The sequence below is a fragment of the Lactuca saligna genome, chromosome 2, assembly GCF_052625555.1.
Source record: "Lactuca saligna cultivar CGN05327 chromosome 2, ASM5262555v1, whole genome shotgun sequence".
NCBI lineage: Eukaryota > Viridiplantae > Streptophyta > Magnoliopsida > Asterales > Asteraceae > Lactuca > Lactuca saligna.
In genome coordinates, this window is record NC_136418.1 from 163971643 (window position 1) to 164043731 (window position 72089).

At 36.1% G+C, this 72089-nt stretch overlaps 4 protein-coding genes and 1 pseudogene across 6 annotated transcripts in view; 3 read left to right on the top strand and 2 right to left on the bottom strand.

Moving 5' to 3' along the window:
• Positions 1-6943: 6943 nt before the first annotated feature.
• On the top strand, positions 6944-8720 carry LOC145032540 (trihelix transcription factor ASIL2-like). Its single transcript, XM_078981387.1, has one exon. It carries the CDS (start codon positions 7319-7321, stop codon positions 8528-8530), a length of 1212 nt encoding a protein of 403 aa, XP_078837513.1. The 5' UTR covers positions 6944-7318; the 3' UTR covers positions 8531-8720.
• A 25941-nt stretch (positions 8721-34661) lies between these two features.
• MTM2 (Myotubularin-like phosphatases II superfamily) lies at positions 34662-39922 on the bottom strand. The gene is made up of 19 exons (XM_078981388.1): positions 39662-39922; positions 39466-39525; positions 39008-39079; positions 38750-38821; positions 38597-38666; positions 38419-38468; positions 38043-38332; positions 37890-37963; positions 37662-37725; positions 37523-37588; positions 37117-37216; positions 36901-37014; positions 36650-36819; positions 36458-36542; positions 36139-36384; positions 35975-36034; positions 35810-35874; positions 35462-35744; positions 34662-35392 (listed from the first exon to the last, which is right to left on the bottom strand). The coding sequence occupies exons 1-19, from the start codon at positions 39767-39769 to the stop codon at positions 34904-34906; spliced, it is 2538 nt and encodes an 845-aa protein (XP_078837514.1). The 5' UTR covers positions 39770-39922; the 3' UTR covers positions 34662-34903.
• A 14992-nt stretch (positions 39923-54914) lies between these two features.
• Positions 54915-57191, top strand: LOC145029296 (vacuolar protein sorting-associated protein 28 homolog 2 pseudogene; annotated as a pseudogene). The gene is made up of 2 exons (XR_013676458.1): positions 54915-55080; positions 55970-57191. The product of XR_013676458.1 is annotated as a vacuolar protein sorting-associated protein 28 homolog 2 pseudogene (transcript).
• Positions 57192-58776: 1585 nt separating this feature from the next.
• On the bottom strand, positions 58777-61985 carry LOC145032542 (type-1 restriction enzyme mjaxp r protein (DUF668)). 2 transcript variants are annotated; one of them, XM_078981390.1, is made up of 3 exons: positions 61842-61985; positions 61329-61650; positions 58777-60787 (listed from the first exon to the last, which is right to left on the bottom strand). In XM_078981390.1, exon 3 carries the CDS (start codon positions 60733-60735, stop codon positions 59002-59004), a length of 1734 nt encoding a protein of 577 aa, XP_078837516.1. In that variant the 5' UTR covers positions 60736-60787; positions 61329-61650; positions 61842-61985; the 3' UTR covers positions 58777-59001. The 2 variants fall into 2 exon arrangements, with proteins under 2 accessions (XP_078837516.1, XP_078837515.1); XM_078981389.1 differs by lacking the exon at positions 61329-61650.
• An 8312-nt stretch (positions 61986-70297) lies between these two features.
• The window catches only part of LOC145032543 (P-loop containing nucleoside triphosphate hydrolases superfamily protein), a 2347-nt gene continuing 555 nt past the window's right edge, over positions 70298-72089 (top strand). The window contains exons 1-4 of the mRNA XM_078981391.1: positions 70298-70584; positions 71058-71716; positions 71799-71898; positions 71994-72089. The exon at positions 71994-72089 is cut by the window's right edge and continues 103 nt beyond it. Coding sequence (XP_078837517.1) covers positions 70435-70584; positions 71058-71716; positions 71799-71898; positions 71994-72089 — 1005 coding nt within the window. The 5' untranslated portion in view covers positions 70298-70434. The remainder of the gene's footprint in view (positions 70585-71057; positions 71717-71798; positions 71899-71993) is intronic.

Below are 72089 nucleotides of genomic sequence, written 5' to 3' on the forward strand. Positions count from 1 at the left end.
AGAGACAAATTAAATAAAGGGGTATAAACTGTCAATTGTGTGATAGTTGGGTTTTGGGCTAGGAAACCTAATGGACTAAGGGGGAACGAAATTATGATGAAGGATCATCATATTTTCGTCCAAGGCCTCATTCCATAAGGTTTCTTGGGCTGCTTGGTGGCTAAGCTGTCCATTAGGGTTTTGACTGAAACCCTAGCACCCTATAGTATAAATACATACCCTATGCTTCAATTTAAGGCCACTTGATTCCAAGGGAACCCTAGGGCCGAAATTAGCATCATTCCCTTCTCTCTCTTAGTTGCCTTCTTGCTTCAAGGTGTTTGTGAGCCATTAGAGGCACTACAATTGTGGTGCTTGCTTTCAAGAGTTCTAGAGAGTTCAAGAGATCAAGGAAACTAGTTGTTATTGCTATATAACAACAAAGGTATGTTTTCTACACTTCTATGTAAATTTCGAAAATTATAGAAGCATGCTAGGGTTTATTTTGTGTTCATAAAGTTGTATGTCTTATGGTGAAAACATAGATCCAAACTAGGGTTGCATGCACACATAGGATTGTTTGTATAAAACCTAACATACATAACATAAGATTCATACATATCAAACATGCAATAGGAGGTGCTATGTGCCAACCATAGTCTTTTCATGATGCCATGAGCTGTATCATGGTCTTTCCTTGCCAAGCCATGAACCAAAACCCTGGATTTTACAGAAAAGTTCTAGGAGCCACCTCTTGGTCTTCCATGCAATAATTACAAAGACAACTAGAATATAATCTACAACTACTTATCTACTTAACTACCATAGTCCAAACTCTGGTCTTGCATACTGATTTGCCAGGAGCCACCTCCTGGTCATTCATACAAATGCCAAGGACCACCCTAGTCTTCCTATAATACATAAACCAAATAGGCTGACATTGGTGCCTTCGAACCATAGTACAATCAGGAGACTCACCTCGCATTACTGAATCATACTGCTAATCCTTGGCTGCTGGTCTGACAATTCCCCGAGCTATCAATATCAAATAACACCCAATTAACATTTGGATTCCATTCCAAATCCAACAATCCATATATAGGGTAAAATGTCCATTTTACCCCTCACCTAGTTTGGTCCAAGACTAAGGGGGTGTTTGGCTTAGCTTTTTAAACCCCAAAAGTTCTTTTTGGAAAAGTTACAAAAAGTCAAGATTTCCTAACTTTTTCAAAAAGTTGATTTTCCTTGTATAAAAACTACAAAAGTAGCTTTTTAAAACTAGTTTACCAAACATCTTTTGCTTTTTTTTTTCTTTTCTAAAAAGACTTTTGGCTGTGAAAAGGTAAGCCAAACACCCCTTAAGTCCCAAACTCACAATAAAAAAGGTTAACAAACTAAATAACCATCCAAAGCCCACTTATGGCCCAATTTTCCAAATTAGGCCCAAACCCTTACATAGGCCTTACCCTAAATCCAAATAACTCTTCATAGTCCAAAACACTTGTTCTTAGTTGGCCCAACAATGCCCCCAAGCAACCAAGCCCAAAAGATGGCCCAAACCCGAAGCCCAAACATGCAGGCCCAACAGACCAAGTACGTGGGACGTACTCAGCACGTACGCACAACCTATTCTCTTGGAGGCTTGTATGCTAAGAGTACTTGCTTGTATGCCCAACATACTCACCCTCTTTAGCCCAAAACTTGATTTAACACTTAATCCCTTAAGACAAAGCTCCAAAACATAGATCTGACTTCCTTGGGCTGGATTATCACGTAAATTTGCTAAGTTTAAGTTCATGCATGGCTAAATGAAGCTCTTAAGCTTAAAAGGGACTTAGTAAGTGACTTAATGCATGTATTCCACCAAAAATCCCATAAATCTTGCACCTTTATGCTCAAGGAGACCAAAACAAACTCAGATCTAAAAGAACAAGCCCCTAAACGACTTAACTCTTCCATAAACCCAAAAAGGGACCAAAAGCATAACAAACTAACTATGAAGAGATATAAACATATACAAGCCAAGATGAAAACTCGATACATCAGAAAATTTTCCCACAAGATGATGATTTTGGATCCAAAACCTTTTCACCAAGCAAGGCAACTTTAAGCTTATCTACTTCCTTCACAAAGGAAAAAATGAGAACCAAAGTCTTATTAATAGCTCAAGAACACCACCAAAAGGCTAAGGGGTCGATTTAGGGTTTTAGAAGATTTGGGGGGGGGGGGGGTGGTAAAGAGGCTAGCCCTAAAGACTTAAGATGCTTATATAGGGTATACATGCTCAAAAAAATAGGGTTTAAGCACCCTTCATACGCCCAACGTACGAGGCCGAGGTTTGTGATCCTTCCTTCTGGGTACGCTAAGCGTACACCAATGTATGCCCAACGTATTACCCTTCACACTAGTATTCCCTGCGGACTCCTTATGTACGCCCTGCGTACTAGGGTTTCCTCTTAAACCCTAAAAATACTCCGAAGGCCATAACTTCTTCATTATAAAACCAATTTCGATGATCCTTATATCCATGAAAGGTTAACGAGAAGCTCTACACTTTTATCAACTCATAATTGCCATAAAACTTCAAAAAAAAACCAATTTCCATAGAAGCCCACTGCCATTTTACCAAAATACCCTTTAGCTCCAAAACCAAATCTGAACGCCTTAATCATCTACATTACATCACCTACACCCAAATGGGCAAGGATTTGGGACAGGGAGTTACACATATTTTGGGTTCACGGCGTGCAAAAGGGGTGCATGTCATGAATTTTAAGGCTGCGTCTCTCCATCCACTTTGTGACACGTGTCGACCTCTTTGTGGTTTGTGTTTTCACTTTCTAAAAGCACGCGTCGCGCCACTGGAACGCAATGCGCGGGGAGCAAATCACAGATTTTGTAAATTCCATAACCTCTTCATATGAACTCCATTTTGATGTTCTTTTTTTTCCACACATAACTCTCGACGAGTACTACAACTTTCTTTAGATTCCATCGGCTAATTCCGACATTATTTTTAGCCCTTATTTTTATATGATTTAATGATTTCGCAAAAATCATAACTCTCTCGTAAAGACTCTGATTTTGGTGTTCCTTTACCAAAATTCATATATTAAAGAGTACTACGACTTTCCTTTTGGTGACTTTACCCAAAAGTCAACCATTCTCTTTGTACCTTTGAACGTCACATATTCCTTATGCGCAGCTGACTTTTATTTCTTTATAAAAAGTCATATCAAATTCATACTGAGTCGGATTTCTATGAAATTTATGTTTTCGGGATCGGGACGACGTGCACTTTCTAAATTATATATATATATGTGTGTGTGTGTGTGTGTGTGTGTGTGTGTGTGTTTTAACATACTTATTTTTACGACTTACGGACGATTCACTTGATTTTTCTTATTTTTCCTTAATATGAAACTTATATTAGATAAAGTGCAACGCGCATGACTATAGATTATCCTAATCAATGATTTAATTTTAATAATTATTACTTATTATGTGTAGCACAAATTTATTGATGTTTCACATTCCCCTAAATTGTTGTCTTTATTGATCCTCGTATGCTGCCAAGGAATCCATGAAGCAACATAGTCAACTTGTCGTTCACAATGGTTCTTCTGTATAATTCTCGTAAGGTCGTTGTATAGGATATGTAATATCATAAAAAGTTAATACTTGGTTTTTTAGTTAATAAAGTAAATAATGAAAGATGATTTATATAATTAAATTATTAGGGGTTAGTCATATCATTAATTGATATGAAGTTTACAAATTTAAAAGTGAAAATAATAACATTTTAAAAGTTAAAGGACCAAAAGTATCAATTTGACAAAGTATGTTTGACCAAGAGTTGACTCACTTAGGTTAAATGGATGAGGAAGGTTAATAAGGTGATGGTTAAGGACTTATTATATCAAAACTTAAATTAAAATCTAAAATATTAAGGTTTAGTGGATTTTTTGGCCAGAAGATATAAAGTAAAGGGACCAAATGTGAAAAATGGGGAAATAAGATGCACACACCTCCTCAAGATTAAGGGCGTGTTCGGCACACAACGTTTGGGAGCTTCTGATTTCTAGCTTTTAAGAAAACTCTAATAAAAAAGAATAAATCTCGTTTGGCGACAGGAGCATTTAACATTTAGCCTAAACAAAACGCTCCAAAATCAAAAGCTACATGAAGTAGCTTTCAACAAAACGTTCCACAATCAAATGCTACCCGCTACCCGTTACCAGCTACCCACTAACCGCTAATCGCTACCCGCTACCAGCTAGTTTTGCCAAACATGCCCTAAGACTCAAAAAATGACTTTTTGGGTGTGTTTGGTCTATTTCGGGACGCGACCCACATGGTCAAACACGTGACCCGCACAAAGGCATCAGGGTGCCCAGCTAGACCAAAATCTGAATTGTAGTATTTCCTTCATAACTTTTACATATGGACTCGGATTTAGATACGGTTTTAGCCTACATTCATATTTTTACATAAGGCATAGTTTAAAGCAATAAAATTTAGTAATGGAACCCTTAAGGGGTATTTTGATCATTTCACCTACTTGACAGTTGGTATTTGAGAGTGTTTCTTTAAGGAAAGGAAATAGAAGAGGACTTGCTAGTCTTCTTGTGATTGATGTGAGTACGTGTTGACATTTTCCCACTTTGGAGTACATGGAAAAATGATTTTATGATAATGAAATGCAATGCTTTGATATATGAATTGTTTTGAAAAGAAAGTATTAAATGTTTTTGGAAAGAATGTTTTGAAAGAACGCCTTGAAGGAAAGAATGTTTCTGAAAGAAAAGAAAGTTTTGGAAGAAAGAATGTTTTGGTAATATGTTTGAAATATAGATGATTTACTTTTGAAATTAGTATTTTGATACTAATGTATGAATTATGTAAAGCTGGAAAGTAATGAAAATAATGGAAAGAAATGGGAAGTAATGAATAGAATAGAAAGAATTGGAAAGTAATGAAAATTATATATTGCTCGAGCCATGATGTCTCCGTAACGGGATATAGAGGAATCTATCGGGGTAGTGCCTCGCATTTGCGAGATAGATGTCATAATGAAAATGATGTCTTGGTGGACTGATTTTTTTTCTTTTCACCTTGGTATAAACTTGGGAATATTACTAGGCCCTAAGTATAGAAATGACAATGGTTCACACTAGATAACCCTATGTATCTCACCAAGTTTCCTAACCCGACCCACTCATTTTATATACATCACAAATAGCGGTGGTAAGACTGCTGAAGATTTGAATTGGATGTTGAGTGGTTAAAGTGAAGACATGCGATAATATTTAGGACCGTTAGGTTTTTACGTTATAACATATGTTGTGTATCGATTATGACATCCCTAAAGTTTTTTATTATGTTGAGACAATCATTTGTATTCAAAATATTGTAATGTACTTGGAATTTCCGCAATAAAAATATTATGATTTTTAAAACGTAAATAAAAGTTTTTTTTTTTTTTTTTTTCATTCTGAAAATTTGGGATGTCCCAGCACCCGCACGAATGATGATTTGTGTAATTTACTTCCATGATAATCTATGTTGTGATGTAAAGTTGTAACCCAAAGGTATTAAATTACTTTTGAATACTTGGTTTTAATTAAATATGTATTTTGAGATGATAGCTAAATATTTTAAATTTCATAATAATTATTGTTAAATTGTATACATTCAGTCTTTATGATCGATTACTCTAGGTTAGTCGGAAAAATTGACTTAATAGGGTAATATATTTCTCATTTTGTACACATTTAGTCATTAATATTTTTTCTACACATTTAGTCTTTAATATTTTTTGTTTCAAAATAAGTCATTTTTGTTTTTGTACTCATTTAGTACTTATGAATATTTTTTTAGATTTTTCTCACAACATATTACGTGGGAAAATCATTGATGAAGTGTTTGGGGTTGTTGATGCTTATGTCCATCGCGACCTAGACTGCTTCGTTACGTATGTCTTGTGGTTTGACTTAGGTCTTGTGTTCTGAATGTCGTAACTTCTTCATACGATATCAAATTTTAACGATCTTTATATCCACGTGTTCGTTTTTGAGTCTACTACAACTTTCGTTAAGACTACTCTCGTTAAAATGTAATATATTTTTACTTACGACTTTATTAAAAAAATCCATACATGCATTCATAAAAAAACACATGGATATAAAGATCATAATTAAAAATATATTACTTTTTAACGGGAGTAATCTAAACGAAAAGTTGTAGTAGACTTAAATACGAACGCATAATATAAAGATCGTTAAAATCCGAGATCGTATGAAAAGAAGTTATGACATGCAGAACACATGATCTAAACAAACAAGTAGTCGAGATCGCGATGGATATAAGCATGAAAAGTACTAAACACCTCATTAATGATTGTCCCTACGTAAGATGTCGTGAGAAAATATACAAAATCATTATTAAATACTGAATGAGTAAAACAAAAATGATTTATTTTGCAACAAAAAAATATAAATGATTAAATGTGTACAAAATATTAATGACTAAACGTGTATAAATTGAAAAATATATTATCCAGTTAAGTCATTTTTACCGGTTAATATGAAGTAGTTGATCATGAGAACTGAATGTGTAGAGTTTAACAAGTTGAATAGATAAATATGGACGAAAAAAAACTCAGTAACCAACCATATACAAATCAAAAAATTTGTTACCCTTTAAAATTATTATCCCTAATATAAAATTAAACCTGAGATAAAATCTTTAATACATTTTCATCCATATCTGATCAAAGCTAATTTTTATCGTGATTAATACAAAGTGTAATATCAATCATCAAGGACTGCGAACAATTACAACACGTGGGATTGAAAAGGAGAGAAATAATGACAAGGAGAAAAATGTCATTTTACAGGACGAGGACGTAAGAGAGAGGGAGGTTAGGTTAAAGACTGAAATTAAATGCAAAAGCAAAACGATGAGAAAAAACAAAAACGGCCGAAACGAGGGAGCCGAGCCGGAGCCGGAGCCGGAGCCGGCAAAGTGGCAATCACGTCCGGTGTGTCGGGTTTCGTCTAAATGGGATTCCACGTGTCCTTCCTAACCCGTTCCCTTGACGGCCGACTTCTCCGTCAACTTATCCTCCCCTCTCTCCGTTTTTCTCCGTCAACCGATAAATTTATATTTCTCTATCGTAAAAAACGCCGGTCAACTACCCTCTCTCTCTTTCTAAAAACCCTACCTTCCCTTCTCTCTCTACAACAAACTTTCCCTTTATTTCTCTCTCTCTAAAAATCTTTTAGATCGGTGATATCGCCCGCCGGCCACACGATTTGTTAGGTTTCAGGGAAAACACATGGAAGACGACGAAGAAATCCAGTCACATCCATCCGCAGGATCTGGATCTCCGAGTTCGCCGCGTTCTAATCGCCGGATAACCGTAACGGTGGCTACCGCCGCGCCTCCTCAGAATACCTTGACGTTAGCGCTACCGATACAGCAGCCGAGGACCGTCGGCGGCGGCGGTGGAGGTGGAGGTGGCGGTGGTGGAGGAGGAGGTGGAGGTGGTCGGGAGGATTGTTGGAGCGAAGGTGCAACCGCTGTATTGATTGACGCGTGGGGAGAGCGGTACCTGGAGCTGAGCAGGGGTAATTTGAAGCAGAAGCACTGGAAAGAGGTTGCGGATATAGTTAGTAGTCGGGAGGATTATTTGAAGGCTCCGAAAACGGATATTCAGTGCAAGAATCGGATCGACACGGTGAAGAAGAAGTATAAGCTTGAGAAGGCCAAAATTGCGTCCGGCGGGGGGCCTAGTACGTGGAGTTTCTATGATCGGTTGGACCAGCTCATCGGCCCTACGGCCACCGCGAAGAGCGGTTCATCATTGTTGACTACTCCGCCTTTAAGAGCTGTTCCGATGGGGATTCCGGTCGGTGTTAGATCGGCACCTGTTCAAAGTCTGCGGCTAAAGCAACAACAAGAGCGACAACAACAGCTACTTCAGCAGCAGCAGCAACAACAACAACTTCAACAGCAGCGTAAGCGTCTACGTCCTCCTCCTGCCTATTCAGACTCATCTGAATCAGAACCAGAGGCGTCTCCAGATTCGCCTGAATCAGATTCCTACGAGCAAAAACGCCCAAGAGTTCCACTTCCATTCAATGCAAACTCCAACTCCACCGCGAGGCAGCAACAACAGGACAGAGGGCGAGGAGTAGGAGGGAGAGAGAAGAATTGGGGAGATTCCGTTAGAGAATTGACCAGGGCGATAATGAAATTTGGGGAAGCTTATGAGCAGGCTGAGAGCTCCAAGTTGCAGCAGATGGTGGAGATGCAGAAGCAAAGCATGAAATTTGCAAAGGAGCTAGAATTGCAAAGGATGCAGTTCTTCATGAAGACACAGTTAGAGCTGTCACAGCTGAAGCACAGTAGGAAAGGTGTTGGGAACAACACCACCAATCATCATCATAGTCATAATCATAATAACACTCATAATCATCACAACAGTAGTAACCATAATACTATAAACAGCAACAACAACAATCATAGTGATGATAGCAATAACTAAATTAAGGTATGTATTCAGAATCAATTGGCTTATTAATTAAACGGGGTTAATGTTAATGTTGCCCCTCTAGTAGAGGTCAGGGGTGTTTAGGGAGATGTATGTAATTGAATTTGCTTGTTTTAAATTTTCCCTTCTATGCCAAAGATTTGGAGGTAGGTACATCATTCAATGCATAAACAAGATTGATACTCTTTGAATAGCAGCTTAGAACGAAATTGGTGTTCTTTTAAGATCTTGGAAGTTTTATGTTCATAATGTTCTCAGGTATGCTTGGTTTTCCAGGCTGAAAGGTTCATCAAGATTTAGGGTGATCTTGAAGGTTCAAGAAAGGTTAGTTATTTTACTGCTTTTAATTGTGATTGCACATGCAAGCAAGATTGCATGTGATCTCTCAGTTTGCTTAGATTTTTTCAAGTAAAAAAAGTTGCAACCTTTTTCTTACTTCTTTTAACTCCAGCTCTCTTTAAAGTGTTCAGAATGGCAAATATTGATTGTATGAAATGAAGCAATATGTTAGAATGTTAATTAAGGGATACCGAGCTTTTTGGTAAATTGATTAGGTTTTTTATAAGCAACAACTCTTTAAAGGTATTAACCAACTTCTATAACAATTGGGCTTTAGCTTTCAGAAATAACCATCATAGTTACAAAAATATTATTTATGGTAAACTTGAATATTAATATTTGACTTTAATTTAAAAAAAAACATCATGGTTGCAGAAAGTATGCCAAAATTATTTAGCTCTCCAATTTTGTATTTCTGCAACTAAGTTTCTTTTAATGAACCCTTAAAAAGGGGTGCTAAATGCATAAGAAAGATTTATACGAATATTGGATTTAGAAGTCCTAGGTTTAAATCCAAAGACAGATGTTGTATTGAACATTTGAACTCTGTTTTTATAGGTTTAAATCCAAATACAGATGTTGTATTGAACTCTTTTTTTTAAGACCGAATTGATCAATTGATAAAGTATACCGAATGGATAACGACATGTGTGTGGATAAATTGTTGCTCATATAAATCTTGTTTCTTTTCTTGTACCGAATGTATTTTATATGAATAAGTGACTCGGTGTAAAACCCGTATATTATACGGGTTGATTTAAAAAATGATTAAATTTAAAGTATAAAAAGAAAATATTTTTTAGTGTGCAACTTTAAAATAAACAATAAAAAAACGTATTTATTACAATTTAATATCATATATAAATACAATTTAATATCATATATGATATTTAATACTTTACATATATAAGTATATGATTTTAATTAAAAATTAAAACAAATAAAAGATTGACAAGTGGATAATATTTATTTCAAAATTACCACAAAATGACAATTATCAAAACTCATAAGAGATTGTCAAGTGTCAAAAAAACCTTTATTTATTAAGAAGGATTATTTTATATTTCTGTTAAAAATTGACATAACAATAATTTTGATATTAAAAAAAAATTAAAATAAAACTTGAGAGCAATTTCTTTGAATGATAAAAAAAATAAAAATAAAAATTGACATAACAGCTCATAAATCTTGTTTCGTTTTTTAGAGTGAATGTACTGATCTGTTAAAAATTGACATAACAATAATTTAAATATAAAAAATTTAAAAATTAAACTTGAGAACAATTTCTCTGAATGAAATGCCAGTTTTTTTTTTTTTTGGAAACAACAAACATAATCTAATGTTAAACTAGTTCTAAATCCACCTAATACTACTACTAGGATATAATCGTTTTGGTCTCAAGAAAAACGTTTTGCAATAACATCATAGTTAATATGGATAACGATTTAAAAAGTAATATATTTTTTGATTTATATATTTTTTGATTTATATATATTTAGTTATGGAGATTTTTTTGTCTATGGTTTGACAAGTTAATTTGTTTTATTTATTTATTTATTATCTAGATTTAGTCTTTGCAACCAGCTATTAAAGATTACACAAAAAAATGTACATATTTAGTATTTAATGTTTTTGTATGTATTTAATTCTTATGATTAGTTTCTTCAAATTTTGCTTACGCCATCCTACGTGGAGACAATTATTAATAAGATGTTCTCATCTATCTCGATATTTAAATTTGCACTTCCAATACAAAAATAATTAAGGAAGACGCTAAAAGAATTTGCACTTCCAAGACAAAAGAAAACATTAGCAAAAGTTTTATCTATTTCCATAGCACACAAAAAGATTCTTTGTGACTGCATCCTCTTAACTCGAATTTGCATCTCCAAGACAAAGAATTTCGTTGTATGCTATAAAGATGGATGAAATTGAAGACTGCTTGGAGAAAAACTAGAGCACAAATATTATTTGGCCGGTTTATGAATTAGATTACTAATATAAGTGAATGACGAGCTACGTATCAGAACATCTCATTAATGATTGTCCCATATAGGATAGAGTTGAGCGTGGGACGGAACCGGTACCGACTCGTACCGTTCCTGATTTCCCCAAAACCGAATTTGGTTAAAAAGCAACCCGAGTACCGAACCGAATTAACATCACCGGTACCGGGAATGGTACCGATTTTCGGTACTAGTACCCGTATCGACGGTACTAATTCCCGAATTTCATGTATTTTGAGGACCAAGTACCGTCCCATATTTTTAAGTTCGGTAACGGTTTCGGTACGGTACCGTACCGAAACAGGATCGGGATTTGAGAAAAACTGCTCATCCCTAATATAGGATGCCGTGAGTAAAATATGAAGAAATCTGTCATAAGGACAAATGTGTACAAACTATATATATATATATATATATATATATATATATATATATATATATATATATATATAATCTTATCAAGTCAATTTTTCGACGTAACGTAGCCAATAAATGTGTAATTGTGATGTCTTATAATAACCAGTTTTATTCATATGAACCAGTCTCAACATGAAGATTCTGTCTCAACAAAAGAATATTATTATTTTTTTTATTTATTAGGGATAATGCCAATAAACCAGTCTTTCTTATGCAACAAAAATTGCAAAAGAAGAAATTGATAGAATCTGTCAAGACAGATATAAACAACAAAAACTTAAAACAATAAGCAAAGATTGTTGTAGCATTCTCTCTGATTTCAAAAACTTTGATATTGGAAAGAAAAATTATAATAAGAAAAAGTATAAAAACAAAAAGAAATTCAAATCTTTTTGGAAAAAGAAAAGAAGAAAATTTTCTCCAGGAAAATACTTCAAAAAACCTTCAAAAGAAACACCTAAGAAGACTACTTCCTGTCCGCAAGGAAAGAAAAAATGTAGGTGTTGGATCTGCAATGAAGAAGGACACTACGCCAATGAATGTCCAAATAGAAAGAAATACCCTGACAAAGTCAAGGTTTTACAAACCGCTAACAATGGGGGCTATGAAGCTCTTGAAGAAGAGTATGATGGTACACAACATGTTTTTATATATCATGTTGAGACAGAATCTTCATCAGACACTGATGAATACGAATCAACAACGGATGACTCAGACTAGTCCCATACAGACCCCACTTTTCAGGGAGGAGGAGATTAACCATTTTTGCGCAAACCTCCAGAAGATTGATGATTCCATTATCATGAATCTTACTAATCCAAACTCTATCTATGTTTCTGCCTTCCTTAACTTTAAAGGATATAAAAAATTTAGAGTACATTGTTTTGTAGACACAGGTGCATCTTTATGTCTTGCAAGCAAATTCATCATTCCGGATGAACTCTGGGAAAACGCTCCCAAAGAAATTAGTGCCACTATTGCAAATGGTGAAACCATAAAAATTAATAAAGTTTGTAGAAACATTAATCTCGAACTTTCAGGAGAACATTTCAACGTTCCCACTATTTACCAACAAAATTCAGGAATTGATATCATAATTGGGAACAACTTTTGTCAAGTTTATGGACCATTCATACAATGGATAGATAGAATCGCCTTTCATCTTAATAATGATATGGTAATTATAAAAAAGGTTACAGAGGCCTATAGCAAAGGAAAACCAGGTTTTCTTGAAACTCAAGAAAAAGGTTCTAAAGAAAAACAAATTCCAGGTACTAATATAACCCATGAAGGGATTAATAAAGAAAAGATTATTTCTATTCAAACTACCAGGTTCAAACAGATTGAGGATCTTCTTGAAAAAGTTTGTTCTGAAAATCCTATTGATCCAAATAAAACCAAAGGATGGATGAAAGCTTCAATTAAGCTTATTAATCCCAAGACGGTTATTAGAGAAAAACCTATGGTTTACTCTTTACAAGATAGAGAAGAATTTTCCAAACAAATCAAGGAATTACTTGATATGAGACTAATTATAGAATCAAAATCCCCTCATATGTCTCCTGCCTTTCTTGTCAATAAAGAAGCAGAGAAAAGAAGAGGAAAGAAGCGCATGGTTGTCAACTACAAAGCAATCAATGATGCAACTATTGGAGACTCGCATAATCTTCCCAATATGCATGAACTCTTGACTCTTCTAAGAGGAAAAAACATTTATTCAAGTTTCGACTGCAAGTCAGGTTTCTGGCAAGTTCTACTTGATGAAGAATCGCAGCTTCTCACTGCCTTCACATGTCCTGATGGACTCTTTCAATGGAAAGTACTACCCTTTGGGCTTAAACAAGCTCCTAGTATTTTTCAAAGACACATGCAGAACGCTCTTCGAGGCCTTGAAGGTTTCTGCATTGTATACGTTGATGACATCATGATCTTCAGCAAAAATGAACAAGAACACTATGTTCATGTCACACAGGTTCTCAGAACTATTTTAAAATATGGAATAATACTTTCAAAAAAGAAAGCTCATCTTTTCAAAACAAAAATCAATTTTTTGGGTTTAGAAATAAATGAGGGTACTCATTGTCCTCAAAAGCATATTCTTGAACATTTACATGACTTTCCAAATGTTTTAGAAGACAAAAAGCAACTACAAAGATTTCTTGGTGTTTTGACTTATGCTGAAACATATATTGAAAAACTTGCAGCCATGAGAAAACCTTTACAGGCAAAATTAAAAAAAGATGTCATTTGGAATTGGTCAAGTGCTGATACAGACTACATCAAAAAGATAAAGAAAGTTTTAATCAATTTTCCAAAACTTTATCTTCCAAACATTGAAGACAGTTTAATTATTGAAACTGATGCTTCTGATGAATTTTGGGGAGGTGTTTTAAAAGCTAAAAACCCCAAAAACGAAGAACAAATTTGCAGGTACACCTCTGGCAGTTTCAAAGCAGCTGAGAAAAACTACCATAGCAATGAAAAAGAATTACTCGCTGTAAAAAGAGTTATTACAAAATTCTCTGTATATTTAACACCAGTAAATTTCCTGGTTCGTACAGATAATAAAAATTTTACTTATTTCCTCCGAACGAAGATTGCAGGAGATAACAAATTAGGCCGACTAATACGATGGCAAGAGTGGTTCTCACGATATACATTCACTGTTGAACATCTCGCAGGAAACAAAAACGTACTGGCAGACTGCCTCACTCGTGACTTCAGGTATGCCTTACATCATCCATGATCTCACTCGCTCCTCTCGAGCCCTATAAAAAGATATGATCCTCATGACATATTTCCTCACAAAAACTTCACCTACAAAAAAGAGAGGGGGAGATTAGAGAGAAAAGTAAACAAAAATTGAGTTTACAAAAATGGAAGACCTCAACATATTGAGGATGAAGAAACAAATGCTCCTCATAGAGCTATCTGCAATTGAGCAGAAAATCAACTTGTATGAACAAGTAACAACGGTCACCAATGTACCGGAAAGCGAAAGCTCAAAAACAAAGGCTATTCCAGTGCAAACGGCACATGGTAAAGAATCAACAAATCCGTTGAAAGCTGATGCTTTGCTAAAAAGCATAATAAAGGAGACAGCTACTCCTCTTCCTAATGGAAAAACTAGCTTATTGGTTGATCCCAATCCTTGTACTGAAGGAATCAGTAAAATGACAACTTTGTCACCCACTAACAAATCTGTGCAGGAGTTTACACCAGATTACAAAAAAGCTCTTAACAAAGAAGCTGAAAGATTTTATGTAATCTATAAAGGACCCCATGCCGGTGTTCATACTGACTGGGGAATTACAGAAACCTTCTGTAAAGTTGATAAAGTTACTTGCAAAAAATTCAGAAATGAAATATCTGCAAGATTAAGCCTTGCCACTTATCAAGACGATACAAGCAAGACTAACCAACCACTTCTTCGACCAAAAATTCAAAAAGTCAAAGAAGCCCACAGAGACCAAAGGTTTGACGTTCCAATTGACGTTCAACAAATGGTTAACTATCCTGAAATCTCTTTTGAAGATTTCAGAACAATCTGGAAGAAAGCAAGAGCTGCATGCCCAGAAGACCTTGTTCATGAAAAGTTTTTCACTACGGACAAGAAAACAAAAAGTCTGTTCAACTTTCTCGAAGGAGCAGATGCAAAATTAGTCTACCAAGCCTTTCAAGCTGGACTAATCGACAATATCTACCCAAGTTGCAACCTTCAAGAACTCAAATTCTTCCCAAGCAGCATGGTAGAATCCATTAAGAACTTTCGAAAGAAAGTACTTAAAGCAAAAGATAATCCGATCTACATCAGATGTATCTCTTCACTCCCAGAATGGATTCAAGAATCAACTCTTTCTCCATACCACTTTCTGGAAATTGGTCTTTCTAAAGCCAACAGAGAGATTGAACAATCTCAACCAATGGAAGATAAAGATTTACCTTTCACAGAAATTCTTCATCCCAATCGCATCAATGGTTTAAGAAGAATATCAGAAAAAATCATTGAAATTATCTCTGGTTCAAAAAAGAAGATTAATTATACCGATTCACATTGTATAATTACAAGCTGGAGTTACAACAACACCAGCCAAGAAGATCTTCGTCAAGCCTCCAAGTTTGGAGAAAAATTCATGAACAATAACATGGAAGTATCCAATGCTACACGCCAGCACTTCTGCCGACATGCAGAACAACTTTTCGAAGAACATCTTTGTCACTTCTGCGAAAGCAAAGATTCGGAGACAAAGGAGGGACCCCCCTCTGAAGATGACAAATCATCATCATCTTAAAGAAAGATGCTTCACGTGTCAAATGGCCCCGCCACTCAAAATAATAATGCCTTTTCTCCATTATTAGAAGCTTTCCAGTTGTCCACAATAATGTAATATTTAGTGGATAAAAACGTCATGCCTGACATAATAGGCAAAGATCAGACCCTCTCAATGTATCTATAAATTGAGAGTTATGTTTTGTTTTAGAGGGAGCGCAATAACAAGTGCAAGAAAAAACACTCTCTATCTAGTAAATTTTCAGTTCAATGTCTAGTGAGTAATTCCTCCCTTAGAAGGGGAAAAATGTAAAATATTGTAAGAGTCTTCCCTTTTTGGGAACTCTGTTATCAATAAACCTTTGTTTTGTTATTTTTGAGTGTTCATACAATTTAGAGTGATGAAACTTGTAAGTGACAGAGTGTCAGGTCGACGATGATTAACAGTACCACAGGCACCATGCCAACAGGGAAAGCAACCACACAGACCAAAAGAACGACACAGGCTGGCTTGAATAGTTTCTATCTATGTAAGTATAACACTCACTACATCACAATTACACATTTATTGATACAAGAGTCTTCTTTTCACAATTTTTATATTTATTCCCTTCTTTGTTAAAACATAAATTCCGTACACATCCACACACCCAAACTGGTTATTATAAGACATCTGTCTGTTGCTGTCTCAAGTTAAAAAAGACAATCTCAACCAATGGAAGATAAAGATTTACCTTTCACAGAAATTCTTCATCCCAATCGCATCAATGGTTTAAGAAGAATATCAGAAAAAATCATTGAAATTATCTCTGGTTCAAAAAAGAAGATTAATTATACCGATTCACATTGTATAATTACAAGCTGGAGTTACAACAACACCAGCCAAGAAGATCTTCGTCAAGCCTCCAAGTTTGGAGAAAAATTCATGAACAATAACATGGAAGTATCCAATGCTACACGCCAGCACTTCTGCCGACATGCAGAACAACTTTTCGAAGAACATCTTTGTCACTTCTGCGAAAGCAAAGATTCGGAGACAAAGGAGGGACCCCCCTCTGAAGATGACAAATCATCATCATCTTAAAGAAAGATGCTTCACGTGTCAAATGGCCCCGCCACTCAAAATAATAATGCCTTTTCTCCATTATTAGAAGCTTTCCAGTTGTCCACAATAATGTAATATTTAGTGGATAAAAACGTCATGCCTGACATAATAGGCAAAGATCAGACCCTCTCAATGTATCTATAAATTGAGAGTTATGTTTTGTTTTAGAGGGAGCGCAATAACGAGTGCAAGAAAAAACACTCTCTATCTAGTAAATTTTCAGTTCAATGTCTAGTGAGTAATTCCTCCCTTAGAAGGGGAAAAATGTAAAATATTGTAAGAGTCTTCCCTTTTTGGGAACTCTGTTATCAATAAACCTTTGTTTTGTTATTTTTGAGTGTTCATACAATTTAGAGTGATGAAACTTGTAAGTGACAGAGTGTCAGGTCGACGATGATTAACAGTACCACAGGCACCATGCCAACAGGGAAAGCAACCACACAGACCAAAAGAACGACACAGGCTGGCTTGAATAGTTTCTATCTATGTAAGTATAACACTCACTACATCACAATTACACATTTATTGATACAAGAGTCTTCTTTTCACAATTTTTATATTTATTCCCTTCTTTGTTAAAACATAAATTCCGTACACATCCACACACCCAAAGAAGGGAATAAATATAAAAAATTGAAATCTTCATGTTGAGACAGAATCTTCATAGGAGAAAGCTCTTGAAGAAGGGAATAAAAAATAATGTCTTTTTATATTGGCATTGTATTTATGAAGCTCTTGAAGAAGAGTATGATGGTACACAACATGTTTTTATATATCATGTTGAGATAGAATCTTCATCAGACACTGATGAATACGAATCAACAACGGATGACTCAGACTAGTCCCATACAGACCCCACTTTTCAGGGAGGAGGAGATTAACCATTTTTGCGCAAACCTCCAGAAGATTGATGATTCCATTATCATGAATCTTACTAATCCAAACTCTATCTATGTTTCTGCCTTCCTTAACTTTAAAGGATATAAAAAATTTAGAGTACATTGTTTTGTAGACACAGGTGCATCTTTATGTCTTGCAAGCAAATTCATCATTCCGGATGAACTCTGGGAAAACGCTCCCAAAGAAATTAGTGCCACTATTGCAAATGGTGAAACCATAAAAATTAATAAAGTTTGTAGAAACATTAATCTCGAACTTTCAGGAGAACATTTCAACGTTCCCACTATTTACCAACAAAATTCAGGAATTGATATCATAATTGGGAACAACTTTTGTCAAGTTTATGGACCATTCATACAATGGATAGATAGAATCGCCTTTCATCTTAATAATGATATGGTAATTATAAAAAAGGTTACAGAGGCCTATAGCAAAGGAAAACCAGGTTTTCTTGAAACTCAAGAAAAAGGTTCTAAAGAAAAACAAATTCCAGGTACTAATATAACCCATGAAGGGATTAATAAAGAAAAGATTATTTCTATTCAAACTACCAGGTTCAAACAGATTGAGGATCTTCTTGAAAAAGTTTGTTCTGAAAATCCTATTGATCCAAATAAAACCAAAGGATGGATGAAAGCTTCAATTAAGCTTATTAATCCCAAGACGGTTATTAGAGAAAAACCTATGGTTTACTCTTTACAAGATAGAGAAGAATTTTCCAAACAAATCAAGGAATTACTTGATATGAGACTAATTATAGAATCAAAATCCCCTCATATGTCTCCTGCCTTTCTTGTCAATAAAGAAGCAGAGAAAAGAAGAGGAAAGAAGCGCATGGTTGTCAACTACAAAGCAATCAATGATGCAACTATTGGAGACTCGCATAATCTTCCCAATATGCATGAACTCTTGACTCTTCTAAGAGGAAAAAACATTTATTCAAGTTTCGACTGCAAGTCAGGTTTCTGGCAAGTTCTACTTGATGAAGAATCGCAGCTTCTCACTGCCTTCACATGTCCTGATGGACTCTTTCAATGGAAAGTACTACCCTTTGGGCTTAAACAAGCTCCTAGTATTTTTCAAAGACACATGCAGAACGCTCTTCGAGGCCTTGAAGGTTTCTGCACTGTATACGTTGATGACATCATGATCTTCAGCAAAAATGAACAAGAACACTATGTTCATGTCACACAGGTTCTCAGAACTATTTTAAAATATGGAATAATACTTTCAAAAAAGAAAGCTCATCTTTTCAAAACAAAAATCAATTTTTTGGGTTTAGAAATAAATGAGGGTACTCATTGTCCTCAAAAGCATATTCTTGAACATTTACATGACTTTCCAAATGTTTTAGAAGACAAAAAGCAACTACAAAGATTTCTTGGTGTTTTGACTTATGCTGAAACATATATTGAAAAACTTGCAGCCATGAGAAAACCTTTACAGGCAAAATTAAAAAAAGATGTCATTTGGAATTGGTCAAGTGCTGATACAGACTACATCAAAAAGATAAAGAAAGTTTTAATCAATTTTCCAAAACTTTATCTTCCAAACATTGAAGACAGTTTAATTATTGAAACTGATGCTTCTGATGAATTTTGGGGAGGTGTTTTAAAAGCTAAAAACCCCAAAAACGAAGAACAAATTTGCAGGTACACCTCTGGCAGTTTCAAAGCAGCTGAGAAAAACTACCATAGCAATGAAAAAGAATTACTCGCTGTAAAAAGAGTTATTACAAAATTCTCTGTATATTTAACACCAGTAAATTTCCTGGTTCGTACAGATAATAAAAATTTTACTTATTTCCTCCGAACGAAGATTGCAGGAGATAACAAATTAGGCCGACTAATACGATGGCAAGAGTGGTTCTCACGATATACATTCACTGTTGAACATCTCGCAGGAAACAAAAACGTACTGGCAGACTGCCTCACTCGTGACTTCAGGTATGCCTTACATCATCCATGATCTCACTCGCTCCTCTCGAGCCCTATAAAAAGATATGATCCTCATGACATATTTCCTCACAAAAACTTCACCTACAAAAAAGAGAGGGGGAGATTAGAGAGAAAAGTAAACAAAAATTGAGTTTACAAAAATGGAAGACCTCAACATATTGAGGATGAAGAAACAAATGCTCCTCATAGAGCTATCTGCAATTGAGCAGAAAATCAACTTGTATGAACAAGTAACAACGGTCACCAATGTACCGGAAAGCGAAAGCTCAAAAACAAAGGCTATTCCAGTGCAAACGGCACAGCTTTTTAGCAAAGCATCAGCTTTCAACGGATTTGTTGATTCTTTACCATGTGCCGTTTGCACTGGAATAGCCTTTGTTTTTGAGCTTTCGCTTTCCGGTACATTGGTGACCGTTGTTACTTGTTCATACAAGTTGATTTTCTGCTCAATTGCAGATAGCTCTATGAGGAGCATTTGTTTCTTCATCCTCAATATGTTGAGGTCTTCCATTTTTGTAAACTCAATTTTTGTTTACTTTTCTCTCTAATCTCCCCCTCTCTTTTTTGTAGGTGAAGTTTTTGTGAGGAAATATGTCATGAGGATCATATCTTTTTATAGGGCTCGAGAGGAGCGAGTGAGATCATGGATGATGTAAGGCATACCTGAAGTCACGAGTGAGGCAGTCTGCCAGTACGTTTTTGTTTCCTGCGAGATGTTCAACAGTGAATGTATATCGTGAGAACCACTCTTGCCATCGTATTAGTCGGCCTAATTTGTTATCTCCTGCAATCTTCGTTCGGAGGAAATAAGTAAAATTTTTATTATCTGTACGAACCAGGAAATTTACTGGTGTTAAATATACAGAGAATTTTGTAATAACTCTTTTTACAGCGAGTAATTCTTTTTCATTGCTATGGTAGTTTTTCTCAGCTGCTTTGAAACTGCCAGAGGTGTACCTGCAAATTTGTTCTTCGTTTTTGGGGTTTTTAGCTTTTAAAACACCTCCCCAAAATTCATCAGAAGCATCAGTTTCAATAATTAAACTGTCTTCAATGTTTGGAAGATAAAGTTTTGGAAAATTGATTAAAACTTTCTTTATCTTTTTGATGTAGTCTGTATCAGCACTTGACCAATTCCAAATGACATCTTTTTTTAATTTTGCCTGTAAAGGTTTTCTCATGGCTGCAAGTTTTTCAATATATGTTTCAGCATAAGTCAAAACACCAAGAAATCTTTGTAGTTGCTTTTTGTCTTCTAAAACATTTGGAAAGTCATGTAAATGTTCAAGAATATGCTTTTGAGGACAATGAGTACCCTCATTTATTTCTAAACCCAAAAAATTGATTTTTGTTTTGAAAAGATGAGCTTTCTTTTTTGAAAGTATTATTCCATATTTTAAAATAGTTCTGAGAACCTGTGTGACATGAACATAGTGTTCTTGTTCATTTTTGCTGAAGATCATGATGTCATCAACGTATACAGTGCAGAAACCTTCAAGGCCTCGAAGAGCGTTCTGCATGTGTCTTTGAAAAATACTAAGAGCTTGTTTAAGCCCAAAGGGTAGTACTTTCCATTGAAAGAGTCCATCAGGACATGTGAAGGCAGTGAGAAGCTGCGATTCTTCATCAAGTAGAACTTGCCAGAAACCTGACTTGCAGTCGAAACTTGAATAAATGTTTTTTCCTCTTAGAAGAGTCAAGAGTTCATGCATATTGGGAAGATTATGCGAGTCTCCAATAGTTGCATCATTGATTGCTTTGTAGTTGACAACCATGCGCTTCTTTCCTCTTCTTTTCTCTGCTTCTTTATTGACAAGAAAGGCAGGAGACATATGAGGGGATTTTGATTCTATAATTAGTCTCATATCAAGTAATTCCTTGATTTGTTTGGAAAATTCTTCTCTATCTTGTAAAGAGTAAACCATAGGTTTTTCTCTAATAACCGTCTTGGGATTAATAAGCTTAATTGAAGCTTTCATCCATCCTTTGGTTTTATTTGGATCAATAGGATTTTCAGAACAAACTTTTTCAAGAAGATCCTCAATCTGTTTGAACCTGGTAGTTTGAATAGAAATAATCTTTTCTTTATTAATCCCTTCATGGGTTATATTAGTACCTGGAATTTGTTTTTCTTTAGAACCTTTTTCTTGAGTTTCAAGAAAACCTGGTTTTCCTTTGCTATAGGCCTCTGTAACCTTTTTTATAATTACCATATCATTATTAAGATGAAAGGCGATTCTATCTATCCATTGTATGAATGGTCCATAAACTTGACAAAAGTTGTTCCCAATTATGATATCAATTCCTGAATTTTGTTGGTAAATAGTGGGAACGTTGAAATGTTCTCCTGAAAGTTCGAGATTAATGTTTCTACAAACTTTATTAATTTTTATGGTTTCACCATTTGCAATAGTGGCACTAATTTCTTTGGGAGCGTTTTCCCAGAGTTCATCCGGAATGATGAATTTGCTTGCAAGACATAAAGATGCACCTGTGTCTACAAAACAATGTACTCTAAATTTTTTATATCCTTTAAAGTTAAGGAAGGCAGAAACATAGATAGAGTTTGGATTAGTAAGATTCATGATAATGGAATCATCAATCTTCTGGAGGTTTGCGCAAAAATGGTTAATCTCCTCCTCCCTGAAAAGTGGGGTCTGTATGGGACTAGTCTGAGTCATCCGTTGTTGATTCGTATTCATCAGTGTCTGATGAAGATTCTGTCTCAACATGATATATAAAAACATGTTGTGTACCATCATACTCTTCTTCAAGAGCTTCATAGCCCCCATTGTTAGCGGTTTGTAAAACCTTGACTTTGTCAGGGTATTTCTTTCTATTTGGACATTCATTGGCGTAGTGTCCTTCTTCATTGCAGATCCAACACCTACATTTTTTCTTTCCTTGCGGACAGGAAGTAGTCTTCTTAGGTGTTTCTTTTGAAGGTTTTTTGAAGTATTTTCCTGGAGAAAATTTTCTTCTTTTCTTTTTCCAAAAAGATTTGAATTTCTTTTTGTTTTTATACTTTTTCTTATTATAATTTTTCTTTCCAATATCAAAGTTTTTGAAATCAGAGAGAATGCTACAACAATCTTTGCTTATTGTTTTAAGTTTTTGTTGTTTATATCTGTCTTGACAGATTCTATCAATTTCTTCTTTTGCAATTTTTGTTGCATAAGAAAGACTGGTTTGCTGAATTTCTCCAGTAACTTCTTTTTTCCATCTGTCTGTACAGGTTTCTCCAATAATTGGAATCTTCATGAGGTAAGCAGATATCCATTGTGCATATTCACTTCTTTGTGGAATATCATATAGATATGATTCATACATACATGTGTATTTGTCGAGAAGACTAATATCATGTAATTGGAGTTTTGTCATTGAAACTCTTGCTATGTCAACTTTCTTATTAATGGTGTAGTCTTTATTAGAAATATAATCAAGGCCTAAGAAAGTAGTGTATATGACATTTATGATATTATCAAAAAGATCTGAACCATGCATTTCTTCATTCCAATTATTGTTTCTTAGGAATTTTTGTACAATTCCATCAGTTTTGTGTTCTAAAAGTAGTAGAACATTTTTTGCTTTTTCAAATTCATCTGGGTTTGTCTGTAAGATTAGTGAAATCTCAGTAACCCATTTTTCTACAACTCTTTCTCTGAGTTTTAGATCTTGGATACAATCAATATTAAGTACATTGATCGTATTGGATCCTTGACCACTATTTGGAATACCATTGTGGACAGGCATTTTGAACTCATATTTCTTTTTATTGCCTCTTCTTGTAGCTGTATAAGAAGATTCTGCTTCATCATCTTCCATATCCGAATATTCGAACTTAACAGTCTTTGTATTTGTTTTAAAGTTATCTTCTTCTTCTGATTCAGTGTCAGGTTCATTTATTTTAGTCATTCTAAAATATTGATCAAAAAGTTTGGGTTCTTTTTGATACAATTTTTCACATTCTTCAGTTTCTAATGATAAAAGTTGAATAAGTTTTTGGTCAGCTTTATCATAATCTTCAAATTGAAGGTTAAAGAAATATTTCTCGAGTTTCTCAGAGATTGTTTCTTTCATTTTTACTCTTTCCTGAAAATGTCAATTTTCTGGGAATTTTTTGAGCTTCCTAAGTCAGGGTTTCCAACACTAGGATTGGGAGGTGAGTATTTCTTAAGACCTGAATATTTTCCTGGCTTGGATTTTTGTTCTACGATGGAGATATTTTTGATGTGCTCAAGAATGTCTTTATTACAAGGGCAAGAGTCAATCTTTTCAGATAACTCCTTAATAATGTCTACAATAATTTTTGCAGATGCTACTTCCAACTGGGCAATGGTTACGTATTTATTGACTATTAAGTCCAAGTTTATAATCAGACCATCTATTTTTTCATTAAGGAGGTTGATTGATCTATTGAGCTCGGGTATCGAGGTGGTTGATCTATTCAGCTCGGGTATCGAGGTCATCCTATTAGTTGTTTTAACTGATCATGTATATTAGTGATCTTAAGGTTGATTTCCTTAAGAGTGCCCTCAATATTTGCCTTTTTGGCGACTTCTTCAACAAATTGGTTGTTTTTTAAAGAGTTTTCTAAAAGAATAGAATGTTTGTCAATAGATTGGGTTAACTTGATAGTTAATTTATTTTGTCTTTCAATAACTTCCAAGAATTTTTCCAAATCTTTTTTATCAAGATTGTTTTTAACCATAAAGGCTAAATCGTTTTTAAATTGGTTAAAAGGTATTTTATTTTTTGAAATATCTTCAGAAATATCTTTTGAAATACCAAGATAATGGCTTATTTTTGAAGTTTTTAAGAGGCATCTTGCAATGATCTGGTTTAGATTATTGCAATGATTTACAATTGTTTGAATACCGGCTTTTCCTGAAGTAGAAAAAACGTATTCTTTCTTTTCAGTATTATCGTCAAGAGTTTTAATTTTGACTGTTTTACCTTTTTTATAGAAATGAGGAAAATCAATTTTATTATTCATTTATAATGTCAGTGATTTGTTTGATATTCTGGCGTAGACTATCAATTTTTAAAGACATGTTTCTTATTAAATTATTATCTTTTCTTTCCGAGCTTTCTCCTATGTGGAGTGAATCCATAGAAATTCTTGGTCTAAGAGTTTCTCCTAGAGCTTTTTTATTTCTAGCTATATTTAAAACCCAAGAGTTTTCTTGAGGATTTATGTCGCAGAATTTTTATATATATATATATATATATATATATATATATATATATACATAAATTGCCTCTGATACCAGTTTGGGTGTGTGGATGTGTACGGAATTTATGTTTTAACAAAGAAGGGAATAAATATAAAAATTGTGAAAAGAAGACTCTTGTATCAATAAATGTGTAATTGTGATGTAGTGAGTGTTATACTTACATAGATAGAAACTATTCAAGCCAGCCTGTGTCGTTCTTTTGGTCTGTGTGGTTGCTTTCCCTGTTGGCATGGTGCCTGTGGTACTGTTAATCATCGTCGACCTGACACTCTGTCACTTACAAGTTTCATCACTCTAAATTGTATGAACACTCAAAAATAACAAAACAAAGGTTTATTGATAACAGAGTTCCCAAAAAGGGAAGACTCTTACAATATTTTACATTTTTCCCCTTCTAAGGGAGGAATTACTCACTAGACATTGAACTGAAAATTTACTAGATAGAGAGTGTTTTTTCTTGCACTCGTTATTGCGCTCCCTCTAAAACAAAACATAACTCTCAATTTATAGATACATTGAGAGGGTCTGATCTTTGCCTATTATGTCAGGCATGACGTTTTTATCCACTAAATATTACATTATTGTGGACAACTGGAAAGCTTCTAATAATGGAGAAAAGGCATTATTATTTTGAGTGGCGGGGCCATTTGACACGTGAAGCATCTTTCTTTAAGATGATGATGATTTGTCATCTTCAGAGGGGGGTCCCTCCTTTGTCTCCGAATCTTTGCTTTCGCAGAAGTGACAAAGATGTTCTTCGAAAAGTTGTTCTGCATGTTGGCAGAAGTGCTGGCGTGTAGCATTGGATACTTCCATGTTATTGTTCATGAATTTTTCTCCAAACTTGGAGGCTTGACGAAGATCTTCTTGGCTGGTGTTGTTGTAACTCCAGCTTGTAATTATACAATGTGAATCGGTATAATTAATCTTCTTTTTTGAACCAGAGATAATTTCAATGATTTTTTCTGATATTCTTCTTAAACCATTGATGCGATTGGGATGAAGAATTTCTGTGAAAGGTAAATCTTTATCTTCCATTGGTTGAGATTGTTCAATCTCTCTGTTGGCTTTAGAAAGACCAATTTCCAGAAAGTGGTATGGAGAAAGAGTTGATTCTTGAATCCATTCTGGGAGTGAAGAGATACATCTGATGTAGATCGGATTATCTTTTGCTTTAAGTACTTTCTTTCGAAAGTTCTTAATGGATTCTACCATGCTGCTTGGGAAGAATTTGAGTTCTTGAAGGTTGCAACTTGGGTAGATATTGTCGATTAGTCCAGCTTGAAAGGCTTGGTAGACTAATTTTGCATCTGCTCCTTCGAGAAAGTTGAACAGACTTTTTGTTTTCTTGTCCGTAGTGAAAAACTTTTCATGAACAAGGTCTTCTGGGCATGCAGCTCTTGCTTTCTTCCAGATTGTTCTGAAATCTTCAAAAGAGATTTCAGGATAGTTAACCATTTGTTGAACGTCAATTGGAACGTCAAACCTTTGGTCTCTGTGGGCTTCTTTGACTTTTTGAATTTTTGGTCGAAGAAGTGGTTGGTTAGTCTTGCTTGTATCGTCTTGATAAGTGGCAAGGCTTAATCTTGCAGATATTTCATTTCTGAATTTTTTGCAAGTAACTTTATCAACTTTACAGAAGGTTTCTGTAATTCCCCAGTCAGTATGAACACCGGCATGGGGTCCTTTATAGATTACATAAAATCTTTCAGCTTCTTTGTTAAGAGCTTTTTTGTAATCTGGTGTAAACTCCTGCACAGATTTGTTAGTGGGTGACAAAGTTGTCATTTTACTGATTCCTTCAGTACAAGGATTGGGATCAACCAATAAGCTAGTTTTTCCATTAGGAAGAGGAGTAGCTGTCTCCTTTATTATGCTTTTTAGCAAAGCATCAGCTTTCAACGGATTTGTTGATTCTTTACCATGTGCCGTTTGCACTGGAATAGCCTTTGTTTTTGAGCTTTCGCTTTCCGGTACATTGGTGACCGTTGTTACTTGTTCATACAAGTTGATTTTCTGCTCAATTGCAGATAGCTCTATGAGGAGCATTTGTTTCTTCATCCTCAATATGTTGAGGTCTTCCATTTTTGTAAACTCAATTTTTGTTTACTTTTCTCTCTAATCTCCCCCTCTCTTTTTTGTAGGTGAAGTTTTTGTGAGGAAATATGTCATGAGGATCATATCTTTTTATAGGGCTCGAGAGGAGCGAGTGAGATCATGGATGATGTAAGGCATACCTGAAGTCACGAGTGAGGCAGTCTGCCAGTACGTTTTTGTTTCCTGCGAGATGTTCAACAGTGAATGTATATCGTGAGAACCACTCTTGCCATCGTATTAGTCGGCCTAATTTGTTATCTCCTGCAATCTTCGTTCGGAGGAAATAAGTAAAATTTTTATTATCTGTACGAACCAGGAAATTTACTGGTGTTAAATATACAGAGAATTTTGTAATAACTCTTTTTACAGCGAGTAATTCTTTTTCATTGCTATGGTAGTTTTTCTCAGCTGCTTTGAAACTGCCAGAGGTGTACCTGCAAATTTGTTCTTCGTTTTTGGGGTTTTTAGCTTTTAAAACACCTCCCCAAAATTCATCAGAAGCATCAGTTTCAATAATTAAACTGTCTTCAATGTTTGGAAGATAAAGTTTTGGAAAATTGATTAAAACTTTCTTTATCTTTTTGATGTAGTCTGTATCAGCACTTGACCAATTCCAAATGACATCTTTTTTTAATTTTGCCTGTAAAGGTTTTCTCATGGCTGCAAGTTTTTCAATATATGTTTCAGCATAAGTCAAAACACCAAGAAATCTTTGTAGTTGCTTTTTGTCTTCTAAAACATTTGGAAAGTCATGTAAATGTTCAAGAATATGCTTTTGAGGACAATGAGTACCCTCATTTATTTCTAAACCCAAAAAATTGATTTTTGTTTTGAAAAGATGAGCTTTCTTTTTTGAAAGTATTATTCCATATTTTAAAATAGTTCTGAGAACCTGTGTGACATGAACATAGTGTTCTTGTTCATTTTTGCTGAAGATCATGATGTCATCAACGTATACAGTGCAGAAACCTTCAAGGCCTCGAAGAGCGTTCTGCATGTGTCTTTGAAAAATACTAGGAGCTTGTTTAAGCCCAAAGGGTAGTACTTTCCATTGAAAGAGTCCATCAGGACATGTGAAGGCAGTGAGAAGCTGCGATTCTTCATCAAGTAGAACTTGCCAGAAACCTGACTTGCAGTCGAAACTTGAATAAATGTTTTTTCCTCTTAGAAGAGTCAAGAGTTCATGCATATTGGGAAGATTATGCGAGTCTCCAATAGTTGCATCATTGATTGCTTTGTAGTTGACAACCATGCGCTTCTTTCCTCTTCTTTTCTCTGCTTCTTTATTGACAAGAAAGGCAGGAGACATATGAGGGGATTTTGATTCTATAATTAGTCTCATATCAAGTAATTCCTTGATTTGTTTGGAAAATTCTTCTCTATCTTGTAAAGAGTAAACCATAGGTTTTTCTCTAATAACCGTCTTGGGATTAATAAGCTTAATTGAAGCTTTCATCCATCCTTTGGTTTTATTTGGATCAATAGGATTTTCAGAACAAACTTTTTCAAGAAGATCCTCAATCTGTTTGAACCTGGTAGTTTGAATAGAAATAATCTTTTCTTTATTAATCCCTTCATGGGTTATATTAGTACCTGGAATTTGTTTTTCTTTAGAACCTTTTTCTTGAGTTTCAAGAAAACCTGGTTTTCCTTTGCTATAGGCCTCTGTAACCTTTTTTATAATTACCATATCATTATTAAGATGAAAGGCGATTCTATCTATCCATTGTATGAATGGTCCATAAACTTGACAAAAGTTGTTCCCAATTATGATATCAATTCCTGAATTTTGTTGGTAAATAGTGGGAACGTTGAAATGTTCTCCTGAAAGTTCGAGATTAATGTTTCTACAAACTTTATTAATTTTTATGGTTTCACCATTTGCAATAGTGGCACTAATTTCTTTGGGAGCGTTTTCCCAGAGTTCATCCGGAATGATGAATTTGCTTGCAAGACATAAAGATGCACCTGTGTCTACAAAACAATGTACTCTAAATTTTTTATATCCTTTAAAGTTAAGGAAGGCAGAAACATAGATAGAGTTTGGATTAGTAAGATTCATGATAATGGAATCATCAATCTTCTGGAGGTTTGCGCAAAAATGGTTAATCTCCTCCTCCCTGAAAAGTGGGGTCTGTATGGGACTAGTCTGAGTCATCCGTTGTTGATTCGTATTCATCAGTGTCTGATGAAGATTCTGTCTCAACATGATATATAAAAACATGTTGTGTACCATCATACTCTTCTTCAAGAGCTTCATAGCCCCCATTGTTAGCGGTTTGTAAAACCTTGACTTTGTCAGGGTATTTCTTTCTATTTGGACATTCATTGGCGTAGTGTCCTTCTTCATTGCAGATCCAACACCTACATTTTTTCTTTCCTTGCGGACAGGAAGTAGTCTTCTTAGGTGTTTCTTTTGAAGGTTTTTTGAAGTATTTTCCTGGAGAAAATTTTCTTCTTTTCTTTTTCCAAAAAGATTTGAATTTCTTTTTGTTTTTATACTTTTTCTTATTATAATTTTTCTTTCCAATATCAAAGTTTTTGAAATCAGAGAGAATGCTACAACAATCTTTGCTTATTGTTTTAAGTTTTTGTTGTTTATATCTGTCTTGACAGATTCTATCAATTTCTTCTTTTGCAATTTTTGTTGCATAAGAAAGACTGGTTTGCTGAATTTCTCCAGTAACTTCTTTTTTCCATCTGTCTGTACAGGTTTCTCCAATAATTGGAATCTTCATGAGGTAAGCAGATATCCATTGTGCATATTCACTTCTTTGTGGAATATCATATAGATATGATTCATACATACATGTGTATTTGTCGAGAAGACTAATATCATGTAATTGGAGTTTTGTCATTGAAACTCTTGCTATGTCAACTTTCTTATTAATGGTGTAGTCTTTATTAGAAATATAATCAAGGCCTAAGAAAGTAGTGTATATGACATTTATGATATTATCAAAAAGATCTGAACCATGCATTTCTTCATTCCAATTATTGTTTCTTAGGAATTTTTGTACAATTCCATCAGTTTTGTGTTCTAAAAGTAGTAGAACATTTTTTGCTTTTTCAAATTCATCTGGGTTTGTCTGTAAGATTAGTGAAATCTCAGTAACCCATTTTTCTACAACTCTTTCTCTGAGTTTTAGATCTTGGATACAATCAATATTAAGTACATTGATCGTATTGAATCCTTGACCACTATTTGGAATACCATTGTGGACAGGCATTTTGAACTCATATTTCTTTTTATTGCCTCTTCTTGTAGCTGTATAAGAAGATTCTGCTTCATCATCTTCCATATCCGAATATTCGAACTTAACAGTCTTTGTATTTGTTTTAAAGTTATCTTCTTCTTCTGATTCAGTGTCAGGTTCATTTATTTTAGTCATTCTAAAATATTGATCAAAAAGTTTGGGTTCTTTTTGATACAATTTTTCACATTCTTCAGTTTCTAATGATAAAAGTTGAATAAGTTTTTGGTCAGCTTTATCATAATCTTCAAATTGAAGGTTAAAGAAATATTTCTCGAGTTTCTCAGAGATTGTTTCTTTCATTTTTACTCTTTCCTGAAAATGTCAATTTTCTGGGAATTTTTTGAGCTTCCTAAGTCAGGGTTTCCAACACTAGGATTGGGAGGTGAGTATTTCTTAAGACCTGAATATTTTCCTGGCTTGGATTTTTGTTCTACGATGGAGATATTTTTGATGTGCTCAAGAATGTCTTTATTACAAGGGCAAGAGTCAATCTTTTCAGATAACTCCTTAATAATGTCTACAATAATTTTTGCAGATGCTACTTCCAACTGGGCAATGGTTACGTATTTATTGACTATTAAGTCCAAGTTTATAATCAGACCATCTATTTTTTCATTAAGGAGGTTGATTGATCTATTGAGCTCGGGTATCGAGGTGGTTGATCTATTCAGCTCGGGTATCGAGGTCATCCTATTAGTTGTTTTAACTGATCATGTATATTAGTGATCTTAAGGTTGATTTCCTTAAGAGTGCCCTCAATATTTGCCTTTTTGGCGACTTCTTCAACAAATTGGTTGTTTTTTAAAGAGTTTTCTAAAAGAATAGAATGTTTGTCAATAGATTGGGTTAACTTGATAGTTAATTTATTTTGTCTTTCAATAACTTCCAAGAATTTTTCCAAATCTTTTTTATCAAGATTGTTTTTAACCATAAAGGCTAAATCGTTTTTAAATTGGTTAAAAGGTATTTTATTTTTTGAAATATCTTCAGAAATATCTTTTAAAATACCAAGATAATGGCTTATTTTTGAAGTTTTTAAGAGGCATCTTGCAATGATCTGGTTTAGATTATTGCAATGATTTACAATTGTTTGAATACCGGCTTTTCCTGAAGTAGAAAAAACGTATTCTTTCTTTTCAGTATTATCGTCAAGAGTTTTAATTTTGACTGTTTTACCTTTTTTATAGAAATGAGGAAAATCAATTTTATTATTCATTTATAATGTCAGTGATTTGTTTGATATTCTGGCGTAGACTATCAATTTTTAAAGACATGTTTCTTATTAAATTATTATCTTTTCTTTCCGAGCTTTCTCCTATGTGGAGTGAATCCATAGAAATTCTTGGTCTAAGAGTTTCTCCTAGAGCTTTTTTATTTCTAGCTATATTTAAAACCCAAGAGTTTTCTTGAGGATTTATGTCGCAGAATTGTTTATCTTTGACATGGCCTATTTCTGAAAAGACATCATCAAGTTCGATGTACTCGTCTTTCTTATAGTCTATGCTATGGTGACTGTTGGTCAGGGCATATCCTATAAGATATGTTATGGTGAATGGTTTATCACCTGGACTCATAAGGTCACTTCTTTCAAAGTGATGTATAAAAGATAAGGTTTTATCTATATTTGCAGATTTTAAATCCAGAGCAAACTTTGGATAGACTGAAAACATAAACTTTTGGTAAGCAAGGTTTCCCTTTGCAGCACCTAAGATGCAGTCCTGTCTGTCAGTAATTCTGTTGTCAATTAAGGCCATTTTTATGGGAGAATTTATTCCTGCTTGGAATTGGGATTTTAGCAAAATTTTTACAGCTCCGATATGGACCATTCTAATTTTTGATCTAATCTCAACTGGAATACTTTTTAAGTTATTGTTTATTTGTTCCTTAGTTAAAAGGGGTAGAAAGACAGCTCCTATTGTATCTTTTATGTCTACTGACATTTCTTTAGTACTAACAAAGTAGAAGATTTCATTTTTCCTTTTAAGAGGATTTAAAATACTAAGTTTAGAAGGAACATTTTTGAAAATGTTTTCTTTCTTTATTTTTAAATCAATTTTCTTAACTCGAGAGAGAAGGTCTTGTTTTATTAAAAGATTTGCATGAAAGCCGTCTTCATCTTCAACATAAGTTAAGATTTGTTTTTCTTCTGAATTATTTTCTTCAGTGTTGTTGAAAATTTCATTATTCATTTTAAGAAAAGCTAACAAGTTAAAATAAACTTTCTGAGTTTTGAAACTAATTTTTTATTTCTATCAAGATGTTCTTGATGTACTTTTTGCTTATGCAGGAGATACATACGTATATTAACCAAGTTTGGTATATATTCGTGAGTATGTTTATTTTGTGCTTGTAGAATTCTGAAATCTATATGCACCAAGTCTTTTTTATTATTGAAAATTATATTTTTATGTTGAGAGATTTCAAGTTAAATGATTAAATATGAATAAAAAATAATTAGTGACCAAATATATATAAATAAAAAAGAATATTATTCTTTTAAGTCATTATCCCTAATAAATACAATGATCATAATCAAATAAAGGAAAAAAAACCTGAATCACTCTCTCTCTCTCTCTCTCTCTCTCTCTCTCTCTCTCTCTCTCTCTCTCTCTCTCTCTCTCTCTCTCTCGTTAAGACTCGGCTAATACTTCTAGGCTCACATTCAGATATAGAACCAAGCACCTATCTTACCTACTTACTATCTAATAAAAGGATTGACTTATAATAAACTGACTGACTTATATCTGAATGAAATCGGAAAGAGAGGAGGTAGCCCAAATCTTCTAATAGGTGCATACAAAAGGTTCTGGAAATTTTGAAAAAGCTCTGAAATTAACAGCGCGGCATAACCATTCATTCAAAAGTATCAGTTTTTTGTTGTTCTAATATATAAAAAAATAAAAATAAAGAGACCTCCAACAAACTCATTCATGAGAACTTTTGGTATAATAATATATGCTTTTTCTTTATAATACACTAGACACTAACAATAAATCGTGACACGATATTCTAAGCTTGAGATATTAGATTCGGGTGGGGATAGCGAGAAACAAACCTTCAAAAGAACACATAGAACCTACAAATTAAACATCAATTTTTTTTCACTCAACAATGGACTTGATCGTGATGATTTTGTAGGTGGGAATACACATTCTCTTTTGGATACTTGGTAACTGGAAGGCGTTGGAAGAAAAAAAAGATTTGGGGAGGGGGTTTCAGAAAAGGGTAGGATGAAACCTATGTGGTAAAAATAAACTTGGGGAGAGAATGAATGCATAAACATAGTTCTTCCAACTTAACCCATTAAGTCATGGGTTTTTGACAATATAACACGACAAAGTTTGACGAATTTACATATTTAGTCACTCAAGTTTTTTTTTTTTTTTTTTTGGTGTGTGTGTGTTTGTTCAATTGGTCCTTAAAGCAAAAAATTACCTTCTTCTAATTAAGGGATTGAATGAAATTTTATCTGGTTTATAGGTTAGCTTTTATCTAGGTGACTTTTAAAAAAAAATAAAAATCAAATCTAAATCTGTGGGTTTTCCCCTTTTTCCTTAAATTACAAATAAATAGTGTGAAACCCTAAAACCCTAAATGCATAAATTCGTTAAACTTTGCTGTACAGTGCCAAAAACCCTTAATTCTTGTTTTAAACATTAACTACCAAATTAACAGATTAGTGAATTGTAAATAATGAATAGTGATATTTGTGTGGATAAAATAATATTAATATTGTTTTTTTAGATCAATATATCGTCTAAATATGAATAAATGATTATTTTACACGTATGCTTAAAAGTATTAATTGACAAATGACAAATCATCAATGTTCTAAAAAGATCGTCATAACTCCAAAGCTTATACTTGACACCACACTTTAACACAATGTCGTCTTAAATTATATATATATATATATATATATATATATATATATATATATATATATATATATATATATATATATATATATATTACCGTCTTAACCGCTTTACAAATAATGTTACTCATGGCTTCTAGAAATTTTAAGCTTAAGATCGCCGCCAAATAACAAAAATTCAACCAACCCATTTAAAAAGTACTTATAGAATTTCCTTAGTTTTTCTATTGAGATGCCCACAAAATGTCAAAATCACATACATTCAAAAAGAAAAAGGGAAGGACGATACAATTGCCCAAAAAGTTGCAATTCCCAACTTTTTTTTTTTAACATGAATGAACGGTGCGTGTTCCAAGAAACAACAATACAATGGCTTGCCAAACAAAGTTTAACACGGACGTAAAAACCAAACATAAACGAATCTAATTGAATGATTCTAAACGTAAATGAAAGAATTAGACATCTATTCGTTGTTTGTTCGTTTAATTAAAATTAGTTTAATAAATAAGCTAACTTCCTGGCATTCATTTACAGGAATCTTTGCACGCTTTTTCATAAACAAGATCACCTTAGGAATATTTACTGTTCCCATGTCACATTACTCATATTCGACCAAATCAAAGAACATGTAACAAATACTAAATACAGCCTTTTACCGTGTATTTAACAAACGAATCAAATTCATTTTCATTATAAAGAATAAACAAACTCTGTTTTAGACGATATACATACATATCAGAGTTGACATTTGATTAGTTTTTTATACATTGTGATATGGGAAGAGAACAGTGTTGATTCAAAAAATGGAAGGATATACATCTATGTCACGTATTCCGACTAAAATATAGCTACAAAATTAATCACCTTTGTTGCATTCTTTTGCTGTGACAAGTGCAAACAATTTTTATGATTCGGGTTGAAAGTAGCCATCATTGATCGATAGCCGATCAAAAGCATCATAATTAGCTTTCAAACCCACAAACTGGCTCCTAACTCGAGCACAACCGGCGTCCGGCCACCGACAACCTCCGTCTGGTGTCCATAGCGGGCACAGTTTACAAATCCGATTGCTAGGGTTCCCTGGAAGATGATCGTTCTCTTCGGCTACGGCAATGGAGACAGACATATCCGTCTTTCCATCGTCTCCACTACCTACAGACACAGTTTCAGTCGGAGAAGATGCAGGATAGTCTTCAATGTCGTCGGCGGCTGAAATATGAACTCTACATCCGAGTGATTCGATTGCTCGCTTTATGCTTGAATTTTCCATGCTCGCTTTCCTCGCCAAGGCCAAGGTGGAGTTGCTGACCTGGCTCTCGTTAATTAGATCAGCAGTCAAAGACTCCACCGTCGTCGTTATTTCTCTGGCGTTCCTCTCCGCTAAATCCTTCGCCTGTCCATCGTTGATGATAAATAATATATGAAATTGAAATTGAAATCCTTAATAAATGAGATTGATTACCTTTTGCAGTTCAGAGTACTTGTCCATCATGCTTCTGCATTTGGCTTCAATCTCGCCGGATTGAGCTTCTGCAGGACATGACCACCGGAGATGAAATTGAGGCCATAAAGTCGGAGCCAAGGCTGCGGCCGGTGGTAATAATGGACCATCATGTTTAGATGGATTGTAGAAGAGGTTGTAATGTACGTGAGAAGTCCCCTCTGAAGCTCCTCGCATATCAGCCAAATGCATCCACAAGCACGCAGATGCCTCAAAAACACCAGCCCTTTCTCTTTCATTCTCGCTGAAATTATCAATAACTGTTTGTTAAACTTTATCATATTCCTTATAAAGTAAACACATACGCACTTATTGCACAAGAAGTTCCCAAATCGACATGAGAGCACACAGTCCAGTAAATCAACCAAAAAAGTCTGCACGATAACATACATCATCATCATCATCATCATCATGCGACAATATATCATATATGTAGTCAATCTAATGAAAGGATACACTTAATACTTTACTTACAGATGAAAACTCAAATGCAAAAGGGTACATCCGTAATAACTGAGAGACACAATCAATCCACTGTGAAGTAGAAATCAATACACATAAATATAATCGGCATGGATGAGATGCTTTTAAGATCGAAGAAGAAACTAGACATTAATTGTAGGAAAAGCAAAAGTTACTTGAAGAAATATCGGAGAATAATTGTTTGAATGCTGTGTGTTGGAGGAGGCGACTGGAGGTTGAGATGTGGTTGATAAGGATACAGACAGCTGGCGAAGGGATGATGATGATGATGAAATGTTTGGAGTTGAAGAATGCCTGGACAATTCCAAAGGCATGGTTCCAGTCCCAGATAAAGTAGGAGGCATTCCAGCTCGATCTGAAAATGGATGCCCAAATGCAAGCCAATCTTTTTCAACAAGAGCCTGAATGAAACCAGAAAACAACATAAATAATTGGAAACTTTTAGTAATTAAAATATTAAATAAATATGAGCACCTGAAATCCATTTATGGTGCGGTAATAGGGATCAAGTAATAAACTTGCAAGTGCCACTAGCTGGGTTGTTCTGTCCCATCCATCGCTGTAGCATATAATATATTACATATTACATATATTATAACTTATGTTACAAATTGATCATAATTTCCCTTTGGTTTAGTAAAGTTTACAGTTTATCTACCTACCTACCTGCAATGAACAAGCATTGATGCAGACTCTAATGCAACACGAGCAGCAATCCAAGCAGAACCCGCTAATACATTTTGGATATGTTGTAACCAACCACTATCACCAAGTGTGGACACTGAAGCAGACATGCTACTCAGATTCCCCACACCCCATGTCCATCCACCATTTCTCTGTTCAAATCACAACTAAATCATTTATGATTTATCAAACCCCACCCATCAAATCAATTACAAAACAGTCGTATATATTACCAAGAATGATGACATTCCATCAGATGATGTGGTTCCATGTGTATCCAAGTAGTCTCTTAGACGAACGAGACTCTCTCTCATAGCATGGATGTTGTCTATACCAAAGAATACAATCTGAACATAAATATATAAATGTGTTTATGTTAGAATTTACAAATATATTATGCAACTGGAAGTGGAACTGGAACATGTTATATTGTAGTAGGTTTAACACACCTCAGATTGGAAATAATTTGAAGATGACTCTGAACCCCCACCCATAGCCCCATTTGCTAGAGCATTTTTCCGGGGTCTTGCATCCGCTATGTATAACTTCCTACCAAGTGAACCCCAGGGTATTCATTTTAGTGGACCATTTTACCCTTACATTCCAGCAAACCACTTTTACAACATTAATCAATTTTGACGTGAGAGGAGTTGAGCAGATAAGTAAAGGGTTGGTGTCTGAATACATTAAGCCATGTTTTGTTGGCTTAACCAATTAAGTCATTTTGTCCGGATTAAGTCAAAAAGAAACAACCATGTATATTTGTATAGATAAAGTGCTTAACCTATTAAGCTTATTAAGTCGAAAAGAAACATCCCCTAACTTAGATATAGCAAAAATCACAATAAGCATTACCTCCTTCCTTCTTTTCCACTTGAAAATCGAGTACAAAGAGCACCTACTAGATTCTCATCAGCATTGCTGCATTATATAGATATATGTCATCATTAATAAATTGTACCCAAATGTAACATATTGAAGGAACTTTACCTACCTCCTCATATTCATCATAAGACCAACTAATGGTTGTGATGATCGAGCAAGAACAGCTCCAGTGCCTACATATATATATATATATATATATATATATATATATATATATATATATATATATATATATATATATATATATATATATATATATCATTGAAATAAATGTAAATATGTTGACATAAAATGCAAGTTTAAAATTTTAAAAGAAAGATAAACAGTGAGTGCTTACGTATATCACACCATGATATTACAGGTAGTCTACACCGAGCACGAAATGTACAAGCCTTCAACAAATCTTTATCTCTGAAATGAGAAACACAAGTGACAGGGTATCATGATTCATAATATGCTTCAGATAACTAAAAGCAAAAAAAGAAGATACCTGATGGCTTTTGGAACTAACAAAGCAAAAGGGTAAGTTGGACACATGTTATAACTTGCATTCACATCACTAATCCTCCACCAATCATTAGATAACTTAAACAAACCATCTTCAATGTGTCCAATTGATGAACGAAGTGACCCCATGCCAAGAAGGCGATAATACTCATTCACTAATCGCACTTTAGGATTGGTGTCACTGTATCTACAAGGACCACAAGAAAATGCATACAGATCCCAGATACTTGCAGGCCTTGTCCACCTCAGCAATGCATTAAAAACAGCACGTCTCTGTAAATTAAGTAAAACCTAAATCACAGAGATAATAAAGTAAAAAAGGTGAAAATTTGTAAGTATGATTGATCATCATAAATGACCTGCTTAGTCCGAGGACGAAAAGAGAATAAGATGATTCTCATATCCTTGCCTACAAAAGCAATGAAGTTGGCTAAGTATTTGGTTAAAATCTGTGTATGGAAAGAATTTCAGTTAATTGTATGATATATATATATTTATATTCCCAAACCCAAAATAACATGAAAAATAATACCATACCAATGACCTGAAGAAGCCTACGTGTAGGAGTCTTCTCTGTCTGCCGAATACCTGATTGTTGCTTTACAACCTACAAAATTAGATTGAGAAGGAAATATTCTGTTATAATATTCTGGAAAGAAATAACAAAATTAATCTGTAACAAAAACTTACAATCTTGTTGAACTTTTCAATGGTGGCCAATGGTATTGTTCCAAGTGCAGTAACTTCCCTGGATTCTTCACTCTTAAAAAATGTAACGGAAATGTGTGTCAGATATAGGAGAAATTGACAAAGCTTGGTGTTGAGATGGATATTGAATTAAGCTATTCGATTTGCTACTAGATATAGGAGAAATTAACTGGAAACTAGAGTTGGTTTGTACTATGGCATGATTCAGTAACCAAAAAGATCAATAGATGGATAACTTACCAGAAAAACAAGACGGAAATTGGTCACAAAAATGGTACCTGCTTCATCCGTGTTAACAAGAACACCATGCCCCTAACAGCAAATTAAAACACACAGATATCAGACAAAGCTTTTAAATGAAATCAAATTAGCATATCATGGCAACAGGAAAGCAAGTGTACACCACCAGAACGCAGTTTAAACATTGCAGAGAAGGAGAAAGAAGATTAACCAAGCTTGATATGAAGATTTAAGATTTTTAGAGCAAATTGCTTACTGCATTAACTTTGTAGTAGGTTATCAAATACAATAAATAGAATGAAGTTGGTTTAAATAGGCGCTGATAACAAGGTTTCAATGGAAATATGCTAGGCTTCACATCAAAATTGAAGTGTAAAATGTAAGAAAGGCCCCTATAATTGAAAGGAAAACACACATGAATTGATCAATTGAAATATAAAGTTCTAGAGAAAGCTTGCCTCAGCCATAACACTCTCAGCTTTGAGCAAAAACTCGGATAATCCATGAGAAACAGGCTCCTGTAAACTCCACAAATTAAACCAATCAATTGTAAAATCCGAACACAAAATCGTATATCTATTGAGGAATTGAAACTGAATATAGGATCTAAACCCAAAGCCTAGGCGGAAGAGAGGAAAGGTGGAGAGTATTTACGTCGATCTTGGTCCACTCAACGGGTCCCAGGCCTTCAATCGTTTCGGATTCAATGAGTCCACTTTCCGCTTGACCGAGAGAAATCCTTCGTGCACTCGACGTCGCCATTCACGGCGAAACTCCGGCGGTGGTGGTGGCTGCTAATTTCTTTACGAGGGATGCATGTGACGGAGGATGGAAGAGAAATAACGATTTACGTGCTTTGTCACTCTGCTCGTTTCACGGTTAGAAACATAATCACAGATTTTGGTAAACCAGGCATGAGGCAACGCGTAAGTCGGTAATACATGCTGCAAGCCTGTAACGATCATCTTCAATCATATTAATTTTGTAAAAACTTTATAGTTTAACTAATTAAACATAACTAATTAATAAACTAATATAAAAATCCCAATTATTTAATATATATACACTTATTACGGAAATTAAATAATCTAACCCTCGTAAATGACTTTTTTAACGTAAAAACCATTTTTTTTTTAAAAATAATCATATTTTCCGGAATACCTTGTTCTGGAAAGCTCTCCGGAGTACAATTCTGGACCATGGTTCAAGAATATAGTTACCTACTTTTTATTTTATTTATTTATTTATTTATTTTATACGTATAACATGTGGTTTTTCTTTTAATGTAAGTTTTGGTTATTTTGCTTTTATAAGATGTATAACTTTTGGTTTTATCAAATATAAAATGCAATTAAAATCAACAAACAAATTAATAAATACATAAACTAAATAAAGGATGTGTCCGTAAGTGGTATTATAAATACGATTTATATATTATCTTTGTCATTGTACCCTAAAAAAATTTCGCTGGTCGTTTTCGATAACCCAAATCAAATGGACCGGTTTTGCCATCTATAGAAATCAATTTCCTAGTAATCAGTGCCTCCAGGAACCACCACAAAACACCTCACAATCTCCTATGTTGTCAATTTGTTGTGGTACGTCTGAGGCCTTTTCCAGAGTTATCTTGAAGCTCTCAAGTGAGATTGAATCATTCGGTTCGGTACCTCAGTAGTTGACTCCCACTAGCAGTTTGTGGATGCAAGCTCTCAAACCTATAGACCAATCCTCATTTTCCGAACAACAGCTGTAACACTCGCAAATTTGGGCTAGACAAATAAGTTGTTATAAGCCATAATAATGACTTTTTTGTAGACGATTATTTAGGGTAAATAATCTTAAACAAGTTATAGCATGTGTGACAATGATTCCACACATATAAAGAACGTTAAATCCGACTTCGTATGATGAAGTTTTACTTCTTTGAAGTTTCAACGCAGCAGTATACGGCTCGAAAATCGAAGTAGAGATCGGTTGATCGTTAGGAAAAACAATCTAAATGAGAGTTAAAGATCCCGTCCATATGATTCCATCTGTTTAAAGACAAACGAACGAATATCATATGAGAAAGTTATGAATTTTTAACAGACTTTATCAGTCTAAGCACGTTAAAAATATAAGTTTAAAAATAAAGTCAAAATTAGCCGACGGAATCTAAATGAAAGTTGTAGATCTCGTTGATAGCTACACGTGAATATAAAGAACGTCGAAAACGGAGTTCGTATGAAGGAGATACGATTTTCTAAAGTTTTCGAAGAAGCGTCACGCACAGGTGGGTTGCATGGCTCACACCTTCTAGAAGGTGGGGCATGGACCACCATATTTGCGACACGTGGCAGAAAAAGGAAGTAGCAACGTCTCAGGTGTCCACGGCGCGCACGCCAGGTGCGGCGCGCATATGACCTATAAATAGAGGTGTTGGACCTCATTCTCTTTCACACCACCCACACTTCTCTCTCTAGATTCCTTTCTATTTTGACCCCATTTTCCCTTAGTTCTAGGATTTAGCGAAGCCTTACAATCCCGAAGTAGTAGTAGCTATCAGGTATAAGCCATGCAGTGTCAGATAGTCGATGAATAGAAGTTCCCGGATTAGAGTCTTGCCCGTGTGATTCCAAATATTTCGCTAAATCCTCTGTAAGTTAAGCTACACTCTAGCCTTTTTAGTGTAACTTATATTTATAGTCATAAGTCAGTATTATAAACCTATAAATAAGATTTATCAGTAATTCCAAGTCGTTATATTGATTAATTTACTTATAGGAGAGGTGTCATGAATGGGCACGTTGGCTTGGTTGTTGGATTTCAGAAAAGCTATAGGTCGAAATGATCCTGCCTCCCAACTATCATGCCTGAATGATCCTTATAGAACTATCAGTATTTATTTAGAATTATTGATATGTCTAGACTATTTCCAGTTGTAGAATTGTAGACTTAGACTTAGTGTTAATGATATTAAGTTATATCAAAGAAAAGGTGAGTTTTTAGAAGCAAAGCGTTGTCCGAATTTTGAGTGATTCACCTATTCAGGTGAGTGCATAGTTACTTTTAGCTTACACATAGATATCAAGTATTTAATTTTCCTAAATATCTGAGTTCTTGATATCTGTGTTATATGAGAAAATGATTTTTCCTAAAATATCATATATGTATTTTTACCGTACTCATAATGTATTGGGTAGGACGGGTAGAAAGGGATAAGAGAGATGAGATATTAGTTAGGGCCTATATGAGGAGAGATGTTTCTAAGAGGCCATGAGAAAAGAGATAATAGTGAGCAACCATACCAGTGATAGAATAGTGGTGAGAGATCATGCCAGAGTTAGGGCAAAGAGATCATGCCAGAAAGAGATCAGTCATCAAGCAGAGTATTGATGACGACCACACACTATTCTAGACAATTCAGTGGAACACTAGTAGGCTTACAATCTGTAGGTGTTAATGAAATCACACAAACCGAGAGTATGGATTATGGAATTCATTTGAGTACTCTATTCTTCCATTTTGACATATAATTCCAATCCCGTAAGCAAAATTATCAGTAATCCTTAGGGTAGAACACTCAACATAAATCCTATAGGCGAGAGAGAGATAGAGAGAGAGAGAGAGAGAGAGAGAAAGAAAGAAAGAAAGAAAGAAAAAGAGAGAGAGTGAGAGAGAGAGAGAGAGTAAGAGAGTAACAGGAATGGGTAATTAGGCTAATTGTTTGGTGTGAATTATAAAAGAGATCAATTATATTATTATGGGCTGAAAATCTTATGTACTCACTAGGTTTCCCAACCCGACCCACTAAGTTGATTATACCACAGGAAATTACATATATGATGATATATGTATCCGATGAAAGATTCAAGGAGATGTAGACCATTAGTATAAAGAGATTTTATAAGTGTTCGTTTATGCTTATGTTTCTTGTATCGACGATGACACCCCGAGTTTTTAATAAATCAATGAAATACATTTCTTCAGGAATATTTTATGGGACAAATTTCGTATTTGTATATCAAAACTCTGATTTTAAAATAAGCATAAACTAATATTTTATTGTAACGACCCAAATCAAAGTAAAATTTTCATTTTTAAAGTAGTCAAGCATATTTCCATACATTAAGAAACCTAGTTATAATTGTTTTCAAAATATAAGTCAAATACAACTTCTATTCCAAATATCATAGTGTCCCATAAAATGCGTGAGAGAGTGCACGCCACGCCATCACGCCTTTCCCCTGCCCTTGGAATCTGAAGTACCTGAAACCATAAACAAACTTGTAAGCACGAAGCTTAGTGAGTTCCCCAGAGCATACCCCACACAAAAGCCACATAACATACTAGCCATAAAAGCTACCTCTACCACATAACACATATCAATTAGCTATAAAGCTACCTCTACCACATAATACATATCAATTAGCTATAAAAGCTACCCCTACCGCATGACACGTATCAAATAGCTATGAAACTATCTCTACCATTAGCCACAACGGCTATATCTACCATTAGCCATAAAGGATATCTACACCATTACCCCTGAAGGCTATCTCTACGGCTAGCTGCGAAGGCTATCTCTACCATTAACCCTCAAGGTTATCTTTACCACGAGCTATAAAAGTTATCTCGACCACATATCCATGCATAACAATGCCACACACCTCTACACAACAAGTATACCAACTATCATAAAATGGGTCGGCCTTGGTACCTTAGACCCATTGGTGTGGTAAGAAAACTCACCTCAAATGCAGAAGCTTCCTGAAGAAATCCTTAGTTGCTGCCTTGTCCACTTCCTCAACCATCAATATCGATCAACATACCCAATTAGCAAATGGGGTCCCATACCATGATCCTTAATCCATGCATAGGGGTAAAATGACTATTCTACCCCTGGCCCAGTATGATCCAAATTAAGGCCTGAACCCCAAAACAAAACCCACACTAAGTAGGCTCTCCAAGCCCACTAGTGGTTTACCAATGGCCCAATTTGCTTAATTAGGCCTAATCCTTCTAATGGGCCTTACCCTAAGTCCAAACATTTTCCTAGCCCAAAACATCTGACTCCTGATGGGCCACTAAGGCCCAAAGACCCAAAATTCACTACTTGGCCAAAACCGAGGCCCAAAACACTACGAGCCCAAAACTGATGAGTACGCGGGGCGTACTCCTATGTACGCTAAGCCTACTGACTGAAGGTGGTGTACGTTACACATACCTGCATGTACGCCCAACGTACTTCCTCTGTTAAGCTACTTTTTCATTAAGTGCTTAATACTTCGGATTTCAAAATCAAACTTCAGATCTATGTCCTTTAAGGCGTCTTAAGGCATAAAGTTGGCAACTTTATGCCTTTGCATGCTTCATATGCTCCCAACAATCCATTAAGACCTTTCCAAGGGTCTTGATTCATGCAAGAGATTGGAATACTCATCAAGATTGCATTTTTATGAAGTAGATGGACCAAAGGACCTCAAATCTACTCTTCCTAAGCTCTAGAGTTGCTCAACTCCCAAGAGATAGCTCATAAGCTCATAAGAAATATCAAACAAGCCCTAACCTAGATCTCAAGCTATAAGATAACAAGGTAGAAACTTTATACCTTCTTAGACTGGAAAATGAGCTGGAGAGCCTGGATCTAAAAGCTCTTCACTGATTAATGAGACTCCAATATGATCTCTCTTCTTCAAGAACACTAAAATGCACTCCAAGATGGCCTTTCAAGCTCACACTCTCACAATTAGGGTTAGGGTTTCGAGGAGGGTTCAAGGATGAGAAGGAGTCTGACCTTAAAGGGTGTAATGTTCTTTATAGCATCACACTCTAAAAATTAGGGTTTAGTGACTCTGGGCGTACGTCTCCAATCACCCGCGACCATTTAATCCATTTACGTTGGGCGTACCCTAGATAACGTTGGGCGTACTATTGTGCTGGCCACCTTGCATGCATGGGATCTTCTTGTTACTAGTTTCCATTAGGGGCTAAAATTGATAATAACTTTGAAGTGTCATAACTCCTTCATTCTAAGTCCGTTTCCAACGAACTTTATATCCACGAAAAGGTGGCGGGAAGCCCTACGCTACCATCGACACCTCTCAGCCTGAAACCTTCTGGATAAAACTTGAGACCCATAAAAAACGAATTGCTCCTACTGTTTGGCTTCCAAGACCCCAACCGAGTACTTTCAAACAGGGTGTTACAACTCTTCCCCACTTAAACTAGACTTCGTCCACGAAGTCATGTATTACCATCCCCGACACACCAGACTACCTGAGCACCACAACCATAATTCGGAAATACCCCAGTCTTCCCGAGACAATCAAAACCAACCCTCGCAGGGTTTTAAAATCCGAAGATGAACGATTTCCTTGCAACATGTTCACATCTGCTCCATCTGAAACCTAAAGCCTCAAGATGGTCTGACTCCTTGACAGATTGCCCACATCGAATCATTCTTGAACTGAGCCCACAAGAGACCTGCCTAGATATAATTCTTCCCACTCGTAGTTCTCTGAGGCTTCTTAAAGAACATAAGTTACTGACCAACCGCGACTACCGAATAACCCGCAATTCCAAACACAGACTCCAAATCACTGAATTCGATCCAACTATCCTAAACAACGGACACCTTCCCGACTGCTGATCCAGAGCTACACGCTCAGAAGTCCCACATGACCTAAGAAGGACACCTCATCCGCCAACAACTGCCCTAGAAATAGCTCTTCTCTCAACTCCTTCAATCCTCGATCCATCCGATCATGACAGGCTGACAATCCATAGCCACTGAACTTGACGCAAAGTCGAATGCTACTAGAACAACTATATCCTTACATCATACCCGACCTCTTTTGATCCGCCTTTTCCTGGTTTCAACATGTTGTGGTCCCATCACTGATAGAACCATCCGAGGTACATCGTGATAGCTTGGGCTACTATCAAACCCAACCCATTCATTACCCTGGTATACTGCCTTTGACGCCCTTGACATCCCTATGCTCTCGAATCGCACATCACAGAAACAAAATCCTGAATTCATTCTACGCGAACCTCGATTCAGAGTCCTCTCCAAAATGGGTTGATACTCCACCACTACCTCGAGAACCATTATGCATCATAACATCCGATTACCTTTACCTGACTGGTAATTAGACACCCTTAGCCAATCCCCGAGATTACTAATCTTGCACCCGGTCCCACCACCAAGTTCTCAAGAGATCAAATATCAGGACCACCCGACCATAGCTCTTATGCGACATGTATCGCTTATCCACAAGATCTTGCAACTCAAGTTCTCAACCCTTGCCTCAACAGCCTCTACCAATTCCATTCTGAATTCTTGTAACCACCTGGCTCTCCTGCGAGTATCCGATTGAATAATCATCCCCAGTCCTGATTCCACCCAAGTTGTGGATTCCCCATGACCTTACGAACTGGCCTAAGCCATCTGAAGGAATTCGTGAATGCTACGACTACACCCGTAGACTTAGAACACTCCCTGCAAAAACATGATCCCTGACCATAGCCCTATCGCTTATCTATCAATCCGAACGCATCTCATCATTGATCGTCCACGCAGTCTATCCTCCCAACTGAAATCAAACATTTACTAGAACTCTACCTAGTTCCCTCCTCCAGATTCTGCTATATGGCATTAAGAAGACACGATCCAAACGTTGGGGAGTTTCCCGAACTCCCATCCATTGCTCTCCCATGCTCAGTCGGCACCTAAGGCCGCCTTTCCTCCCTCAATGGGGGTTTGAAACGCATCCTTGTGTCACACTCGTTTCCGTCCTGTATATCTGAAATATTCTCCCCCACTTACATTCATCTAGGTCCGCTCGAAACACGAGAAATGAAGGACTCTCTAAACCCTCTTCCGAACAACATGACTCCTGAAAACCAGCTAGCACTTCTCGGATCCCAACAATGCCAATGACTCTAGCTGCTCCAACTAATATCACTCTCACGACACTCACCATGAGATCATCTACAATCTCTACCTTGAGCAGGAAACCAAGGTTCCCGGAGCATTCCGGAACTTTTTGCTAAGCGCAAGAAACACGAACGATCGAATAGCACCTGAATCAAAACAAAACATGTACCTACATACCATTGACCGTAAAGGTCATCATACAAGCATAATGTTCACATAAGTCATACGAATAATAAATAGAGAATAATAGAGACGTACCAGCCATAGTGTTTGGCGCTGCCTGAGCCTCTTCAGTGGTCAACTGAAATGTGTGGCTCTTCACTGCTGGAGTATCCGCCTTGGCAGGGCGGCCATCGGTAATCCTCATCATGGCGGGTGCGGGCTCTGCCACCGCCCCTCCTCCTCCTTGCAACCTCGTACAGTTGACCCGCTTATGGCCGATCTGGTTGTAGTGGAAACAAATCAAGCCCTTTGTGGGGCAGTTGACCCACACCGACTGCTCCTACCTGACTCGTAACCTCGCCCCACCAATCCCAAGCCCTATCTCTCAGCATACATGAAGCAAATCCTACCTTTGCCACATCCAGGCAAGAACTCGTGTGTTGGGCATTCTCGATATCCGCAACCCAGCGTCAGCTAATAATGGGGTCCCTGGCCCCGAAAAACTCTGGTGCCCAACACGCCTTGAACTCCCGGAACGAGGGAGTTTGGGCCACAACTTGACCCGCAATAATCTCAGCCCTGAATGCCCTGAATCTCTCCTCCATAATCTCTACCATGCCCTCCTTGACCGTCCCAAAAATGACTGGGGTAGCGTCAAGGATGCCCTTGGTAACCTCAGCTGCGATAAGCTCGCGCAACCTCTCATCAATCACATCGGTAATGTCGCCTGACCCTACCCCGGATCCAGATCCCGATCCTGATCCCCCTGCCCTAAATCGTGTCATCACCATGTTGAACTGAAACGTCAAAAAACACAATGATTAGGATTTCCATATAAGAGATCTTCCCACACCGGTCCTCCTTGAAGTTGTCAGATTCATCATTCGCTTGGGTACAGGTCCTGTGCTTCCAGTAGTACTGACCCAATATTACCATCCACACTTACATGTACCTTTCCCCACTGCTCTACCTGATAACTCCAATTAGTCCTACAAACAAACTATATCCCATGACTACCGTGTACATCAATCGGGTTGTCCTAAGATTTTCTCTACTCATATCAATTATACCAATCACAACAGGTTGCCTTTATGCATGTAAATTATACACAGAAAAGGATCAAATAGACTTTCGAATAAAAGATTCTACCCTAGGACCACAACCAGATACGGAACAAGAAATAAGGCCAAATCAATCCTTCTAAGGCTATAAGCTCCTAACCGTATATAATTTTAAAAGCATACACATAGGAAGTTCCATACGATCATCAAATCTCGAATATCAGTATAACATGACTAGCACATTGGGGAACTACTTACTTGGCTCGGCTGATCGCGCGCGTTGCACTCTCATCTTTTCATTTACTTTTGAAAAACCCTTTTATGTTACTTTTGAAAACATTTTTACCATTTCCTTAGTTTGAGTCCTGACACACTCGAGAGTATGCCCGAATCCCTCAAACCAAAGCTTTGATACCAACTTGTAACGACCCAATTTTTAAAGTAAAATTTTCATTTTTAGAGTAGTATAGCATATTTCCATATATTAAGAAACCCGGTTACAATTGTTTACAAAATATAAGTCAAATACAACTTTTATTCCAAATATCAGAGTGTCCCATACAATGCCTGTGAGGGAGTGCACGCCGCGCCATCACGCCTTGCTTTTGACCTTGGGATCTGAAGTACCTGAAACCATAAACAAACCTATAAACACGAAGCTTAGTGAGTTCCCCAAAGCATACCCCACACACAAGCCACATAACATACTAGCTATAAAAGCTACCTCTACCACATAACACATATCAATTAGTTATAAAGCTACCTCTACCACATAATGCATATCAATTAGCTATAAAAGTTACCTCTACCGCATGACAGCTATCAATTAGCTATAAAGCTATCTCTACCATTAGCCACAAAGGCTATATCTATCCTTATCCACAAAGGTTATCTCTACCATTAGCCCTGAAGGCTATCTGTACCGCTAGCCTTGAAGGCTATCTCATTAACCCTGAAGGTTATCTCTACCACTAGCTATAAAAGTTATCTCGACCACATATCAATGCATAACAATGCCACACACCTCTACACGACAAGTATACCAACTATCATAAAATGGTTCGGTCTTGGTACCTTAGACCCATTGGTATGGTAAGAAAACTCACCTCAAATGCAGAAGCTTCCTAAAGAAATCCTTAGTTGTTGCCTTGTCCACTTCCTTAACCATCAATATCGATCAACATACCAAATTAGCAAATGGGGTCCCATACCATGATCCTTAATCCATGCATAGGGGTAAAATGACTATTCTACCCCTGGCCCAGTATGATCCAAATTAAGGCCCGAACCCCAAAACAAAACCCACACTAAGTAGGCTCTCCAAGCCCACTAGTGGTCTACCAATGGCCCAATTTGCTTAATTATGCCCAATCCCTCTAATGGGCCTTACCCTAAGTCCAAACATTTTCCTGGCCCAAAACATCTGACTCCTGATGGCCCACTAGGGCCCAAAGACCCAAAATTCACTACTTGGCCAAACCCGAGGCCCAAAACACTACCAGCCCAAAACTGATGAGTACGCGGGGCGTACTCCTATGTACGCTAAGCCTACTGACTGAAGGTGGTGTACGTTACACGTACCTGCATGTACGTCCAACGTACTTCCTCTGTTAAGCTACTTTTTCATTAAGTGCTTAATACTCGGGATTTCAACATCTAACTTCAGATCTATGTCCATTAAGACGTCCTAAGGCATAAAGTTGGCAACTTTATGTCGTTGCATGCTTCATGCTCCCAACAACCCATTAAGACCTTTCCAAGGGTCTTGATTCATGCATGAGGTTGGAATACTCATCAAGATTGCATTTTTATGAAGTGGATGGACCAAAGGACCTCATATCTATTCTTTCGAAGCATTGGAGTTGCTCAAATCCCAAGAGATATCCCATAAGCTCATAAGAAACACCAAACAAGCCCTAACCTAGATCTCAAGTTATAAGATGATAAGGTAGAAACTTTATACCTTCTTAGACTTGCAAATGAGCAAAAGCTCTTCCCTGATTAATGAGACTCCAAGATGAACTCTCTTCTTCAAGAGCACTAAAATGCACTCCAAGATGTCCTTTCAAGCTCACACTCTCACAATTAGGGTTAGGGTCGAGGAGGGGTTCAAGGATGAGAAGGAGGCTGACCCTAGAGGGTGTAATGTTCTTTATATAGCGTCACACTCTAAAAATTAGGGTTTAGTGACTCTGGGCGTACTCCTCGTACGTTGGGTGTATGTCTCCAATCACCCACGACCATTTAATCCATCTACGTTGGGCGTACTATTCTTCTGGCCACCTTGCATGCATGTGATATTCTTGTTACTAGTTTCCATTAGGGGCTAAATAACTTCGAAGTATCATAACTCCTTCATTCTAAGTTCATTTCCAACAAACTTTAAATCCACGAAAACGTGGCAGGAAGACCTACACTCCCATCAACACCTCCCAGCCTAAAACCTTCAGGATAAAATCCGAGACACATAAAAGACCGAATCGCCCCTACCCTTTGGCTTCCAAGACCCCAACCAAGTACTTTCAAACAGGGTGTTACATTTATGGCCGTGAAAATGGGGGTGTCACAGTTGGTATCAGAGCATTAGTTTATGCGAACTAGGAGTAAGGATTGATTTCTAGAATTAAACTTAGAATTCTAATCAATGATCGTAAGATGAATGTCTAGTATATTTTAGGTAGTACACCTAAATAGACACGAGCACTAGCTTACTTTAGGACAGATGCCTAATTTGCTTCTATGTGTTAAATGACTTATACATGCTATAGCTATAATCTGCCTTAGGATGCTATAGGATGCCTTTAGATGCCTTAGGATGTTCGGATCTATGGTCTATTGCCGACTGGATCTGGAAATTTTATGTGTTCAGATTTCTAAACGTTTGATTACGGTATTAGAACTGACATATAACTTTTCAAAGTAATAAGGAGGTTTATACATCTATCTTCCTTATCTATATTCCCGTCACTATACAATGAACGCATGCTTCGGTGTATAGAACGTCATGGTGAGGACACGTAGTGGTTTGGGAAACGATAACGAGATTTGTCATCCTGATCCCCGAGCAGTTGAGTGTGCACCTAAAGCAGTGCCAGTAGCTGAACCTGTAACAGTGGAAATGCTTAATGCTCTATTAGTTGAGCAAAGAGTGGAGATGAGGGAGAATGGGGGAGAGCCTACTACAACGGTTGTACATCGTGAGCTTGAAGAGGAGCCATTGGAAGAAGGAAACTACAGTAGAACTATTAGTCATGTTGAACCCCATGTAGTAGGGAGAAACCACCCTAATGGAGGAGGTGGAAAGGACGGTTGTAAGTATAAGGACTTCATGAATACCAAACCACCGAGTCTTTCAGGAAGCCCAACACCAGTAGAGGTTATGGATTGGATCTCTAAGATAGAATTGGTATTTGATAGTTGTGACTGCAGCGATAGACAAAAGATGATCTTCGTTGTAAGGAAACTAAAGATTGGGGTGTTGAGTTGGTGGAAGCTATTAGCTGATACGATGCCCATAGGAGAGGCTATCAAGATGTTGTGGGAGAACTTCTTGGAGCAGTTGAAGAGACAATATTGCTTAGAAACAGACATATTGGAGATAAACAATGAGTTCCAGCAGAACTTGAAATAGGGAAAATTAAGCATCACTGAGTACGTCATTGCATTTACAGAGAAGATGAAGTTATTTCCCTACTTGGTGCCCATTGAACTCTTCAATATTGAGAGGTTTGCTAACGGATTACTAGAGGAATTAGGTCGAACAGTGAAGATGGCAACCACTCTGAAGAAGGCGGAGGTTGGAGAAAAGAGGAAGTTGGAGGGATCCTCAAGACCCAATAAGAAGGGTAATTCCGCAAAGTCTAATGATTAGAAGCCTGGAAGTGACACGGCGAGGTGGTGTGAAAAGTGAAAAAAGAAGCACTTTGGAGAATACATTGAAGGAGTGACCTGTTACAAGTGTGGAAAAACAGGTCACTATTCTAATGAATGCACAACCAAGAAGGAAGTTTGCTTCAAGTATGGTGAAGAAGGACACTTCAAGAAAGACTGCCCGAAGAAGGAGGGAACTGCAAGGCCGAATGCTCTCCCAAAGGCAAGAGGGAGGGCATATTTTATGGCACTTGATGAAACAACAAGAGGGCGAGAGTTTGGAGCTTCTTGTTTAGAGTACTTGAGGGAGGGAGATAAATAATTAGGATTATCCTATATAGACTAATGAGTATGGAAAACTCAAATAAATGTTGTAATCGTTTTCAAAAAAAGAGAACGCTACGTGCCAACCATAGACTTACAATCACTATCATGCCATGATTTGTATCATGGTATTTTCTTTCCAAGTTAGGGGCTAAAACTAAGGTCTTACAAACAAGTGCCAAGAGCCACCTCCTGGTCTTCCACGTAGGTATCATAAAGACAACTAGCACCGTACATATAACTGCTAGTGTCTAGATCCTAGTTTTGCATACAACTGTCAGGGGCCACCACCTGATCTTCCTGCATAACTTAATCCAATCGAACGACATTGGTGCCTTCAACCCACGAGTATAGTGAGGAGACTCACCTTGATCGGTAAACAGATAGATCTCATACATGAGCTGTTGGTGCTAAAGTCTCTCCCATAAAACATATCTACAAACCAATCCTAAATTAGCAACTAAGGTAATATTCTACTTAAGGGTCCAAAAAGCCAATGCTAATCTCCATTTGGGCAAAAGACCATTTTTCCCTCCCTAGTCCTCAACCCCTCACATTTGACCATAGGTCGAACTGGTCAAAAGGTCAACAATCAACAAGCAGTTGACTTATGCCATGCATACTCAAAGTACGCCATGCATAGTGGTACACTATACGTAGTGAGAGTACGCCCTGCATACTTCACTGATAAGTCATTTCCATGTTTAGCTATTAATCCATAAAGGCCAACCATCTATTGCTTAGATCTGGTCCTAATAAACGTCTAGAGTGATAAAGTTCCTAACTTTATGCCTTTGAATGGCTTAAAAGAGAATAATACCAAATCTCAAGTCCAAAACAAATTCTAATGCCCAACTACTCATGAATGGAAAGATGGGAGTGACCAAGTTCCCATTTTATCACTCTACAAGCTCTAAAATGCTAGAAAATGCCATTCATGAGGTATGGAGTAGCTCATACTCATTAGACCCGATATCAAGGGACAAAAAGCTCATAAAACCCATAACAAGCTAGATTTATCTAATGAGTCATCAAGGGTTAAGCTTTATACCTTCTGGAGGATGTTGAAGAAGAGTAAAGATTGGATCTACAAGCTTTAGATTCCCTAAGCACACCTTTAATGATCTTCTTCTTCTCAAAACACACAAGGAACACTCAAATGCTTCAAAATCCTCATAAGATGGCTAGGGTTTTTAGTTGTAGGATCAAGAGGATGGAGGATGATGATAAGGAGGATCCCAAGGGGTTAAAGTCCTTAAATGGGGCTCAAAACCCTGAAATTAGGGTTTTTAATATGCGTAGTTACACCCTACGTAACATACTAAAAGCACGCCCCCACTACGCCCTGCGTAGTGCAAGGCTCCCATTTTCCAGCTCAACTTCAAACAACTATAACTTCTTCGTTTCAACTTTGTTTTCGGTGTTCTTTATATGCACGGAAAGGTATTGAAGAGCCCCACAATCATATGAAGTTACTTTTGGCTTATCACATACCAAACTAAAACCAAAATCCATAAAATAAGTCTGATCTATAACTTTCCCCTTTTACCCTTCAGTTCCAACATACAATCAAGGGATTAGATCTCACGACCAACATTATCAACCTTGAATAAGGTCCAACTTTATTTTCTCAAATCCTAAAGCCTTTTATAATCAAATTTCAATCCACAACCCCAAATTAAGAAATGACCGGAAACAGGGTGTTACACAAACAACTACCCTTAAACTTATTTTTTAAACAATGTTTTGCCATTTTGGAGAATTCAACTTTAGTCAAGCTTTGAGATGTGTAAAAGATTTATGGTTTGTGTTTTCATATTGATCCATGACCACATTAACCGGATCGATATCGCTTTCGTGTACATTGTTTATAACAAAGTTGTAAGTTCCATCGAACTCGCAACATTTTACCCTCATATCGCACCACTTTGAACATATTTCATCAAAACTTCGACTTGGACAACCCATTAAACCATAAAAACGCTTGAAACTTTTTACTTAAAAATCTCTAGAGATTAGACTATCTCCTTCTTTCGAAATCGACACTTATGTTTGTGTTAACTTCTTTTATGTCGTATGTCTGTGATCTGTATACTCTTATGCCATCCGTAATGGTCTTCACGACAACTACCTTCTTCCACCTCCACGTAACCACCACCACTCTTCCCCTTGCAACCGGGATGGTGTGCATGAGGGAATATCGTGGTCAAAGCGAGAAACAAGAGAGAGAAGGAGAAAGAAGGCAGAGAGGAAGCGTTCGTGGTCAAATGTGGCGGTGACCACAATCCTTCACAACAACGAGCAACCACGGAGGGTCAAGATGGTGTGCACGGCCATTGTTTATGGCTACATCGACCCGCCTCGTGCTCAGTATACCGGAAGGTGTTACAATGATATATTGACTTTCACCCAAAATTCCCAATCCTAACCCATCACAAATGACTGAAAAGACTATCAACCAAAATATATCAGTTATTGACGCCATCAACCGTGTTCAATGAAACGTTGTCACCCACAAACTATAAAATCTCGACGAATTTCGGCAAAATTAGAATTCAGAATTGCGTTACGTGACTAGTTGAAGTGACAAAACTGTAAAATTAGATTCCATTCATCAAAGCCTACGTTTCACCATTGATATATCATACAAGAAGGGTGCGTCGAAGGAACTGAATTACATTCTTAAGAAAATACCAGTTCGCCAGTCGCCTCATCTTTCTCCGCCCTTCAATCAGGTAGGTAACATCTCTGTCTTTCTCCTTCGATTTGTATAAAGCCGTCTGTCATCATTGATTTTTGAGCTTCCTTCGTTCGATGATGAAAACTGCATAAGATCAATGATTAAACCCTAGTTTCATGTGTGATTTGCTGATGATTTTTTACCACTATGTAACCCTAGTTCCATCTAAGATTTGGGGTGATCTTTTGGCTGACAATTTCAAACTGCTCTGCCCGTTCACTCAATCCCACCTTCTGTTTTTAATCGGGAACTTGATATCTTATTCATCTCAATTTTCTTTTTGCAAACTTCTTAGGTTCCGTTTGGAATTAAGAATCAGTAGTCGCTTCGTATCTCTTATGTTAGTTGTTTACGAAGATACTCGTGAAGATTTTACTTGATTATGCTTTCTCATCCACGTTTCTTTTTCGTTCAGTTTTTTTTACCCCTTTTCGTGAGAATTCTGCATATTCATTACCCTCTTTTGGCATCCAATCGGATTTATGTTTCGGGATTCTAGGCATTCTGCTTTACATCTTAGTTTCTGGGGATTTTTTTTGCTCTTTCCTGCATGTAGTTGTCTCTATTGTTTATCAGGTTCATTGTTCAGATTTGGACACTGGTATTCTTGTTTGACCCATATATTTCCTTGTACTATACATGCTTCCACTTTATTTTGCTTTCATATTTAGATCAGCTGCTGTGAAACATTCTTAAATGTTAGAAATGGTTTATCTAACATTATCTTGAGCATTATGTGTCTATTACCTCCGACTTAAGTTCCTTATATTTCAACCTTGCTCAGTGTTAAGCTTAAGTAACCTTCAAGTAAAAAAGTTCAGTTACATTGTTCCTTTTTCACTTATTCATATGCTAATTTCAAATCAGTTAATCATTTTCCATAGATGGAAGTGAAACTATGGAATGACAAACGTGAGAGAGAAATGTACGAAAATTTTGCTGAACTTTATGCGATCATCAAAGCCACAGAAAAACTCGAAAAAGCATACGTTCGCGATATAATCCCATCAACCGAATACGAACTCGAATGCCAAAAACTCATTGCACATTTCAAAACACTTTCATCAACACTAAAAGACACTGTACCCAATATCGAAAGATTCCACAACACTTACAAAATGGACTGCCCTGCTGCCATGAACCGCCTCATAACCTCCGGCGTCCCCGCCACGGTGGAGCACAGGGCGGCAACCACCGCCTCCGGTGGAACCTCGGCTGCTTTTGTGGCGGAATGCGTGCAGAATTTTATCACTGCGATGGATTCTTTGAAGTTGAATATGGTGGCTGTTGGTCAAGTTTTTCCTTTGCTTTCTGATTTGTTGGGGTCGTTGAACAAATTGTCGATTTTGCCCCCGGATTTTGAAGGGAAGGTCAAGATGAAGGAGTGGCTTGGGAGGTTGGCCAAAATGGGGGCGGCTGATGAGTTGACTGAGCAGCAGTCCAGGCAACTGCATTTTGACTTGGAGTCTTCCTATAATTCTTGCATGGCTGCATTGCCTACTGATGGGACATGATTTTCACTCATGAAATTTTCTAAATCCTTGTTTTTTACTTCACACTTTTTACCAATATACTTTATTTTTTACCCATGAGTAAAAAATAAATTACATTGCTATTATGGGTAAAGAAATATAAGTATGTTGGTATTATGGGTATAAAATATAAGTTCGTTGCCTATATTTGTAAAAAGAGTAGTCAATTGCTATTCCTTGCAATTTTCCCTTTCAATTTTAAGTCATTAAGACAGATCGTTTAATTAGAAAAACTCATAATTTTTTCATGGCAATAGGTGCATGAAGTCTAGTGTGAATTTGGAAGACTTGGGACTAGAAGCTTAATTTAGTTGTGTTTGTAAGTATTCTTTAAGTATATATAGAACCATATAATATAATGTGTTTGTTTTCCTGCTTTTTTTTATCCAAGGATGTTTTTGAATCCGATTGTTTGTAAGGTAAGGTAAGATGTTTTGTAAATTGTTGAAGATTTTTAACATTGTTTGATGTTAAATTTAGTATTTAATAGGCAGAGAGAAGTTGAGGGTAAAGATTATGGACCTGTTTTTTCGTGTAACTACATATGAAAGTTACACAAATTTTGAACAAAGTGTATTATTTACTTAATAAATACATAATGGTAGTTGGTTAAAACTTTTTATGTTTATGTTTAATTTAGACTTAATAGACTTAACATAGATGATTTAGTTGGTGTATGAATACCAAGTGTCTTAAAAAAAGATATGACAAACCGCATCTTTTTATTTAAGAACAACTTAGGCTAAAGGGTGTGGCTGCGGTTTGGGGCCGCGGTTTGTGCCACCTCAGCCGCGCACACCGCCCCCAGGCCGCGGTTCTCTGCGGTTTTGGCCGCAGTGCGGTAGTCCATGGCCGCACTCCTTTTTCTCTTTTCTCCTATTTACTTGCACTCTCTCTCTCTCCTCACAACCAATTATCTTCTTTCTTTTCTTTTTTCTTTCTCTCTCCTAACCTTTTTCCCACTCCCTCATTACGGTTTCTAGTTGATGAAATAAAAACAAATCTGAGTTGACATCTACGTGGCATAGGAGGGAGTGCGGTTTCGGTGGCACCACTCCCTCCAGCCTTATACTTTTTTTTTTTTTTTTTTTTTTTTACAATTGTGTATTAACTTACAATGGGGTGAAAATATTTGGATCAATTTATGCAGTACCAATATACGATAAAACTAAAAATCTCACTTTTGGTTACCCATACAAGTTGTAAAAGTTAGTTACCCATACAAATTATTATCCCTAAACAACCTCACCTTTAAAACGTTATAAAACTGAAAAGTGCACCCTTTTGAGGAATGGGCCCTGCATTAATTTTGATACCCCTACTCCCAGATAAAGGCAGGAGTTTGATAATTGTTTAATAATAACAACAAAAAGTAATAGAAATGAAAAGTTATATCAACTAAAGTATAAATGAAAAATAAATAGGTAAAAAGTGTAAGAAACATGTCACATGAGTACCTTGCAACTTGGCCTTTTTCCAACACTACCCCGTATATAAAAATATAAATACTACAGTATTACATAATTTAGTAATAAGGCTAATCATAAAATTTACTAAGTTTGATTAAAAAAAATCAACCATTACAAAAGGGACATATGTAATTTGGAATAATCAGCCCACACTAACACTAATATTACTAGTTCATTTGGTGGTCGAGCCCAAGCGTGTCCACAAAACTGCTACGTGTACAGTCACTACGATGGTTATTTGATCTATTGTTTCTTTAATTGGAATTCTGAGGTGAAGTGTTAGTTTGAGAATGGTCGTGTACGAGGTATGATCCGAATGGGTTCCTGAAACATGACGATATTGAGAGGGATGTTATTTTTCGTGAAGTAACGTAGATCGATCTTGGAGACACGATGGAAGTGGGTCCTTATGGCAATTTTGTCAAACTTATGTTGGAAGACAGTTTTAATGTGTAGTCTGTGTATTTAATAAACTAAAGTAAATGGAATAAAAGGATACGAAAAACAATGAAAAAACTCAGTCGGTGCTTGTAACTAAAAAGTAAAAAATGTTTGTTGACGAAAAAGCTTTCACCATATGAAATAAGCGATTTCAAACCCAAAAAGCTTTTGAAAAGACTTTTCATTACTTTCAGTATTCAAGAACTTGTAACTTGTACAAAAAAAAAAAAGCTTTGATAGTTTGAAATCTCACTCGAAACATTTTATATTTTATAAGGAAAACTCTTATAGGGTAGGGTAATAAATCCACATCATTAAAATCGTTTTCACCATTAGCTATACATCTACAATCAGGCATCCATCCATCAGTTCCAAATTCCATGCCAAAACCTCAACGCTCAGTCATCAACAATTGCCTTGAGGAAACAGAGCATCTTGAAACACCCTTTATATCATTGATACGCTGCTTGCTAATTAACTCACTGAGTTCACAACAGACTCATCAATCAACCCACCACTCTCACATTCCATCATAGCTTTTGCATTCACTTCTCTCCCAAACCTCCATATATAATTCAACCCAACAAGAAGCTCAGTAATCGTCAATTCCGTCTTTTCCTGATTCGCATAATGAAGAGTCTGTACAAGAAGCATATTCGTCTTGGAAAGCAGATTCTGGTGTTCAAAACTCCTTTCCGATTGCCATCTTATCATGTTATGTGCAAGCGGAGACAACCATTCCAGAGTTCCAGACATCGCCTCATTCCATTCCTCCGCAAGACCCATATCGTATTCCGACGATGCCAGGCTCTTGGCATACGGTTTTAACCTCACTCTAAGAGCACTCCTAACATTTTTTGGCAGCATATTATACAAATCATCTCTCGCATCATGCCCAATCAAATGAGGGGAAGCCACAAGTTTCTCAAGAACAATAATAACATTAGCATAATGCAAAGCTAAAGCAGCAGCACCAAGTGTTTCTGGTGGAGCTTCAAAGACTTTGTGTTTGGGGACACAGTTTGGTAATTGGAATTCCATTTCGGATTCTTTGATTGTTTGTGGGGTCGTGGAACAGGTGGCGTTTGGATTTATATAACAGTGCTTCACCGGAGAACCGTTTCCGGCGAGCATACAGCCTTTGAAAGGTCCGGTGGTGCTGAAACGATGTGGTGTCGGGCTCTTTCCGTTCCATAGTTTGATTCCGGTTTTGGACATGCGAGCTAGCGGGCCGGATTTTGATGTTGACTTTATAGGACCAGAATACGTTATGTTTTTGCGCTTGATGGGACCGGAAACCGTGGTTGAATTCCCAAGTGGACCGGAATAGAAATTGTTTGGATTGTTGGTTCTTGATATCGGGCCGGATCTTGATATTATGCTTCCTAAAGTGATGCGATTCTCGGATGGGTGAATGGAAGATTGAAGTAATGTGGATACCGATTGACTTCTATACATATGATCGGAAACGAAATCGGAATCGGAATCGGAATCAGATTCCAGAGGTAATACGTGGTTCATTCCGAAAACAAACCCGATTCGATTGAAGATAGTGAAGATGGATCTTGCGAGAAGGACAACCACATAGTCATGACTCCTGTTCCATAAAGATAACTCTTTTAGTCGTTTGACTTCTTGCTGTTTCCATGCTAATTTCTTCATATATTCCACCAAAGTTATGCTATCTTGTTCTTCATTGCTCTTCATTCTCCTTAAAATTTGTTCAAGCTCTGTGAGGGTTTCCATTTCTTGATACAAATTTGCGTTGATTAAAATAAACTTCTCCATCTTTTTGACTTTCTTGTTCATCTTTTTCCAGGTCAACTGCCACTGGTACTGGTCAACGCCTGACTTGATTAAATCATCGTATGCACGCTCGAAGCATTTTAAAAGAGGGTCATTGCATCTTTTTGCCAGACGTGTGACTACTCTTGCAACACAGTCCAAATTATGTAGCATTTCTGCACATATCAAATCTACTATGTAATCATCGTTTTCTGATACAAGTTTCTTGATACCCACTGAGTTATTGATTTCTTCCCTTAATTTTGCAACTTGTTTATCACTAAGAGAATGCCATTGATGAACCAGCTTTGATAGTAAGCTTGCTACTTCAAAAGCTAATACTCCAATCTGGACCTTTTCTTGACCATGGTCGTGTTTTCTTGAAGACTTTAGTAGACCACGAAACCATGATTCAACCACCATCACTTATTTGAAGCGGATGAGATGAGCCCACCAGCAAGCACTTCTCTTAATTCTGAATTTAAAATGAAAAGATAATCATACAACAAGATAGTGATTAAAGTGTAATCGAATATACGTAACTACTTTGAGAAGTGGAAAAGTCAAACATGGATTCTCCCATTTCTGGAATGGAATGACAATGACAATGACCTGACTTGTTTCCATGACAATAAATATCACGATTGATCCTCCCTTTTTTCATAGAAAAGTTACATCAAACAATTTATGCCAAAGATGGGAATACGATGAATAAGATTTATAATAGCATTCATTTACAATCACGGTAAACATCTAAAACAAACTATCACTGTATCACATGCGTTGATTGATTAAACATGCCCTACTTGCCCAACCACCAGCAAAAATTAACCCTACTGCAACCAGAAAGTAGATTTCAGAGGCAAATCTAAACAAAATTTGCAAACTGATCTCATTGTTTCCCCCACTGTGAGTCTATGATGGTGGTTTCAACGCTCCAATTCCTTCCGGAAATCAGAGGTTAATAGTAGATCAGCTTGATTTTGAGCTAAATCGATATTAAATCTGATTCTAACCTGCTAAACGCTACCTAATTCTACATTTTGGAAAGCCGATTCCGTGAAATAGAATCAAATTGAAGTGAAATTCTCTAATTTCGATCAAAACGAACTCCAATCTCGACTCTAACGTCTCAAAGACTGCCTACAGTATTCTTTGGAACTCCGATTTCGTGACTCCGAGCCGAAATTCAATCAAAATCAGTTTCATCTTTCAACTAAACGAACTTCCGTTCTGATTCTAAGCTTCGAAACGTACAATCGAGCTCAAATCCAAGCAAAATCAGTTCAGGTTCGGACTAACCAAACTCCGATTTAGAATCTACACTCCCAAACGCAACTGACATCAACAACAGACTAAATCAAACCACTAGAAGCAGTAAATCAACATAAAAACCAAACCCTAGACCACCAATTCAAAGAGGTAATATACACAGGTATAAAGTAAGCTGAAATAAAACATCATGAAATATCGAAGAATCAAGTGGAATCCATTTGCCAGAAGAATAAAGGAGGAGAAAGAATACCCACCGATTCTATCAGTAGAAGAAGAGTGGAATCTTCTTCATAGCACCAACTTCAAGGTCTTGATATGAGAGAGAGAGAGAGAGAGAGAGAGAGAGAGAGAGAGAGAGCATATGATGGACACAGTAGTCACATGGTCGAGAAACCGAGTGAACTTGAAAAGGAGAAGTATAATTGAAAAGAATTTGCTTTGTGTCCTTTTTGATTTGTCAAGTGTGCTTTTTATGCCCTAATGAATTGATTTACCTTAAAAAGTCCCTTGCTTTTCTTGAATTATGTCTTTATTCTTTATAGTTCAAAAGAAAACAAAACATACAATATAAACAAAAATATGCATTATTCATACATTTATAGTTTCACGAGTATATTATTTTTATTGTTTTTGTTTTTCATTATTATATATCTATTTGACCCTATAAAAATAATTTATCTTTAGTTGCTACAAATTCATTTAACATTCTCATGTCAACATATATTTGAATCTCCATGTTAATATGTATATATTTATGTGTGTAAATGATTTATATGAGTTGTGGTTCACAATTCCATTTGAATATGGTTTTAAAATTGTGAGTAACTGTTCAAACATTTGTTTTGCATCAAAAATATTGTGTAATAAATGATATTTTTACTATTATAACAATAAGAGGAAGCTATATTTGTTTTGCATTTGAACCTACGAGTAATATATATTGTTGATAGCATCAAAAAAGTTGTTTGCTTTGCATATCTTGTTATTGCTAAAAAATAAATATATATTTTTAAAGGTCATAAGTTACAAATGAAAATGATTTAGAGGAATCATTTACAATGACCAAATAAACAAATCTCAAAATATTTTATAATGACAATGTATGAAACTAAACTAAAATTGAATTGACAGTTTTGATAAAACTTGGAAGTATAGGGATGTAAATGAAACCTGAGAGAAATAAAATAATAAATGGTGGTATATATCAACTAAACATAATAAATGCAAATGAGATACAAACACAAAAACACCTCACTATCGTGTAAAGGACCACACGTAGACCTGAGTCACATTTACCATTTTAACCTTCCACGGCGGCGCTACACGTCACCCCGACGGGACAAAACCATACCCTGCCCCACCCAAACCTACCGCCACCGGAATTTGGCGCAGCCCATCTTTTATTTATGTCCCTTTCACCGGATTCCCCCAAACCCCAGCAAATTTCACATTTTCACGGCTTCAAGAACTTTTTCTCATTCGTGGGTCCATTGTATTATTATTATTTATTATTATTTTATTTAACTACCAAGACCCCTAAAAATTGTAACAAATTATAAAAGAAATAACAAAAATCAATTTATGTAATAAATGGATTTTGAGTTTTGCATCTTATTATAAATCCAATTAAACGATCGAAACACTACCTTATCCAAGAATATTTGTTCAAGTTTTTCACCTGAAAAAGTAAAAAGTTTCCGGATTTTAAGGTGATATTTGGTTAATGAATGAAATCTTTCAAAATTATAATGTGTTTATTTTGACATGAAATGAAAATTGTATTTTGTTTGGTTTACAGATCTGTCAAATAAAATATAAAGTATTAACCAAAATATATTTTTATGATTTTCTATAACTTATTAATTTTTTAAAATGATAAAATTTTCATTTATTAAACATTTATCCGCTCAAAATGATGTGTGCTACCTTGTGAGTGTGTGTAAGTGTATGTGTGGTGGTGGGCATTGGTATTCGAATAGGAATGGTGTGGCGTCGGTGTTGGCGTTGTTAGGGTGGGGTTTTTGGTATGTGTCTTTGTACCAGTGTAGGTCTGAGGCGGGTGCTTAGGTGTTGGTGTAGTTGGGGTGAGGGTAGGTGTAACATCTTTGTTTTCTCTCTAAGCATTAATAAGATGATATACTTGTAACAGTCAACAATCGTAACCTTTATATAAAGTAAATAAAGAGAATTATTGAGTATAATGTGTTTTATGTGTAGTTATATATAGTATATGTGCTTAAGCCTTAAAGTGATATAATAAAATAAGAATAAAATATGTGTCTTAAATATAATAATAATTAGGCCGAATGACCTTGATGAAAATCAAAGTAGTTGTGATGAGGATTCCAGGGGTATACGGAACACTCAAATCGAAATTAGAACGAAGAAGTTATGGTCGCTTAAAGTTTCACGTTCTACCCTATACGACAACATGCGTCGTAAAAAGTGAAATTTAGATAGGTTGTTTTATTAGTTTGAGTAGTCTAAACAAAAGTTGTAGTAATCGTAAAACCAATAGCATGCATATGGAGAACGTCTAAATCTGATTTCATATGAAGAATTTATGATTTTTCGAAGTTTCAACACAACAGTACGGACATAGAAATTGAATTTTAGATTGGTTGATTGTTAGCCAAGACAATCTAAACAAGAGTTGAAGATCTTGTTAATAGGAGCCCAATGATATAAAGAAAGTCGAAAATGGAGTCCGTATGTAAAAGTTATGAATTTTACACGGTCATTAGCAGTGTAATCTTTGAAGACTGTTAAATTTAAAATCGGATGAGAATTTGCCAACGGGATCTAAATGAAAATTATAGTACTCAGAAATACTTGCGCGTGAATATAGAGAACGTTAAAAACAAAGCTCGTATAGCCGAGATATGAATTTTTGAAGTTTTGTCCTCACCTACTCGTTTTGTCACGTCGCTCCATTAGCTGATTGATACGTGTCCATTTCCGGGAGGTACCCTTGCCGACCAAGCTTGAACACAGCGGGCGCCCTGTCTATGAGTGGCGCGTCTGCCCTAAAATCAACTTATAAATTCAGATCTCTTGTCCATTCTTCCTCCACACCTCCTGTAAGCAATCTCTCTCGATTCTCTCCACATTAGCCCAACTTTTCTTAGTATTTAGGGTATTTTGGCGAAGCCTTGAGGCCCCTGAGAGCACGCAATCTAGTAGCTAGCAGGCCGGAGTTGTAATTTCCATAATTTTGTCTAGAAAACATTTGCAAATTGAATTACACTCAACCTTATTTTAATGTAATTGTAACGTCTCGATTTTCAACCCAAATTTTTTATTTTTATTTATTAATATATCATAGTATAATTACATTTAGCGGAAACATGTTGTGAATGCGCGTGTGTACAGTCGAACCTTGACCTTCTCACGAACCAACGAACAGCCTGAAAAACATTTATAACAACTAGGTAAGCGCTACGCATAGTGAGTTCTCCAAGTTACCATATACCACAATACATATAAATGTGTAAAGCCCCGTTCCTGGTACATAATTATTTAATGATTCAAGTATTTATTTTGAGCTACTCGACGAGTTGGTAGCCCTAACTCGTCGAGTAGATGCTAGAAAGGATGCGGAATTTAAAAAGTCTACTCAACGAGTCTAAGCACGCACTCAATGAATAGGTCTGCCAGGAGGAAACCCTATTTTCGGGGTTTTGCATCCTATTTAAACCACTTAAACCCCCTTTGGGCCTCCCTTACCAGCCTCCCTATCCTCCAGAAACCCTAATCTGATTGAGAGATTCACCCTTGAGATTTTGAGTGTGTTTTTGTGTTTTGGAGATAGTTAGAAGAGCTTGGGGCTAGCAAGCTTGTGGAAGAAGACCATGGACTTAAACCGGGATTTTTAGGGTTTCCAACTTTTGTTGACTATTTGAAAGTTTGTATAGGGTATTTGATGGAATTTTGTTGTCATTGAATAAACACCATACACGTTTTAGCTACAATGTCTTTCTTTGTTAAGTGTTTGCAATGTATTAGAATTCCTAGTTGTGACATGCCAGCATGTGGGAACATGACTTTTCACATCATCCACCTCTCACCCTTACCGCATGGTCTATATCACCTCTCAACTCATCATCCAACTCATATTTCATATACCCATGTTTTACCTAAAATATTATGTAAATATAAATACATATACACTTTAAATCATATAAAACTTGTATAAAATCATTCATATAGCATAGATAGCAAGTATACATATAATATGCACACATAACACGTAGTTTATATAAAATACTTCATATCTATGTGTAAGATGAAAGGGACCATGCACTCACTTGAAAAGGCGGTGACTCGGCACTCGGACGACACTTCGTTTACTTTAAACAACTCTTTTGACAAAACCTAGCATCATTACCACTAGGGTTTAGTCTAATGTTCGACTAGACTAATTAATAGTCTAACTATTATTACTATTATATAAACGTTAACACAATACTTTTCACCCACTGTGTACAGGACAGGGGCCAGACTTGGAACACCGGAGGGCAGGATCATTTTGGCATATAGCACTTCTAAAATCCAGCAACCCAAGCGGTCCTTCAAACCAGGTTCCCCGTACCGCGAGTAGTTAAAAATATATTATAACGATACTTATATAACTCATAATAATAACCCAATATTTATTATAAGGTCCTAATAACATTACTATATTTAAATAAAAACTATATTTAAAATAGTGTAAGCGTATCTTACCTATGATGGAGTTTGGCTAGAAGTTGGGCTCTGTAGGGGCAGAACTTCCGAGCTGAAAGTTCTTCTTCTTGGAGCCTTCGAGCGCTCCGGGGCTTTCTTCTAGCGCTAGGGGAGTTTTGGGAGGTTTAGAGAGAGTGTAGAGGGAAGAAAGAATGTGAAATGTGTGAAGAAACTGAGGGTGGGAGAGGTTCTATTTATAGGGTGAAATATGGCTGAACTTGGTGCTATGTGTCATCATTTGGTGGCAACACTTGGGAAAAAGCAATGGCCAAGATTGTGTCACGTCACCCGTTTTCGCACAACACACTTTCGACTTCTAAAATCCGTAACTTTCACATAAGATCTCCGTTTTTGACGTTCTTTATATTCACGCGTAGGTAAAAATAAGATCTATAACTTTTATTTTGACTCTGTCAGCTAATTCTCGACCGATCTTAAATTTAACAGTAGGAGGAGATTATACTTTTAAATGACCGCGAACAATTCGTAACTTTTTCATACAGACTCCGTTTTCGTCTGTCTTTTTATCACTGACTTCCTATTAATGAGATCTTGAACTCTCATTTAGGTCATGTAGGCCAAAAACTGCTCGATCTAAAATTCAAGTTTCGGGTCGTGCACTACTATGCTAATGCTTAGAAAATACATAACTTTCTCATACGAAGTCAGATTTGGGCGTTCTTTTTATGCAAGCTCTCAGTTTAAGGTATACTACAACTTTTGTTTAGACCACTAAGGCCAAAAAGTCCTCTATCCTAAATTAACTATTTACGTCTCCCCGGTGTCTTGCCGTTTTTCCCGTAAAACTTCGACGGGCCATAACTTCTTCGTTATAATTCGGATTTCGGCGTTCTTTATATGTACGGAACCAGTGTAACATATACTAACACTTGGTTAAGATTACTCCTTAATAATATTCCATCAGTAACTCATTTTTTATGCTTATTATCTTTAAATTGACTAGCCTGAATATGCGACATTACAGTCAATATCCTGGTTAAAGTCAAAGTCAAGGTCAACTCCCAGTCAACCCAACTCGTCGAGTTATCTCCTAACTCGTCGAGTCCCTGTAACGCTTAAACTCGTTGTTGACTGAGTCAACTCGTCGAGTTCTTCTTGTCATAACAATCGGGTCGGCCCGCTTCAACTCGTCGAGTCCTTCCCTAGACTCGCCGAGTTCCCCTGTCTGAATGAGCCATCCTAAAGGATTAAGCTCCTACCTTTCAGATCTATGCTCCAAACTTATTCTACATACTAGGAATACACTCTTAAGGGTAAAGTTTCTAACTTTACCCATCCTTAGTGCTTCTTAATGGGTTTAACCCAAACCCTAACTTCTTTAAGACATAAATCTTGACCCATAAGCCATAACTCTCTAAACCAAGGCACAATATACTAGATCTAGGCTGATATCACATGTTGGACTCGTAAAGTTTCGAGCTTTCCTTCCATGCATGCTCTTTTAGGGCTAAATAGGCCATGTTCTTGCATACAAGCTTGCATGGGGATTCCATGGTCATAAAGTTTGCACCTTTATGCCATGGAACCCTTCCTAGACCCCATATCTGAGATATAAGTCACTTGGGGCATCCCAATCCCAAGGATCAAGGTTCTTGGACCAAAACCTTCATAAAATGGAAACAAATAGATCTAAGAGGAGAAGGATCAAGTTAGAGATGTGATTACCAAAAAATGTAGCTAATGGAGTGTAGTTCCTAGATCTACCCCTTCCCCCTTGAGGCTTATTTCTTCTTCTTCTTGCACAAGCTTCAAAAGGCACAAATAACACTCAAAATGGCAAGAAATAACTCAATAACACACAAGGTGGATTAGGGTTTCGAGATTGGGTTGTGGAGGTGATGGAGGTTGGGGTGGAGACCTGATATGATGCTTAAATAGGGTGCAAACCCTAAAGATTAGGGTTTCCTCCTGATGGACCTACTCGTCGAGTCAAGGCTTTCGACTCATCGAGTAGACTACTTAAAACCCGCGTCTAATCTGGCATCTACTCAACGAGGTAGAGCTACCAACTCGTCAAGTGGCTCTTACAAAATAAATACTTAAATAAATAAAATGCGTACCAGGAACGAGACGTTACAATAACCTTGAGATTGTACTCACTAGGATCCTTATATCATAACCCACTACATTGATAAGTTTTTGTAGGTTCGTGGATATTATCAGAAGCTTAGAAGATTGATAAGCTTTGGACATTTAGAGGAACTTTGGTTTGTAATGATCTTTTAAACATTTGTTTTGATATCTTTTGTGAAACTCTCACATGAAATGCTTTTATGAAAGACTAAATGTTTGGAAATTTATCTTTGTTGGAAATTTATCTTTGGGGGATTTCAACTCAGAAAAATATTTGAATTAAACTTTAGGACCATTTTCGCAAACTAATACAAATAAAATTTTAAATTTTTTTAGTAAGGTCGATTTCAAATAGACTTATGCAAAAGGTGCTAAAAATAGTTTTCCAACTAGTTTATTAAACATAACCTAATTATATAAGACTATAAACATAGAGAACTTGGGTAATCCGTTCACCGATAGGAAAAAACTACTTATGTTGTTTTTGGCACATCATAATTAGCTGATAATATAACTTATTTTTCGAGTTTTTTTAAGTTGACATGTTTGGTAAACAAAAAGATAGCTTATAAGTTAGTTTTAAAAAAAAAACTACTCAGACTATTTTTTCTAGAGTTTATTTATTTATTTATTTATTTATTTTAATTTTCTAATATATCCCTTAATTAGTTATAGAAAACATTCATTGAAATGTTGTTATTTTAAATATCTTTTAGCTAGCTTGTCAGTCAGTTTTACCAGACGTTAAATTTGATCAGCTAGCTTTACAAATATCTAACTAACTTTTCAGCTGTCATCTAACTTTTTAACTAACAACTAGTTTTTTTATCTAATACTTAAAAATAGCCTTAATGAAAAATAATAATAATGATAACAATACACCTTATTTCTTGGTACAACGTACCATTGTACCTGACTCCTCCAAATAATAAATGACTTTTTTTGGAAATATGTTTGGCAATAGATGTTCAATTCGTAGTACGTAGACCTTTTGTAGGCACTCAATTAAACTTGTTTGTTTTCTTATATTTACTTTCATTCTAATGACCTGAATGACCTAAGTAGTTATTGCGATCGAGATTTCAATAGCAATCACAGGCCGCTATTTGAAATCGCTGTTATCGCGGTGATATAACGTTTTATAATATTATGTATAATTTAATATTGAAATAACACACAATATTTTTTTTCTTTGTCAAAGTAACCAATTATGTATGAAATTGTAAAAGCGGGTGTAATGTCGCTATAACGCTGATGGGATTCGCGGTAAATACCGTCGCTAATAGCGCTACTGCTATTCGTAAATGCTATATCAAAATAACAGTTCAGTAACAATGCAAAACGTTATAGTGTGCTATTGATGCACTATTGATAGCATAGCTAATAAGTAATCTTCTCTAATAAATAAAAGTTTTTTTTGCCATATGTCATTTTATGGTTATTTTGAATTAATTTTTATTCTATATGTAATTTTGTTGTTTTCCTATTTTATTAAATTCCATATGATATTTAAATTTAATAAATACATATCAATTTCATTGATTTACTTTCCTTATAATTTCAAAAATTAAAAAAAAATCTCATTAATTTGATTTGATTATTTTATCTAAATGATTTGTTTAAATTTAAAAAAGAAAAAACATTTTAATTTTAATAATTCAATATTTTTCTTATATATTCAAATTTCTCAAACGTTTATACGTATTTAATTATTTTAAATACACTCATGTAATATATGCGTGTCACGTTTACCTCTTAATAGAATAAGTAGACATCTCAATTAACTTTGCAAGTCAACCGATATATTAAAGCCCATAAAAGGGCCCAACTATAAATTCCAACCTTCTAAGCCTACGAATAATCAAAACAGCCCATAGGATTCGTGTCTTATGGCAAACCTACCCACTACCACCAAGTACAATGCACCATCACAAGCTCGCACAGCAGAACTGCTTACAACCGCCTTCTCCGAGCTCTTCGTTTTTCCGAACCAGTTTCTCCATTGATTTTTGTTTTTAGCTCTGAACAATGCCAACAGGAGAAGATTATAAGATAAAGAAGAAGAACAAATCGATCAGGAAGAAATTGCGGAGCGAGTCATCCAAGGTTTCTAATCGCATCGCCGCCATCATCGCACAAAAAAAGCGTCGTCAGTCCGGCAAACGCAGAATGTGTCAGGTATAATTCGTTCTTTTTGCATAAGATTTCTAACGCTTGATCAAATTATTGTGGATAATTTTGAGTATTTAATTAAACCGTGTCAGGAAATCTATAAGATTATATTGCTTATCTCTGTTTGTTGGAGTATGCTAGACCTACATAAGCACATGAACATCTATGTAGTTCAAATCAATTTCCTGCTGAAAACAGTATATAACACTAATTTGTGCGGTATGCTTCTACTTAAAGAACAAACCGAATTATCTGAAATAGTTACTTTTTAGCTTATAGTCGTAGCTCTATTGCGTGCTATGTAAGCACGTATGACTAGCAACCGTGTACTTCATCTAAAACCTTAGTTGCTTCTATGTTTTCATGAGCTCTGATTTGTGATCTTATATGACACGTTGGTTACCTGAACATTAAAACAGTTTGATCTAACTGGAAGATCATTTCCTCACTTTTACCTCCTTTTTGTTGCAATGATGCAGGGAATGTGTTTTAGCCTCCCTACTCCTGAGGATCCTTTCTTAGACAAACCTACAAATCTCGATTCCAAGAAAAAGGACAAGACAAAGAAGATCAAGAAACTGGAGCCATCAAAGGGAGTTGATAATCTGTCAGAAAAAGGAAATAAGAGAAAGGCTAAAGAAGATGATCAATCAAATGGAAACAACCAGGAACATAAAAGGGCAAGGGTGGAGAAAGATTCAGATAAAAAAAGCACCAAGAAACTTAGTACCTCCCGTATTTCAAAAGATGAAGGTTGCCCTTCAAAATTCTTAATCTCATGTTTGAAAACAATACAAGATATGATGCATCACAATGAAGCATTCGAACCAGGAAAGCCTCTGTTCTTTGACTCATGGGGCTTTGATTTTTGGAGATGTTATTCAAGTGGCAAACATGTATTGGAGACAAATGGAAGTTGTACAATGGAACAAGTTGCTTGGATAGCATCAACTGCTGTTGACACCATTACAAATAAGGAAAAAGAAGGCGTATCTTTCACCACTCCTTACCTTTTATTCCTTGTACCTTCACAACAGAAAGCAATACAGGTACGTTCTGTATGCAAGCCATTAAAGGCATTTGGAATACATACAGTAAGTCTACATCCTGGTGCTTCCATAGATCATCAAATTCACGGGTAAATTACATTAACTTTATAAAACTTGAAACTGTTAATTTTTCCGATTGAATATATTTCTGAAACTCTGTTCATGTTACAGATTAAAAACATGTGAGCCGGAGTTTCTTGTTTGCACACCAGATAGGCTTGTGGAGCTTGTTTCCATGGAAGCCATAGATATTTCTGGAGTTTGTTCTCTGGTATGCTATATTCCAATTCATTATTCAACCTGTTTATTTTTTATAACATTAAACTACTCAATGGTTTAATTTTAATCTTTGCAATTATACAACAGATTATTGATGGATTGGGATCTTCTACTGAAGGAGCTTACCTTGAGAGCGTCAAATCTATTCAAAAGCATATTTCTGTTGACCCACACACTGTGGTT

Excerpts from the sequence above, each read along its gene's own strand:
- MTM2 (XM_078981388.1), bottom strand. The coding sequence starts at position 39,769 with ATGGCGACGTCGAGTGCACGAAGGATTTCTCTCGGTCAAGCGGAAAGT. Across the intron at positions 39,526-39,661 it reads TTGAGTGGACCAAGATCGAC|GAGCCTGTTTCTCATGGATT; the intron begins GTAAATACTCTC and ends TGGAGTTTACAG. Across the intron at positions 36,820-36,900 it reads ATGGAATGTCATCATTCTTG|AGAAATGGTGGATGGACATG; the intron begins GTAATATATACG and ends TGATTTGAACAG.
- LOC145032542 (XM_078981389.1), bottom strand. The coding sequence starts at position 60,735 with ATGGTGGTTGAATCATGGTTTCGTGGTCTACTAAAGTCTTCAAGAAAA.
- LOC145032540 (XM_078981387.1), top strand. The coding sequence starts at position 7,319 with ATGGAAGACGACGAAGAAATCCAGTCACATCCATCCGCAGGATCTGGA.